The following is a 72,089-nucleotide window of genomic DNA, read 5'->3' as shown; positions in this document are numbered from 1 at the left end:
GCTGTACGGACATGAAGGAGCCAACCCTGTCGAAGAACTGTTTCTGTTCTTGTCCCATCCGCTGCATGTTTTACAGCCTGCTTGTAGTCAGTGACAGCTAATATCCCATTCCACGCTTCCTTCATGTTGTTCTGCTGTTACTTGTGCTCATTTTGTCTCTGCATGTTTCTTCAGATCTGTCTGCAACTACTGGATTTCCTCTTTATCTCCAGACCTGAATGCTCTCTTCTTATTATTAAGTAGGGCTTTTAGGTCTTTAGTTATCCATGGCTTGTTGTTGTTTTATTTTTATTGTGCCAGACTGCTGTAACCACCGTCGCAAATGCAACAGTGAGAAATATAGTGCAATTGTGCGGCGAGTCTATAAATCAACCAAGAGGAACAATAGCTTTTGCTTTGCTACAACGACTGCAGCGAGGACAAGAGTATCAAATGTTAATCATATCCTGTTGTAGTTTACCGCAACATAATAAGGTAAGAAAGAAACGTATACTTCATTATGGATTAAAAAAAGACAAGATGACCGGGGAAGTCATTCCACTATTAACATTATAATACCAGTTGCAAGTGAAATGGATCATAATTATATTTTGATTTAATATATATTATTAAATCCCGACGGGAGTTGTCTTTTCGCACGACCCTTGGACATGCAGTATTATGATAAAAATAAATGCAAAATGGAACTTTTCAAATATGCTGGATGAAATGATTCAGTGGATTAAATATGGAGGATATAATGAACAAAGCTGCAATGACCGAATCAGAACAAAGTCAAGATGTACAATGCTGTACGCATAGTTCAAACAGAAAATACAGATAACAGTGGTCCCTCTTTTTTAGGCAAAACTAATTTTAGGATTGAAAAGTGAGAAAGCACAGGAACATCAGACTATTTACTACAGTAATCAGTCTGTAAGATCCAACAAATATCAATTCAGGGCCGAGTCATTTCATGAAATTAACAACATGGGAACAAAAATGTACACCAATGCCAGGGCTTACAACAGCTGAGAAAACGACCTAAAATATTCATCAGCTTGTTGATCACACACATGACGGTGTGAATGTTTCAACAATGCTCCTGCCACAAATTTTCAAGAGTTCAACCTTAGAAAACAGCCATTAACCTTTTGAAATCACAGGGTTATATTTAATTACAAACAGATCTGTCATTATGCAGTCACAGAAGGGGCATGAGAGGAATTCCTTGAAAAATAAGACCCTTGTTATTAACCGGTATTTTCTCTGGGCTCCAAACAAAAAACAACACCTCACTCTCTGGTATACTGGACATTCTGAATGTGCTACATACACTGCAAGATTTTTCAGGCCTAAACTTTAATTAACATGAGGACCCGCTTAAGTGAGAAAACATGGGCAGCTTTTTAAAAAATAAAAACTCAGTGCGACAGTCCATGTGTGACAAACTTTAATGCAGCTGTACACACAGATCAATGGCTGTTATCAACTAAAGACGTACGACACTGTATAGGGTATACTGCACCTCAGAATAATGCTGAAGGTCAAAGCGATGGTGACTTTTGACACAAAAATGTAATTCTGGGGCTTAGTTGAGGTCTGAAAACATAATTTGAGAATACCATGTTAATGCAGTGTTCCGTTCTTTTTTGCGAAAAATAGAAAAAAAGATCACACGTAAGCATTACATAATCATTATTTACTAAAATATTTTCTTTCAGGATGGCGACTGTGTTTATATTGCAGTTGAAGATGGAATGCTACGTATAATAGTGATGTGCAATGAACGAACGACCTAGTCCTGCTGTATTTGTCTTGGTCTCTGAACAAAGGAACACACTGGTTGAATGACATTAAAGAACGACTCGTTTTGAGATATGCGCAATGCGCACTATGTTTTATATAGTATTCTACAACAGTCCGGAACTACCATCTTAACTACACTTAAATGGCTAACCATCTTTGGGAAATAGCCTACTAGTAAACTGTTTCAGCAAAGCAGTCATGACGACAACTAGTCAATGACTGACATGGTGGAGGACACCAAGCACCTCCCATTGATCGGTTCACTCTGACTCAGTAATTATGACCACCTCAGTCCATTGAATGAGCCAGTATGCCCCCTACTGATCTGAAGGACCATTGCAAGTTCTTTTATGAACTTCAGACAAGAGACTCACAGTACAGTACACTGAACTAGTTCATCGAAAGCATCAGTTTGTGTACTGAACTGAGGAATGAACTGTTTAACTACTTCACCAAAAAAATCATTTCACGTACTAAACCGAGGAACGGACTGTAGATAAGAGACTCGCAGCACAGTAGACTGAACTACTTCACCAAAAATCTCATTTCACGTACTGCACCGAGGAACAGACTGTAGATAAGAGACTCGCAGCACAGTAGACTGAACTACTTCACCAAAAATCTCATTTCACGTACTGCACCGAGGAACAGACTGTAGATAAGAGACTCGCAGTACAGTAGACTGGACTGGTTCACCACAAGAATCATTTCACGTACTGCACCGAGGAACAGACTGTAGATAAGAGACTCGCAGTACAGTAGACTGAACTACTTCACCAAAAATCTCATTTCACGTACTGAACCGAGGAACGGACTGTAGATAACAGACTCGCAGTACAGTAGACTGAACTACTTCACCAAAAATCTCATTTCACGTACTGAACCAAGGAATGGACTGTAGATAAGAGACTCGCAGTACAGTAGACTGAGCTACTTCACCACAAGAATCATTTCACGTACTGCACCGAGGAACAGACTGTAGATAAGAGACTCGCAGTACAGTAGACTGAACTACTTCACCAAAAATCTCATTTCACGTACTGAACCGAGGAACGGACTGTAGATAAGAGACTCGCAGTACAGTAGACTGAACTACTTCACCAAAAATCTAATTTCACGTACTGCACCGAGGAACAGACTGTAGATAAGAGACTCGCAGTACAGTAGACTGAACTACTTCACCAAAAATCTCATTTCACGTACTGAACCGAGGAACGGACTGTAGATAACAGACTCGCAGTACAGTAGACTGAACTACTTCACCAAAAGAATCAGTTTGTGTACTGAACTGCAGACAGGAGACTCGCACTACATTGAATCACAGTTCACTTCACTGATAATATACGAATGTGAGATTGTATCAGAAAGGATGGGATATAAAAGATGGAAATTGTGGGAAATTAATCCAAAACTAAAAATAATAACTTGTCATATTTCAATGTTCTCACAATTTAATCGTGATGTGTACACTATTCTAAGGTTCTATTTGTACGATTGTTTTATTTTTTTTCTATCTATTGTTGAAATTTTATTCATTGTCAAAATTCAATAAAAGGGATTATTGTTGTTATTATTATTGTGTGAATTATTTTGTTGCTTACTTTGTATATTATTTGTAATGTTTGGTGGTTACAGTTGTTACACTGTTATGATACCATTCTAGATTTTAAACTAGAATAATGCTTGTTTTTGAAGTGAATAAATCAGTAATTCAAAGATTTCAATCATTTTGGTGAACTGAATGAAATTAATTGAATCACTAAAAAGAACCGTTTGGCACATCATGTGTAACTAAGGTTAATCAGTCTTCCATTTACGGCCAACCAGTAAATTTTGCTTTTCTTATTTTAATTAGGATTGTAAGGTCTTTTTTTAAAAAAACAGCCCAGTGATATATTTCTTTAAGTTTCATTTTCTTATTTTAGTGGGAAATGGTGGCATTGCTGAACTAAGAGGTAAATAACATCAACACCACTGCTATGTAAAAGATACTTTTCGAAAGAAAGTAAAGGCAATTTAGTTTGGGCACCCATCAGTTTGGTGAGCACATCCAAATGCTGAGACCTTTGTTTTGCAGTTTATGTTACAGCCAGAGAAACAAATTAATATGAGAAGTGGACAAATAATTGTGTGGCCTCTTGATCGACAGACAGATCTACCTGTTGTTGATGGTTCATAATCCAAAATACCAACCAGGTGTTTAAAATAACAACAAAACAAACAAAAAACAAAGAAAACACTTTAATAACCAGTGATAAAGGCAAACAGAGAAGAATAATAAACACCGCCTGGCTATTTTATTCTGTGATTCCCCAAATCACCTTCCATTAGTTTAGCTGTCCTTCCTCCCTTTGACCAGCTGAGCTCCTGTCAGCAGCTGCTTCCCAAATCTAAACTCTCTGAGCAAAAGAAGTAAGACCCTTTGATACTGTGCTACAACCACTTTCTGGGGACTGTGACAAAAGCGCTAGAACTGGGATTAACCTTCTCCTAGTGGCACCAAAAAAATTGTTGCAAGTTAGATGAGTGTATTGAAGAGGGGCAGATTGCATGTCCACCCATTACACAACACTTCACCCCCCAACAGTGTGGAGAACCTCAAATCCTATAACAGGGCTTATATTAAGACGTACAGGGTCTTGAATGACCCCCTAATGTGATGGTCCTCTGATGTTTAATAAGGATACCCTTATTAACATCTAGATAGATAGATGTAACATATGCACTTACATGCAACAATAGTTAACGAACTAACGTGGCTGTAAGCAGGTGCAGGTACCCTCCTCCCCCGTATATATCGCTGGACTACCAGTTGTGCAAAGCTGGTGGCCCAGAACACGTTTTTTTTTTATTTATTTTTTGCGTCCCACTAATGTCTTTCTCAATGTCTTCGAGACGCACTGCATCTTAAATGTTCGAACGATCGTCAAAGCGGGACGGGTTCCCCCATGGATCGTCAGGACGAGTTTTTTTTTTCCCCCCATTGAGAGTCGCCGCCGCCCCAGTGTTGATTATTTAATTAATCCGCGGCGACCCGCTTCGCAAACTCATTTCTATTAAATCCTATATGGACTCGAGGCGTGATTCATTGTTTAAGAAATCCTGTAGAAGCCTACCATATGCATTCACAACTTGCTCACCCCTATTAAGCGGAGTTGTCGTCCAGATCCTGCTTGTCCATTCAATAAGTAAGGTCAATATTGATAATTTGAATTAAATACGATTAATGGCAGGATCCATAAATACTAAGAATCTACCCGCTGTTTTACGAATATTCACTTTTGGTCCATTGCATTACTTTCGATTGGTACGCACCTAAAACTGGATCAGTCGAATTCAGTAAATTAAACGATGCTTCGACTTCAGAAAAAATCTGTAAAAAAAGCACGATCCATGACGATGACTGCTATGACTATTGGCTCCATCTGCCCCAAGACCTTGCCCTGGATAAGCGGGTTACAAAAGTGGGTGGATGGATTCCATGACACAATAAAAAGTACGCCTCGGTTATTACACAATAAAACGAATGGTTAAATCAATACTTAAGCAGAGATAAGAAAGAAGAAGGTATTAACTTGTACAACATAAACGAAACAGCCGTCATTTTACAAATTACATCAAATAAGAGTCACATTTGTTGAGTAACAGCGATTACGTTACACAACTTTGACATACTAAGACCAGGTTTGTACCTCATGGAATACCACATTGGTAACGTTTAAACTTTACATCAATTCCCAGAAAAAAGTGTCAACCAGTATTACTCCAGTGTCTCTTTTGTATCAGAGAGGAGCACTGTGTTCCCTATTAAAACTTCTCATCCAAAGGATACAACAACCGAACAAAACACGGGACGACATTTCTAATAAATTAAATGCTTACTTAAAACAGAAAACATCGTAACCTTTCAACCGTTCGTTCTTTGATGATACACTTACCAAGGATCCCGTGACATATTTTAGTGTTCAGTTACGAAGACAGCAACAGAAATGAAATCCTGTCGTTGTTTACAAGAACTTCCGCTTTGCTCTTTAAAAAAAAAAAGTGGGACTACGGCACCCGTAGTAGGACAAACTGTCCAGTGAGTTTCCGGTCGATACTCATTCGCCATCGTATTTTCAATCCTTCGTTTACAGAGACTCATTGGGTACTATACTGGAAGCATCTCTCTTTGAGACTCCTCTCCATTGCATTTCAAGTAAGTGAGCTGTACGTATTAGCAGTATGATGGTGCAATTGTTAGCCTGTTGTTTCACTGATCCAAGATCCATTAAATGAATACTTTATGTTGGAGTCACTTTAATGTCCGAACCAGTGGCCGCTATAATAGACTAGCCTACCATTCAAGGCACCCAATGGAGCACAACAGACTCCAGTTCTCAACAACCCTGAGCTGGTTCAGACATGTTTAACAGTAGTCTTTTTTCACTAATGGGTTGAAAGCATAATAACGGTGAAGCAATACAACAACAGTAAATCATACAAGGGATGCCTCAATGGGCTTTAACACAGGGCTGTCTTAACGTATGGGCACAATGGGCCCTGGCCGGGAGCCCCAGAAGCATAGGGGCCCATGATGTTTCTGATGCCTATGTATGTTTCTGTTTTGCTATCAAAACACTACTTAGCCCGAGGGTCTATGATGCTGTTAATATGGCACAGGTTTTGACACAACTCCCATGCATCCAGCCTTGACTCCCTAAGAAAACAAGAAAAAAAATCCTATTCGTAGATATAGATGGCCAATCTATCATAGCCACCTCAGAAAGAGAATTCAGTTATTCAAACTACTTTGTTGCTGCACATCGCCCCTCACCAAGTGGAGGCACAATGCATGCCTCATAACAGCTCTCAAGGTAAAATGCATGCATAGATTGTACCACTCACTAAATGCACAACAATCACATACTGTATAAGGATGCAGATTTGTTCAAATAAATCAAAAACAAAGTAGAAATGAATTAACATAAATGAAATTCAATAATATCTGTCCATCAGCCTAACGGGGCAGGAAGAGGAACCTGCTCCTCTATATATCAGAGGAGACGTAGTGGAGAGGGTGCCTAGCTTTAAATTCCTTGGTACACACATCTTCCCAGGACCTCACATGGTCTGTTAACACAACTTCTCTAGTGAAGAAGGCACAGAAGCGGCTCTCCTTCTTAAGGGTGCTGAGGAGGGCTAGCCTGTCCATGCAGCTGCTCTGTGGAGAGCACACTTACCTGGGGCATCCTGGTGTGATGTGCTGGCTGACAAGAAGGCTTTTCAAAGAGTCATTAAATCAGCACGAAAAATTACCAACACCCCGTTACCTTCACTAGAAGTCACATATAGGACTCAATGTTTATGAAGGGCCAAAAAATCATTAGGGACCCATCTCACCCAAGACTTTTTACTCTGCTGCCTTCTGGAAGGCATTATAGTTCTATTAAGATGACTGATCTTATGTCTTTGACTGTCACCCATGGCATCACTGGGACAAAATTGTAACATCTCAGAGACTAATTGCAATCACTGTATAATTATGATTTATATTTTCTACCATCATTGTTTAATTGGTTTATATTAATGCATGTGTTGAATCTGTTGAAGATTCTGTTTTTATTATATTGTATGGACTATTTAGATGACACACTAAAATTTCAATGTACATCTGCGCAATGACAATAAAAAGCATTCTATTCTATTCTGTTCTATTCCATAAGCTAATTGTAGAAAAGGAGTCAGAGAAGCGAGACACAGTCAGAGTCCCGGAGACCTCGGCCAACAAGCCGCCTCCCCCCTGTTGGCCATTCTACAGCTGAGTCAGTGCTGCGCCAGCCAATCCGATGAGAGGACCCTTCTACCTGATGATTCCAGTGCTCTTTTATCTCAGATGACTTCTCCATAGGCGGGCAAATAACTTGGCAGTAGAGCAGTGGCACCAAGTGTCACATGTGAGTACCAAGAAGAGAAACAGAATATTGGTGGTTTAGTAACAGTTTATAAATATATTATATTTTAGTGCTAATGACTAAAAACAGAGACGCTTTATGCTCATTTAATCAGCAGCTCTAGTCTGGGTATGCTAAATTGAAGTAGTGAGTGTGCAGCCAGGATTTAAAAGACGAAGCTCAAGGGGCACCTCATATAGTAGCAGGCAGACCATTCTACAGCTTTGGGGACCTGTAACTGAAAGCTCGACCTCCCACTATTATTTTATTAACAAGTTGGAATCATAAGCAGACCGCCATCTTGAGATCTAAATGTGGGCTCTGGTTTGTAAGTAATGATTAGGTCAGATAAGTAAGCAGGCCCTTGGCTATTTAAGGCTTTATTTGTTAAAAGGAGAATTTTAAAATCTGTCCTAAACGTAACTGGGAGTTAAGCTATTAGCACCATGACAAGCTGTTTTATCATGCGGCTCTCCAGGTCTGTGATTGAGGACCCCTGATCTAGGTAAGTATGATAAAAAAATATCAATAATGACGTTCCTTCATTACGTTCCAGAGCAATTTGGACAATTGTGCATTTAACCCTCCAATGAGTAATTAATGGTTAGTGAATATTGTATTGTCCTCTTTACTCCTTCATCTAAGACAATGTGAGACATTATGAAAGATCAAAAGTTTAATGATAATTTCCACGCTGAAAAAGAAAGAAGGCTAAAGATGCAATGTTTCACCTTCATCGGGTGTGCAACTGAAAAGTAAAAGCAGGTGACAGGAGGGGAAGGAGGGAACAAACCCAGGGAAAATGAAAGGAGAAAAAGGTGAGAGTGGGAGTGAAAAAGTTGCCATTAGAGAAGATGAAAGGAGAGAAGAAAAAGTTAGTCATTAAAACTTGGAACAATATGTGATCTGAGGCTGGGAATAAGCATAGCTTCTTCTGGTTTTCTCTGAAGTGTCTTTGAAGACCTGTGAATGAGCACAAATAGAGAGATCAGTCTGGCTAAGATCAAGGAATGTGAAGTGATCTGCAATAGACTTTGTGGGTCCTTTGATTTCAATAACGTGAACGTGCTCCCTGGAACAGTCTCTATTGTACCTAGGTAGAGGGAGATTCACTTGAAAGAGGCCCTGAATATCCTGTTGTAACTGCCATTAGGATGAAGCAATCTGAACCAAAAATACGCTCTATACCTTGACGAATGTGTAATCGATTGCATTACATGCGATGCCTGAAGTGGTTTCTGTTTTCTGACAGACACATTTCGACGCTGTGCTCCATGTTCCTGAATGTATCTGCAAGCGTCTCTGGGTTATAGCAGCAATCGCACATTGGATGTTTTCCTTCAAATCTTCCACAGTGTGAGGCTTGTTCCTATAGACTTTTCCTTTGAGCAGACCCCAAAGGAAGAAGTCTGGTGGTGTGAGATCTGGTGACCGTGGTGGCCAAAGCCCTTTTGAAATTACTCTGTTGCCGAAGAAGGACTCAGTTTCTGTCATGCTACTTGCCAATGTGTGACACGTTGCTCCATCTTGCTGGAAGTAACCTTCCGTTAACTCACGATCATCCAGTTGATTCTGATATCACTTAAACGAATTGCTGACCCAATAGGTTTGCACCATGAAGACGCGCTGCTCAATATTATACACCACCTTCCTGATGAAAAGTCGAGTGACTGAGTAAAGGGGTACGGGTGGGCAGTATGCACCCAGAAGTTGCAAATGGAGGTTAAACGTCGCAATGGCTGTCCGACACCTACCTCATCACTCCAACACAGGCGAATCTCAGCTTGTTCAATGCTCCATAGCCTGAGGAAAACATTGCATGTTGTTTAGTTCAGATTGCTTTGTCCTAGCGAGAGTTATTATAAAATATTTGGGGCCTCTTTCAAGTGAATCTCCCTGTACATGGCTGGACACTTCCTACAAAGAATAAAGTAAATACAATTTTTACACTGCGAGGGGTCTGTTGTTTAATATTACGTTTTTCCAAGGAACCAAATACAAGAGTATTGCTGATGACATGTTTGCAAGTGACACAGCAGCTCCTATTACAGTTCAAAGTGTCTAATGGGGACTGGAGCCGTCCTCTACAAAGTGAGTTAAAGATGAGACATTTGTGTAGGTTGGACGGTCGACGGGAGGAGATCAAAGGAGGTTTAGGAAAAAAGCCTCCAGGTGGAAGGATTAGTCTGCCAAACTGGGACCTGTGGGAGAGACAGAATGTTAGGGTGGAATGGGAGGACCAATGGAATGCAGGCTTCATTAATGGGGCTGCTCTCATCATAGAGTGGATGATATGACGTCTACCCCTGGTTTGATTGAGGGCCCTATGCATAATATGAGAAGGTTGTACTTTATCAATAAAGAAACTCCTCAATCTGAGTGCTTCATTGAAGAAGTCAACCTCATCACTGTAGAGGCAGCAGTATTTAAAAGAAAAGGAGTGGCAGAGAAGGTAACTGTGTGAGTCGGTCATGAGAGACCGATTGTCACTGATATCTGCTACTAGCCAAAAGTGACGTGCATGTTTAAGTAAATTACTGTGAGTTTATGTCAAAACCTACAAAACTCTAAATAAAAAAAGCTGGACAAGGTCAAAGATTTGAGGCACCTGGCAGCCAAAACCCATATAATTATAAATGAAGATTTGGAAAAACATGCATGTAAATGCTAAGAAGTCAGTCATCTGCACTGTCATTGCAGGTAGACTGAAGAAACTGTGGCTCCTCCAGATTTCAGCTATTCTGGGAGAAAGTGTCGGGACCAGGTAGACGGACCCTGAAGTGACGTTAGATGGAACAAAGTCAATCATTCTTTCTGCAGAAGGGGTAGAAGAGACAGTTCTCTGTCTCAGCAGAGAATTGCCGTCACCTAAGCCCTCAAGCTGTTTCCTATGTACACGTGCATGAGAACACGTTTGGAGTTTTTTGAAATGCCACAGCTCAACAGAGTAGCAAGTTGAGGTTCAAGCTTATTGTCATGTATACTTAATGTACAAAGTATAATGAAATTATACAGGACAGTTGACAATAACACAACACCAACAAAAAGACCCACACATAAACAAACAAAAGTTAGGCAACTACAAAATATCACTGAGCATATCTTCTGGAAATGCCCTTGGAATGCTGAAGGGAAGGGCAGCTTAGCCAAAGATTGGGGTGTCGAACTCTGGGCCTAGAGGGCCTCAGTGGCTGCAGGTTTTCATTCTCACCCTTTTCCTAATCAGTGACCAGTTTTCATTGCTAATTAACTCCTTTTACATTCCTTTTAATAGCCTTGTTTTGAAGGATTTAGTCCTCTGAATTAATTTTTTTCTTCATGAAATGACAGCCAAACAGAAATGAGATGTGAAACGAGTCAATAGATGACCAGCTGAACTGGGGCTTCAAACTCTAACCAATTTCACTCCAACCAATCTCTTAACTCTTTTAGGGCTGATGTTGACTTTTGTCAAAAATTCAGCAATAGAGGATGGTAATCAGCTGTAAATGTGAACTTCCCCTTGTGATTAATAAAGTATCTATCTAAATTTCGACAGAACTCGCCCTTATGTTTTAGTTTGACTTTCTTTGCTTGAAGGAAAGTTATGTAGCTTTGTTGATTTGACCTTAATTCCCTGCGCGTGCATGAGAAGTGAAGAGCAAACATCTGGTGAGACTAAAGCATATGTGCAAAGCAAAATACTCCATGGACGTTTTCCATATTATTACTGAATCGCACTCTGACCTTTTGGAGTCTGAGTTTGATGCAAGTGATCTGGAGATACATATCGAAAATGAAAGTGAGGTACCAGCCTATTGGTCCCCAGTTGATGGTGGTGCTGAACACGTTCTTGTAGATGACACGCTTACAGCAGCGTTTGCCTAGTAGGACCACCACTTGTGATGACGAGAGGTACAAACCATATTGCATCACATTATGATTGCCACCGTCGCCCACCTGCTGTGTGAAGGTAGAGAGGTAGCCAGCCCACCATGCATTCTTGCTGACCATTGAGCCAACCCTGTGCAGCAACTGCTGCCAGAGATGCCGAACAGGCACCAACAGCAGCCACAGCAAGTAGCAACAGACAGACGTTTTATGTTGATTTATGTGTGAAACTAGTGCTTTGTGTGCTTTTCAGAAAATGTAGTTTTTTGGAAAAAATATTCAGCCCTCAAAGAGTCAATGAGAAGCCGATTCTTGCTGTTAATTAAACCCGTTATTTAATTCCATGGCTTGTTGCTGCTCTTATTCTGCCACAGCAGACATTTCTAAAACTGGGTGCTTCCGGGTGCTCATGAGCCACTTCTGCCATACCAGGAAGTGCCGGCGGAGGTTCATCAAGGGGCACCTGGAGCATATCCGGGTGAGCATAAAAGGGGCCGCCTTCCAACAGTCGAAGATTGAGAGTCAGGAGGAAGAGAACAAGGCTTCAGAGAGAGGAGAGAAGGGAGCCCAAAGAGGCCTGAGAGATAAAGGGTGTTTGGTGCTGGAGTATTGTTTGTTGTGCTGGACTTTATGGACGTGTATATAGTGTAAATAAACCGTGTGTGGTGGACTTAAGAACGGTGTCTGTCTGTGTGTGGTCGGGCTGGCTCTCACAACCGTCAAAATGTTTTGGTGAGCTGAGAGATCAATCTTAGTGAGACCTTCACCTTTCTTTATTTTCAGATATTTTGTGATGGGCACAGGTGAGCTGGTGGCTCATGTGGCGGCTTGTTTTGTGTCTCATTATTATTTGGCTGCTAAATTAAGGAAAAGAGACAACTAAGAAGCCTGAGACAAGTTAATTACAACTAAAGCAAAAGAAGTTAACTAGCAGCCAGAACTGGTCACTAATGAAGAAGATGGTTAGAATGAAAACCTGCAGCCACTGCGGCCCTCTAGGACCAAAGTTTGACACCCATGCCGTATACGGTACACCACAAGTTTGGCATCATCACTGGTTGACTATTTAAACCTGAGAAAATCACTCATAAAAATCTGGAAACCAAACTATACTATGCTGGACTATCCCTGGATCTGTATATAAAATCAAGTTCATGGACCCATCATCAGAACTTTGTTGTATTCTGCGACAAATTTATATCCTGTGCTATACAGGTCAGCAATCAGGGGAAACCCGGAGGTGCCCAGGCTGGTATAAATTGCAGGTACAATCACTAAATCAATTAATTTAACTCCCCTGGGGTAAAAATTTGGGTCACAAACCAAAATTTCACTGACTTGACCCACTGTGAGGACAAACTTTGCGTACCTGTGACAAGTCCTAAAAATGCCTTCTAGTGGCACTTCCCTAATTAAATACTGGTGAAGTCAAGTTTCAGAACAAAAACTAACATATGTCTTTGTCCTGGACTGGAAAATCTTCAGATTTTATTAATCCGCAGACTGCTTATATTAAGTTGACATTTTTTACTCAGACGAACCACAATGAACTGAATTTACAGGATCTGAAAAGCAATTTAGCTACAGAGGCAATTCACACTGAAAGTATTTCTGTCTCATACATTCATTCGGGATTTGCATCAGTAACTTAAAACCTTAAGGCATGTGTTTCAATTAGTCTATAACCTGAGAATGAGAAATAAGAATGGATCAAAAGCTGTTTTAATTAGTTTATAGCTTGGGAAAGGAAACAAAATGACAGCAATGATCAAGGTGAGATATGACCATTACTCGAACCAGAAGCTTGCGCTGAGATTTTGACCCAATAGCAGCCCAAGCTTCAGGGAGCTGTGGTGTGGGTGTGAGTGTGTCCACCCTGTGGTGGTTTGGTGCCTTGTCCAGGGATTGATCCTGCCTTGTACCTTCTGCAGCCCCCTAGAAAGCCTTCTATGGGGTCTTTGAAAGGGTGGGGGGCTTGTACCCTACGCAGCCACCAGGCACTCTGCTCAGGGGTCTTTGAAGTGGGGGAGGCTTGTACCCTATGCAGCCCCCAGGAAACCTGTTCAGGAGTCTTTGAAGGGAGCTTAGACAGTGCCTAAGGGGGCTTTGAAAATGTTATGGTATATAGGTTTTTTTAAATAATCTAGCCACAGTGAAAAGAAAGAACACCAGATATTGCAAAGGTTTGGGGCAGCCACCCATATAATATGTTCCTGGCTGCAAAAGTAAAAGGTTTGATAACAAAGAGTCCAAAATAGAACTGAAATCCAGAGGAAGGGAATGAGGTTTTATAGGGAGTCTGGGGGAAGTGATGTCATCCTCGGCATAGACATAGAGTTACTAGACGCCGCATGACCAGCAGCATCGTACGTCAACGTCGCCGCCATATTGCGAGTGCCACTGCTGTGGAGTGAAATAATGGATAAACATGCCTCACGCATGTGCTGCTTGGGATTGTGCAAACTGCTGTACGCGCCACACCAGATCCCCGGGGATTACATTTCATAGGTAAGGCTGAACAATTGGTTTGGTTATATTTGGCCATTAGAAAATCCCGTTTTATAATCTTAACTTTAGCTACGCCAGGCTAAGCTAGCAAAGCTATGCATTTATGTGCTCAAGTGAGCCTCCAAACAGCATTTTGGCTAAACATATTTAGTCACTAACTACAGTATGTAGATTTTTGTTAGCTGTTAACGTTTCTCAAAGAAATCCACCTCAGGAAGCAGTGGGAGGTCAGGTAGCCCTTAGATGGGATTTTGTGAAAGCTGTCCTGTGATGTGTGCCGTGCTAGTTTGGTAACAGATGCTGTACTGGCATCATATGATCAAAGCTACCACTCGCTGACATTAAAAAACAAAGGAGGCTTGATGATTCCTTCTGAGGGTACAGTCAAGGTGGTCAAAGTAGCTGAGTGTGTTATCCGACAGCCGACATTAGGGCAAGCTGTCAGTGTATCTTTGATCGATCAGTTTGTTCGGGCTGAGATTGGTTCAGATGATGAGCACATTGAGGAAACACAGTTTGAAATTGACAACCATCATTTTATGCTCATGTCTTTAGTTGTGTCTGTCTTCAACAAACTAAGGCTGCACCGTATTGCCAGACTAAAACTCTCAAATTACAGGATCACAGCAAGAGGGAGTGCAAGTCTGGAGGAGATCAGTGAGGTTGTGGAGAGCTTTACATGTTAAGAGCAGTATTTTGCATTGTATTCAGTAGTTAACAGGGAACCAGTGAAGCTGAGACAGAATCGGTATAGTATGTTCAGTGGATTTAGAACAGCAGGTTATTATCCTGGCAGCAGAATTTTGAAGAAGTTGTAAGCGATGGATACGTTTTTGTGGGATGCCAGATAGAATAGCATTACAGTAATCTATACGTGAGGTGACTCTGGCATTAACCGATACTTCAGTACTGTGTTGCGTAAGAACGGGGTGAAGTTCTGTTTCGGAGATGGAAGAAAGCAGTCCAAGAAATGTTACTTATATGGGAGGAATTATTTAATAATAATAATTATTATTATGATTTTTATTTAATAATTCCCATTATTAGTGCATAAATGGATATAAGTAATTGCATTTAAACAATTTGCCAAAATCTGTTGTATGTAAACAATACTGTTTTAAATGTTATTGTTTTTTCATCAGAAAACCCGGTTTTTACATCTACCTGTATTAGTTTAAATGGCACTTTTGCCACTCGCTATAGGGCGGACGCGCTGACGTATCGTGTCGACTGGGCAACACAGTGAATGCGGCGTCAATCTATATACAGTATGTCTATGGTCCTCGGGGCTGGGACTGGAAGTGCTGTGTCCCGAGCTGAGGCAGCGGCTCCTGGTGGGATTTCCCGGAAAAGGTCTGCAGGAGACTTAGAAAAAGCACCCCACCGCCCCCATGGGCAGATGTGTTACTACTAGTCGTTAAGCCCTTCAACTGCCTCCTATTCGCACGTATGTGACACCACATTTTGAATCTGTTTATTATATTCAATGACACAAGGAGATAGTACCTATGCAGCCAGAACAGGAACCAACGGTGAATGAGATGTTAGTCCATCCTAGGAATTAGGAAATCAGTTGGACCGGTTTCCTATGTGATGGACGACTCAGTGGACATGGAGTTTGCAGTCAGAAAATGGCAGTCTGTACAACAGCAATTTGGTCAAGCAAGACCTTAAAACAGAGAAGAAGCCTTGCAGAAATGAAATGACACCATCAGGAGACGACACACTCTGTTCTGATACCGAGTGCCTCAGCTGCACTACAGACAGCAACATGTGACCTGCGTAGAAGTATTCAATAATCCTCTATGACACTAAACGGTCAGACATCCTTGACAACTTCTGCGGCACCCAAGCCGGCTCAAGCCAGATCCTGGGACGTCAAGTTTCTCCAGTATATTCAAGAGAATCTGGTTGTGTTACTACTTCTAATACATTTTCTATTATTGCTACAAACATTACAGTACGTTAAATAATCAAGCATTTTATTTCAAAACTAACAATAATGTCATAGAATGCACACGTTTAGTTTCATATAATCACTAAAAGTAGAAATTTCGCCTTGCACCCTAGGGACAGAGCTAACCAAATTATTCTTTAACATTTTAGTAATTGTTTACCTCTCTGATGCTGATCTCTCTAATCATAAAATAGGCCATTACGATAGCAACTGATGAGAAGAATTCCTAATTAATTGCAGAATTACAGTATTTGAGGGTTCCTGTAGAGTGCCTCTTACTCTTGGACGATTTGGCTCAAAAACTAATCAGTTATCGTCATCTCATAACAGGGTTAAGTTTTGAGTTTCGTATTCTTCCATCCAGCAGTTTTAGCTCTTGACCGTCCTGAAAAAACTGACACACAGACGCACACACCCATCAATGAGATATCGAGGTTTTCAGTATCAGAGGACCTTAAATCGTCGAGATCTGTCGAAAACAGGAGATCGAAATTTTTGACGAATCTAAAGCTTTCGCTCCTTCCCTATAGACCAGGGGTGGGCAAAGTCATTCCTGGGGGGCCGCAGTGGCTGCAGGTTTTTTTGTTCCAACCCAGTTGCTTAATAAGAAGCATTTATTGCTCAAGTAGATAGATAGATAGATAGATAGATAGATAGATAGATAGATAGATAGATAGATAGATAGATAGATAGATAGTTGTGGAAGGCACTATATAAGAATTAGATAGATAGATAGATAGATAGATAGATAGATAGATAGATAGATAGATAGATAGATAGATAGATAGATAGATAGATAGATAGATAGATAGATAGATAGATACTTTATTAATCCCAAGGGGAAATTCACATAATCCAGCAGCAGTGTACTGATACAAAGAAACAATATTAAATTAAGTAACACTTGTGCTTCATTTTAGTTGTCTCGCTTATTAAGATTTTAAAAACTTATTTCTTATTTTAGTCCTAAACAGCTGTTCTCTTGGGTTTTTAATGGCTTTTTATTAGCAGTAAGATTCAAATGACAAAACAAAGCAGCATTTCTCCATTTAGCTTGTTTCCATTTACACCTGTATGTATTTATTGTGCACTATTTGGTTTAATTAAATATTTGGGAGGAAAGTGAAGAGAAAAAAGTGAAAGACCGAGTATTACTCATTCATTTCAGACTTCAAATCATTTGGATGATATCCTTAGAAATGAAAAATAAAAATCTAAGATATGAGAATGGCCTGATATGGCAGAGTTAAAGCACCAACAAGCCATGAAATTGAATTATTGGCAAGGATTGTTTTCTAATGAAGCAACTGAATTGGAGCAAAAACCTGCAGCCACTGCGGCCCTTCAGGAATGACTTTGCCCACCCCTGCTATAGACAATAGGTTATGGTGGGGGAGGACTACAGCAAAAATAATTTAATAATAATCAAACCAACCTAAAACTCTTAACACTTTAACTGCCATTTTTTTATTAATATTACTGATAATAGTTGTAGTACAGAACTTGGACAGTCAGTCATTTTCTAACTCACATAATCCTGAACAGAGTTACGGGGGTCTGCTGGAGCCTATCCCAGCCAATATAGGGTACAAAGCAGGAACAAACCCTGCAGGGTGTCAGTCCCTCTCACAAACACACACACACGGGCCAGTTTAGGAAATGCCAATCCCCTAACCAGCATGTCTTTAGATTTTGGGAGGAAGCCAACGCAGTCTCAGGGAGAACATGCAAACTTAATGCAGGAAGGACCCGGGATGTGAACCCTGGTCTCCTTACTATGAGGGTGCAGCACTCACTGTTACTGTGCCACAGTTCTAGCATCATTTGTTAATCAGAATGTACAAGAAATTACTTAAAATAATTGTCACTTCAGAACAAGTCATCCATCTGAAGCTAAGCATGTTTGGACCCAGGCAGTACTTGGATGGGACGCCAAGTAGAAAAAGCTTGGGTTTCGGTAGGAAGACGTGTTGGTGAGGCCATCCTGTGGTCTGTGTGTGCATCTCAATGCTTTATTGCAGTAATGGGGACACTGAGTTGTAAACATCAGCACCATCGTTTAGATGAGCTCTTGACTCTCTGTGCTCAACAAAGATCCCTGGGCATTCGTCATAACATAGTAGAGTGAACCCCGATGTCCTGGCTAAAGCAGAGTGCCATTATGAACAATGCTGCAGATCGTCTCTCTTGCAACTGGAGCCAAGTTCTTTCAGCCAGTGAATTATTAAGAACTGTGTCAAGAAATGTTACTGGGGCTGGGCTCCTTTATACCAAAAGCAATATGCCTGCCTAATACCTCATTGGGACTTTGACTGCCAAGTCAGAAGTATCCTTTATTTCTTTTTATTCTTTCTGATGTATATACATTTATTTATTTAATGAGCTTTTCAAAAAATCTAATTTCCCCCTGGGGAAAAATAAAATTCTTTCTTTCTATCCATCTAATATATAGTGCCTTTCACATTTATCCATCCATCTATTATATAGTGCCTTTCACATCTATCTATTATATTGTGCCTTTAATCTATCTATTATATAGTGCCTTTCACATTTATCTATTATATAGTGCCTTTAAATCTATCTATTATATAGTGCCTTTAATCTATATATTATATAGTGCCTTTCACATCTATCCATCTATTATATACTGCCTTTCACATTTATTTATCTATCTATAGTGCCTTTCACATCTATCCATCTAATATATAGTGCCTTTCACATCTATCCATCTATCTATTATATAGTGCCTTTCACATCTATCCATCTATCTATTATATAATGCCTTTCACATGTATCCATCTATCTATTATATAATGCCTTTCACATTTATCCATCTATCTATTATATAGTGCCTTTCACATTAATCCATCCATCTATTATTTAGCGCATTGCCGCACCCACCACATGACAAACCACCTCAGGATCCCAGATTAGGACCCGAGTGCAGCCATGCTAACGGGTGACACCTCAGCACCACACTATTTGCTCTGTGCAAGAGAGTTCAGAGCCAACTATACTTCCTTAGAAGGCTGGTGTCCTTCAACATCTGCAATAAGATGTTACAGATGTTCTATCAGATGGTTGTGGCGAGTGCCCTCTTCTGGAGGCAGCATTAAGAAGAGGGACGCCTCACGCCTGGACAAACTGGTGAAGAAGACAGGCTCTGTTGTAGGCACGGAGCTGGACAGTTTGACATATGTGGCAGAGCGACGGGCACTGAGCAGGCTCCTGTCAATCATGATAATCAATCCACTAAACAGAATCATCTCCAGACAGAGGAGCAACTTCAGTGACAGACTGCTGTCACCATCCTGCTCCACTGACAGACTGAGGAGACCCCACACTATGCGACTCTTCAATTCTACACGGGGAGGTAAACGTTAACATTATACAAAGTAATTGTCTGTTATACCTTCATTTTTATCACACTTTAAGTTAATGTTGTTTTTTATCAGTATGCTGCTGGTGGAGTATGTGAATTTCCCCTTGGGATTAATAAAGTAGCCTATCTATCTAGTTCAGATGGAACGAACAGCGTGAGGTTTTTTATGGTGGCTGGAGTGCCAATCCTGCCACCAACCCCCAGGTTTTTCCATGCAGGTTGGAGGGCCTACATGCAGGGCTGGGTGCAGAGTCTGGACAGAACAATAGCAGGTTAATGGCCTTGCTCAAGAGCCCAACGAAGTAGAGTCACGTTTGGCGTTTATGGGAACTTCTGTAAAAGGTTGATGGACGAGTGTATCAGCGGCATATCAGTCTATTGTCCCGCCCGCTTTCGCTCACATTGGGCCAGCTCTGAGGAGCAAACCAAGCCGAATCCAAGTCGTCAGTCTCAAGGCTCCTTCGAGTCAAACCAACGTTTGCCCGCTGACCTAACTGTGCCATTACCGGGTAATATAAAGCGCCGTAAGATGGGAACTTAGTAATCAATCTTTTAATGACAAGCCACAAAGACGTTTCTTAGTCAGAGTTAATAGTTGCACAGAACCGCCCTCGAGAGCAAATCGATTGCTGCCCACGTGCATTGCTTGTGAGTTTATTTAGGGTTACCAAGAAAATTTTCCACGCGGCTGCTGTCTGTATGCATGTACACAGTCGACCTGTTTACTGTTTGTGCTGTGACCTTAATTTGAGGTGATCGACCTTGAAAACAAATGTATAAACTCCAGTCGTCTTCGGATGATCCGTGAAAGCGCACTTCAGGAACTGCTCTGATCATGCTGCGTCCTCCAGTTACCATGCCTGGGTCTTCTGTGGCTCACTCGACCACTGTTACGATGAGGTCCACCTCCGGGTCTTGGGGATCCAATTCAGAAGACGATAGTACAATGCCCCTTATCCCACCAGACCTTCTGGATACTTCCACCCCGCAAGTACCCCGACAGACCTCCGAAAACCTCGATCCTGGTACCAACGGTGTAATCCGGTCTGACGAATCAACGACATTGCTGGGTTCTTCCACCGGACTGGCCGCATACTGCATCCCGCAAATCACTATAACGGAAAGTTTCAGCGACGCTGACCCGAGATGCTCCAACGAGGCGCCAGAAGAAACAGGAACATCGTCAAACATTGAAAGCAATTTCTCTGAGGGTTCTCCGGGACTTATTACCGTAACAGAGACTCCCAGTCCGATGCGAGCGCGATCCAGCTCAGTTTCCGGGTGGGCCAAGCGTTTGGGAGAAAGAGCGGCGTCGATTCTGCACGTGCAGTCTGACGGTGCTGGGACAAGTGCGCACAATTCCCACAGTGACAGTCCTGGCCACATGAGACCACGATCCAACTCCACAACAGGCTGGGCAAAACGCATTGGAGAAAAAGCAGCGTCGATTCTGCACCCGCATTCGGACAACAGTGGATCATCCGTGTCAAAGACCACCAATAACAACAGCTCAAGTGCACACGACTCGAGATCCCACTACGAAAGCCACGGCCGTGATTCTGATTTGACTAAACACTCCGAAGAATCGGCAACACTGAACTCTCAGACCAAACATCGTGGGTCTTCCACTCAATACCTTGAAGTTACAGAGAGCCCCGGTCCCATGAGGCCCCGCTCCCACTCTGCTTCGGGATGGGCAAAGCGACTTGGGGAAAGAGCGGCTTCATTACTGCACCATCATTCGGATCCATCCGGGCCTTCGGTTCAGCACAGCACCGCGACAGATAACATCGAACCGATGAGACCCCGATCCCATTCAGAAAGATTCGGCGCCAGTGCTGGCTGGACAAAGTGCATGGGAGAAAGAGCCGTGAGCGGTTCGGACGGCGGCTTGTCAGCGTGGTCGAGATCCATTTCTGAAGGGGAATCAGCAGTCCCTGGTCGCAGCAGTGAGTGTAAGCAGCTGGACAGCATTCCAAGTAAGTGTTGGGGCTGCAGTGTATTACCGCGACTCTTCGTAGCCGGGCAGAATTCGCCAGATCTCCTCGCGCGAACCTTTTCCCCTGCGTTTCAGACCTGACTGAGGGGTTAAGTGCGTGAGTGAGCAACGCGAGAGACTGTCACTGGCGTCCCGTCCGGGACTGATTTCTGCACTGAAAGGAAATGGCAGTTTTTAGCTCCACAATTCTTACTTATGAGAATCCATTTTATTTTCTCAATAAAGTAAACCTTTCAAAAGTAATTAAAATTCAGGGGTAGGTAATGTCGGTCCTGGAGGGTAGCAGTAGCTGCAGGTTGTTATTCCAGCACAATTGCTTAATTAAAAACCAGTCCTTACCAATCTCAGACCTTATTTAATTTTATGGCTTGTTGGTCTGCAATGTTAGGTTCTTATATATTGGATTTTTTTTTCTTCTCCAAGGATATCATGCAAACGATTTGAAGCCTAAAACGGATCATTTTCAGTCAGTCACATTTTTCTCTTAAGTGTTTTATTAAACCAGATAATACAAGATGAATCCAGAGCGGTGTAAAAAAGTTAGACGGAGAACTGCTGGCTCCTTTGTCATCTGCAGCTTATTGCGAATAAGGAGCCATTAAAAACAGCGAATGCAGCTGCTTAAGACTGAAATAAGTAATTAAAGGTAGGGAACATTAACAAGCGAGACCACCAAATGCATGTTTCATTCCAACAGATGGAGCATGACAAATATTTGCATTAATAAAATTCATTACTACAAATGTTTGTGATATGCTATCTGTTGGAATGGCAAATGCAATGCATATGTCTCTGTTATATGCCATTTGCTATTGGATTCGTAAAAGCAGTGTTCATATTTGTGATGCATGTAGTAATTAACCCCTTGGTGTGAAATTCCCCTTGGGATTAATAAAGTATCTATCTATCTATCTATCTATCTATCTATCTATCTATCTATCTATCTATCTATCTATCTATCTATCTAAAATGCATTGCATTTTCATTCCAACAGATGGTGCATTAAAGACATTTATAGTAATAAAATTCATTACTACAAATGTTTGTGATATGCCATTTTTTGGAATGACAAATGCAATGCATATGTTTCTGTTATATGCCATTTGCTATGGGATTCGTAAAAGCAGTGTTCATATTTGTGATGCATGTAGTAATAAAATGCATTGCATTTTCATTCCAACAGATGGTGCATCATAAATATTTATAGTAATAAAATGCATTACTACAAACATTTGAGATGTGCCATCTGTTGTAATGACAAATGCAATGCATACGTCTCTGTTATAACCACAGAATAATCACAATCAGAGCTCACCAACGCCAGTGCATTCAATGAACCACAATGGACTGTGGGTTATACTCAACCTTTATAGAGCTGAGGGCAGTCCTTTGACGATGATGGGCAGGTGGCTCCGCCTCTTGGAGGACTGCCCACAAACCACACATGGTATATGTGTAAAGAATACATTGACATATAGAAACTAAAATATCAACAATGTTAACATAAAAAAATTGAACAAAATTGACATAAACAAAAAAAATTGAGGCTTAGCCAAAGGGGAGAACCCTGGCCAGAACATAACAATGTCCTTCTCCAACGTCCTTTCTCTGCAAATGATATGTCCAAAGTAAGATCGTTTGAGTCTAGCCATTTGAGCTTCCAAGGATAATGTTGGCCTGATCTGCTCCAATACCAATCTGTTTGCACACCAGCATCCATAATTCAATGGCATAAGTTTTCTTCCACTCCACTTTTCTTCACTGTCCCACTATGAAGTGACTGAGAATACTGTGGCTTGAACAAGTGCTTTATCTGAACTTGAGAACTGTGGTGTATACCCATAGACCATTTGCAAAGCTTCTAGTGTAGCATGGCTTGAAACTCGGGTATCACATCTTCAGCAAGTGAAATAAAGTGCAATTGTGTTCTTCATCAATGTCTGTATCTTTTTTAGGCGCTCAAAGACACGCTATCAACATCTTCATAGACAGCGCTTGGGAAATTTCCACCTCTCCTAATATCGAGAATGGTCCGTTTGTTGACTGGGATAAACTGGAGACAAGTTCCCTCAACAGTAGTGATGAGAACCTCCCCCTTGACCCGAAGTTGCTCAAGAGAATGGCTCGCTCAGGCGCCTGGTCAAATAACCATGGTTTACGGAGGAAAGCTTACAACCACATCATTGGCCGCATCTTGTGCAGAACCATGACTCCTGATGCTACTGTCTACCATGATATAGCCAGCAAGTTATTTGGAGAGAGGAGTGTGAGTACTCACCCTTTCCCAGAGTTTGTGGAAGGAAGCCTAATCCCAATGTACTATTTGAACCAAAGAGGGCTTAATGCAGTTAAGAAGATCCTGCTGTGCATTGAGAACCAGTTTCCTGACATCACCTACTGCCCGGTACTCCCGGCCATTGTGGCGCTGCTTTTGCACTACAGCGAGAGCGAGGAAGAGTGCTTCCAGAACGTCTGCCGACTCATTGCATGTAATGACCCCAAAAAGCGGTTCATAGACCAGACCTTCTTAGCCTTTGCCTCATCCTGCATGACCTTCGGAGACCTAGTCAACAAGTACTGCCAGCCTGTGCACAAACTCATCGCGAGCACTGACCATAATCGCTTCAACGTGTACTCCGAATGGATGGTGTGGCTCTTTGGGGGGCTTCCATTTGAATACGCCATCCGTGTCTGTGATGTCTATCTGCTGGAAGGTTACAAAGTTCTCTACCGCGTGGCACTTGCCCTTCTCAAGCAGTATAGAGTCTCGGTGACCTTCAGGGAAGCTGAGATCACTGACATACAGCAGGATATCCAGACCTTCATGACCAAAATTGGAGAATATCTCACAGTGGAAAAACTTCTGGAGAAAGCCTTCAGCATTCGGCTTTTGTCGCGGAAGGACATCAAACTCCTGCAGGAGGCAAATGGGAAGGCTCTGACAGACAAAGGCATCAGTGTGTCTCAGCGGAGGTGGGTTCAAATGAAGCCAGCGCCGGCTGTACAAACTTTAAGCAGAGATCACTTGTCTTAGAGGGGCAGCAGTGCTAACCCCAGAAACAGTGAAACAGCAACATTTTACAGATTTCCTGCATTTTTTCCGATAAAATGAATTCCACAGTAGTCATTGAAATTAAGTGTCCAACATAGACAAGCAGGAAAACAAACCTTAGCTAATAATGAGGGGTCCCTGAGTATGATCTGAGCACCACCAGATTCTAAGTACATTGCACAACCCAGCCTTGAAGAAAGAGCTGCGTCTATACCCTTATCAGCCCTACAAAACGCTTTTTACTATGTGTGTTGCTATGTATACAGTATGCCAGTCACGTGTTAAGAAATACCAGGCGGTTTAGGGTCTGTCTTATCTTTTGGCATGCCAGTTGCATATTTTTCAATAAAGATCTAGCATATTAGTGATTATATTCTGTAATGCCTGGTCATGTATTGTCTTGGGCATATGCTAATCATATGTTAAAATACCATGCTCTTTAGTAAATTTTATATTGAGCCCAATTTGGTCATGTCAGGTATGTATTTGTAAACACCAACGTGAACTGCTGGTGATTAGTGCCTTTAACCCAGTTGCCAGTATGTGCATAGGCCTACCACATGTTAACAAATACCAGGCTCCCAAATTGTGCAACTAATTATGTGTCACCAATGGGGATGCCAGTCATGTATTTCTAAATACAGATCTTAGACTATGCCACTTGTGAGATTATGAGCATGCTTGTTGCACATTAACAACCATCCAGCTCTTTAAATTGAATCTTGCGCCATCTTGCTTTTATTATGAGCCAGATTTTGACGTTGCAATTGAGGTCTTTGAAATAGAGATCAGTGCTCATATTTATCAAGAATCTTAGAATTACTTCGAGGGATTCTAAGATAAGAATTTGTCCTACCTCACAGTAGAAAGTGAGAAGTTGTTATGAAGTGTCCCACACCCACTCCCAGCATTGATTATTAGTTCCAACAGATGGTGTATCACCGGCAGTAGCACTGCTTTTACGAATCCCATTCCAAATGGCTTATAACAGAGACATACACATTGCATTTGTCATTTCAACAGATGGCACATCATAAATATGTGTAGTAATGCATTTTATTGCTATACATGTTTGTGATGCACCATCTGTTGGAATGAAAATAAAATGTAGAATGTAGAAATAAAATGCATAATATTTGTCATTCCAATAGATGGTGCACCACAAACATTAACACTGATTTTACAAATCCCATAGCAAATGGCATATAACAGAGACATATGTATTGAATTTGTCATTCAAATCCCATAGCGAATAGCATATAGCAGAGATATGTGCATTGCATTTGTCATTCCAACAGATGGCATTTCACAAACATTTGTAGTAATGAATTTTATTACTGCAAAATTTGTGGTGCTCCATCTATTGGAATAAAAAATGCAATGCATTTTAATACTACATGCATTCATAGTAATAAAATGAATTATATTTGTCATTCCAACAGATGGTGCATCACAAAAATTAACACTGCTTTTACGAATCCTGTAGCAAATCGCACCACAAACATTGTAGTAATTAATTTTATTACTGCAAATATTTGTGATGCGCTATCTGTTGGAATTAAAAACGTAATGCATTTTATTACTACATGCATTTGTAGAAGTAAAATGCATTGTATTTTTCATTCCAACAGATGGTGTATCACAAAAATGAACACTGCTTTTACGAATCCTGTAGATGGTGCATCACAAACATTAATGCTGCTCTTACGAATCCCTTAGTAAATGGCATATATCAGGGACATATGCATTGTATTTGTCATTCCAACAGATGGCATATCACAAGCATTTGTAGTAATGGATTTTATTAATGCAAATGTTTGTGATGCTCCATCTATTGGAATAAAAAATGCAATACATTTTATCACTCTGTGCATTTGTAGAAATAAAATGCATTGCATTTGTCATTCCAACAAATGGTGCATCACAAAAATTAACAATGCTTTTACGAATCCCTTAACAAATGGCATACTGTATATCAGAGACATATGCGTTGTATTTGTCATTCCAACAGATGGCATATCACAAACATTTGTGATAATGAATTTTATTACTGCAAATGTTTCTGTTGCTCCATCTGTTGGAATAACAAGTTCAATTCATTTTAATGCTACATGCATTAGAAAATACATTCCAATAAATGGTGCACTACAGACATTAACGCTGAGGTCTACTTTGATTACTGAGATTTCAAGCTTTCTTTGGCAGGTGGCACAGTTAGTTGACTGGTGTATTAGTTATTACTTCTTCGATTTAGCCATTGCCTCCTCTAAATGGATAAATGATCAATTCATTCTTCTACTCACACTTCCTTTCTTCACTCAGTTAATTCATGGACATATGCATTAATTATCATCAATTACTTTCTCCATTTGACAGTTCATATGAACTTACTGTATACTGTATTTGCGCTCTTCTACACATACCAAGCTTTTCCCTTTCACCAGGTGTGTGTCATAACTACATACACTGTGCGTTTCTCCTGTAAGCATGTTTTGTTCCGTTTTTCACATCCAAAGGCCCTCTGTGTTCAGTTGCAATCTGCTTGGACTGAGATTGCAATCTGGGATGTTAGTGCAAACAAACACAATAGGAACATAAAAGGCATCCCAAACTGGTACAGGCTGGATCTCAAGCGTACTCCATCACATTTAGACGTCATACCGGGAGGATCTGTGGGGCTTGTTTTTGTTTTTCTTTAAGCTGTTTGTTATTCTCCTTCTCACGAGTTTTATGTTGTGAGTGCAGCGCTGCTTGTTGTCAGTTGTTGATTAGGAATATGGGCAAGAATGCAGATAAATACCTATGACAGTGGGTCTGACCAGCTGTCCCCGGGCTCTTCACTGTGACAAACAGAACAGGCCACAAATGTCACTGTGCCAGATGAGGCCTCACTTACTGCAGTACAATACAATACAATTTATTTTTTGTATGGCCCAAAATCACACAAGAAGTACTGCAATGGGCTTTAACAGGCCCTGCCTCTCGACAGCCCCCCAGCCCCAGCAGTGTCTCTGTCTGCCAGAGTGGCCTCTCACTGCAGCACACCAGCACTATGCTGTGTACCCCAATCTTTATTGCCGTCTCACTGTCATTTGATTGGCTTCTTGGCTGCAGCCTGATGTGGCTTTTGGCCTTGTATGGCCTTGTCCATCTATCCAACCACCCATCCATCTAGTCATCTTCTATACTGTTCACTCATTTCAGGGTAAATATCACAGCAACACTGGGTACAAGGTGGGAAACTAAACTAAATGGGGTACTAACTCATCAAAAGCCAGAAGATTCACAGCACACAAGAGTGACAGAAAGGTGTGAAGCCTCTGACACAGAGTCAAAAAGCAGGCCAGGCTTCCTACTATTCTGCGTGTTGTGCTATAGGTGTACCATGTTGGCGTTAGGCCTTTAAGGAAAGCCAACAGAGTCCCAAAATACCTTGAAAATGCCCACTGGTGGGGTTTAGCAAGTATTGAAAGGGCAGACATAGGATTTATAAATAATACGTTTATTATCACAAAATGCTCTTCAGATAAAATTGAACTTCAAGAAGCACAAAAGGCATGAAATTCCCAACATATACATCCCGAGAATGGTCACAAAAACAGAGCACACAGGTCAAAATCCAGAAAACTGATAATCAAAAAGTAGCAATAAATCACCAGAGAGCTCACCAACATGTTTAATGAACCGCAAGGGACCATGGCTTCCCTCAGCTTTTATATGGTGGACAGGTGGCCTTGCCTCTTGGGGGAAAAACACATGGAACTGAGTAGAAAATACATAGACACAGAGGAACTAAATTATCAACACTGTATCATTTGTATAGTTAATTCTACAAATAATAATCGTGAGCAACAAAATTTAGGTAAGCAAAAGAACCAAAAATGAACAAAAAGACATAAATAAGGAATCTGAAACCTAGTCAGGGGAGGAACTCTGGCTGAAATATAGCATGTTTCAGCAATGGTTCCCCAACTGGCTGGGGTTCAGGATTGTCTCTTATGTCAGTTTTCTTATTTTTTAAATTAATATGGTTAATAATAATAATAATAATCAGGGCAGGTCAGGTTGCAGAGCATGCACTGCTACTGCACGTTGCCACACCCACCGCACAACGAAACAGCTCAGGATCCTGGTTGGCAAACCCTCTGGCAGACACGTGGTCCAGTCCCTCCCTCCGGAAATGACCCTCTATCTGCCGCAGCCAGGTGTTAAGTGTGCGTCCCCTTGACCTGGTCCAGCCACTCGGGAATTCAACAATGAGGATCATGTGAGTTTGATCACCCTCTGGGAATCGCGTCACAGGGCAGTAGTGCCGTAACTGACGCTCCCTCGCAATGCAGGTAATGCACCTCATTCAGGACTCTGTGAGCAACACAAAGTCAAACCAGTGGTACTCAAGGATTCTCTGTAGAGACACAGCACTGAAGGAGTTCAGTCATTGCCACTGGATAGCGTCCATATCTCGTAACCATATAGCAAGACTGAAAGGACCAGGACTCTAAAGGACTCTAAAAGACTTGGACCTTCGTCCTATTGCATAGATATCTGGAGCACCACACACCCATTTCCAGCAACCTCATGACCTCCCATGCTCTCCCAATCCGTCTTAATAATAATAGTAATGATACATTTTATTTTTATAGCACCTTACTTTCCTTATGCCTGTGTATTTTTTTTATGTGCCATGTGTTTTATGGGTGGTCCCTCAATAGGTGGGGCCACCTAACCATCACTATGGTAAGACTGTACACAGCCTATAAAAGCCAAGGAAAACCCACAGTCCCTTGCGGTTCATTGAATGCGCTAAGTGGTTGGTGAGTTCTCCCATGTTTATTTGATTATTACTGATTTTCTGGATTTGTTGACTTCTTTTGCTCTGTTTTTTCGACCACTGTGACCACGGTTGCTATTGGGATCGCCTATTTTGAAGGCTTTGCTTTCTGTCCCTTTTGTGCTCCTTGGAGTTTCATGTTCCATTTTTGCTTATAATAGTTCTTTTATTTAAAAACATTCGTCATTTGCCTCTGCACATTGATTTTGATGGTCTTTACCTCCTCAAGTGAGCATTTTGAGTACTTTTTGGAACTCTGTGCTGCGTTCTTTGAGGCCTTGTGCCAATTCAGCTCTTTAAGGGTTTGCTAGAAACATAGCAGGCACTGCTCACCACATAATAAGGCTCATTCCTGGGTAGCCTTAGTGCTTACTCCAATGGCCGGCTTCAGACCACACCTGCCCCAATGGGGCTTTAACTGTGCTAAAGTGCTAAAATAATGGCAAAGTCCCAAAAATACAGTACTAACATGAACGTTAGTAGGCTTTGTACCCTAGAAACCAAGTTACAATAATTATTCTATAACACTTCAGCAATTATTTACCGCTCTGATGCTAATCTTTCTGATCATAAAATAGGTCATTACGACAGCAATTGATGAGAAGAATTCATAATTAATTTCAGAATATTAGAGTGCTTCTTTCTCTTGCACGATTTGGTCCAGAAACTAATCAGCACATCGTCATCTTATAGCAGGCTTAAGTTTCAAGTTTGGTATTTTTCTGTCAGGCCATTTTAGCTCTAGACCGTCTTCAAGATACTGTGTCACACAGACACACACCCATCTTTGAGATATCGATGTTTTCAGTATCAGGGGACCCTAAAGCATCGAGATCCGTCAAAATCCGGATATTAAAATGATTGCCGAATCTAAAGCTTTCACTCCTCCCCCATAGGTGATAGGTTATGGTGGGGGAGGCTGCAAAGCAAAACTAAATTCAAAATACTCAACATGGGAGGGGATTACCGTGAACCGTAAGAAAGGGCAACAAAGAGAATCTTTATTTAAATAAAGGATTCTTGGCATTACTGGAAAAAAGTAACAAAAATCTCAAAAATATAACCAGGTGAAAGGATTCGCCCATGAGGTAATGTACAGAAAATTCAATAATCGAAATCCAAAGAATTTCCAGTAAACTAAGTAAATCAAAAAAACAGCAATACTCAAAACGTGAAACTCTCTTCCAGCAAAGCGCCTTCAAGGAACGGCAAGGAACTCACTTTGCCATCCTGCCATTATAGGCTGGGGGTGGGCCCTTAGCAGTGAGGAAACGGTGGCCCCGCCTCTTAAGGGTTCACCCGCAAAAGAGAACACGATTTTTCACATGGAAACTAAATAATGGGTGACTAAAATAAAATTGCACAACAATACAACATTAGACAAATAATATTGATTTTCCTGATAGTAATTAAGTCAAAAAGGAACAAAAAAGACATAAAAAAATTAAATTTAAACATAAGCCAGGGAAGGGACCCGGCTTAAACATAACAAAAGCTCACTCACAGAGAGCCAATATGGAGATGGTAGTTAAGCTGACTGTCTTTGTCTGGACTGTAGTCCAGCATGGCCTCTCATTGTAATGTGGTGAGCTTCTCTTCCACTGACATCCTCTTCATTAAAGTTTGCATTATGGGATGCCTCTCTTCTCACCCCCCACAAAACATCTAAATGAAATCCGGTGTGCCCAGACTCACCCCACTCTCATGTGTTTACTCTACTCACTGCAGTCTACGTACATTTGAAGGTCACCCCATGCTCCTTCTTCATTGGTCTCCATCTTGTATCCTTACTCCTTGAGTTTTTCGTAGTTTACTGCATTGTTTGTGTTCTTCCACACAGGCATTCAATGTATATAGCCGTGGACCTGCAGCAGTTCCATTCCAGCATTGTGACCGCACAGGAAATGAGAATGGTCTGGTCGTGGATCCCGGAGCGCTTTGCCCTTTTCCACCCCACCGTGGTATTCCAGACCTGTGAGCATGGCTACAGCCTGCAATCGTAAGTATTTTTTGATTAGTTAACCTATGAATAATGGTTCTGAAATCTGTGTGACCTTTGCAGAACAAACAGAGTACCAAAAGTAATTTATCTTTCTTCATTTTCTGCCTTTTGTTAAGATTAATAATACTTCTAGAGGGACCGAACAGCTATTTGGTCCTTATACAACCGAAAGCTTGGTTTGCATTGCCAGCAGTAAGTCAGACTCGTTTCTGCTGGGTGTGAGACTCGGCCAAGGCCGCCCTTTCTCTCCGATTCTGTTCATAATATTTTTTGCTGATTTTTTATGTCTACAAGTGCCGATATTTTTTTGCTTGATTTTCTTTGTTTTTTCCATCAGTTGTGGTGAATCCACCAACACTTGGTTGGCACAATCAGATTAGTTAGTAGCACAAGCTCTGCCAGTCGTACAGGAGTACACCGACTTGACGAGAGTGACACAGCTTTGATTTTTCACATCTAGACAAGCCACGTGTTTTGGGTTCAAACTCAGTTATGCAATGTCATGGAAAAAAAATATTTAAGAGGACACAACATAACAGGTATTGGGAACAACATTAGCCAGAACGGCTATGTTTTCCATAATCACTGAGCACAGCATGTCAATGTTTATGTTTTTTTAGTGTAATTAAAAAAAAATAATCTCAAATGAAATGTTCCGTAAAATCATCACCATTACTTGTCTATTTGTCATTGTGGGTTCTGCGTGTTCTCCCTGTGGGTTTTCCATCAGGTTCTCCATTTATCTTCTGTTGTATTATTGTAGGATGAGTGAGACTCACCACATTCTTTACTGTATTGGTCGACTCCCACACCTTAAGATTAACACACACACACAAATACGTATGAGTGATGACTACACTGCCAGCCAGTTACCCTCTAGTACTCCACATAGGGACTCACTCTCTCCAGCACTAACAACATGCAGGCGTCCTCAAACAAACCCCAGAACTAAATGCTACTTTGGTTCCCAAGAATATCCTAAACACATGAAGGCTGACACACCCTTTGGTTATACGCGACTTACTAGCCATCTTACTTCTACCACACTGTTCTTCTACTGGAGTGCACTCTACAGTCTGATAACCCTATAGGTAAAGCAAATGGCAATCTTCCCTACACCAGTTGCCGAATATTTACTTTATTGCTTCAATCACTCTAGGTATTATGGAGCCCCTGATGGGAAATGGTGTCATTTTTTTGTAAGAAACAATCTGGTGTGTACTTATATATCTCGTACCCACCACATACTACCTCATGTGCGTCACTTACTGTCTTGTGCCCACCACTTGTTATCTTGTGCTAATCACTTACTATCTCGTTCTCACCATTTACTATCTCATGTGCACCACTTACAGTCTTGTGCACACCACTTTTCTATCTCATGGTCACCACTTACTATCTTATTCACACCACTTACTATCTTGTGTACACCACTTACTATCTCGTGCGCACCACATTACCTCATACACATCGCTCACTATCTTGTAATTACCACTTACTATATCTCATGCTTACCACTTATTATCCTTTGCTCACCACTTACTGTCTTGTGCTCACAACTTACTATCTTATTATCCTGTGTGCACCACTTACAATCCCATGCTCACCACTTACTATCTCATTCTCACCACTTACTATCTTGTCTGCACCACTTACTGTCTCATGTTCACTGCTTACACTCTCATGTTCACCACTTACTGTCTTGTTCACACCAGTTACTATCCTGCGCTCACCACTTACTATCTCATGCACACCTTTTACTATCCCGTCTGCACCACTTATTATCTCGTGCGCACCAAATATTACCACATACACATCACTCACTATCTTGTAATGACCACTTACTGTCTTGGGCTTACCACTTACTATATCTCATGCTTACTACTTATTATCCTGTGCGCACCACTTACAATCCCATGCACACCATTTATTATCTCATGCACACCACTTACTATCTTTTGTGCACCACTTACTGCCTTGTGCTCACCATTTAGTATATCTTGTGGTCACCACTTACTATCTTGTTCAGACCACTTACTATCCTGCGCTCCCACCTATTATCTCATGCTGACCACTTACTATCCTGTGTGTACCACTTACTATCTCATGCACACCATTTACTATCTTGTTTGCGCCACTTACTATCTCATGCTCACCACTTACACTATTGTTCTCACCACTTACTGTCTCATGTTCACCATTTACACTCTTGTGCTCACCGCTTACTATCTTGTTCACACCAGTTACTATCCTGTGCACACCACTTACTATCTCATGCCCTTCACTTACTATCCTGTGCTGACCGCTTACTATCTCATGCTCACCACTTACACTATTGTTCTCACCATTTACTGTCTCATGTTCAACATTTACACTCTTGTGCTCACCGCTTACTATCTTGTTCACACCAGTTACTATCCTGCGCTCACCGCTTACTATCTCATGCACTCCACTTACTATCCTGTGCTGACCGCTTACTATCTCATGCTCACCACTTACTATCTTGTTCACACCAGTTACTATCCTGTGCACACCACTTACTATCTCATGCTCACCACTTACTATCTTGTTCACACCAGTTACTATCCTGCATTCATCACTTACTATCCTGTGCACACCACTTACTATCTCATGCCCTTCACTTACTATCCTGTGCACACCACTTACTATCTCATGCTCACCACTTACTATCTTGTTCACACCAGTTACTATCCTGTGCACACCACTTACTATCTCATGCTCACCGCTTACTATCTTGTTCACACCAGTTACTATCCTGTGCTGACCGCTTACTATCTCATGCTCACCACTTACACTATTGTTCTCACCATTTACTGTCTCATGTTCAACATTTACACTCTTGTGCTCACCGCTTACTATCTTGTTCACACCAGTTACTATCCTGCGCTCACCGCTTACTATCTCATGCACTCCACTTACTATCCTGTGCAAACCACTTACTATCCTGCTTTCATCACTTACTATCCTGTCCACACCACTTACTATCTCATGCACACCATTTACTATCTTGTGCCCACCACTAACTATAGCATGAGCACCAGATACTTTAAGATCGCACCGATATTGCATGTGCGCTGTATACATTCAGACGAGCACCAAATACCATCACGTGTGACTGTACATCAGTTTCTGTGAACAGGACATATCACTAAACTGTTTGATGTTGCACACACAGTCACACTCTACAGAAATGGATATTGGCAGGTGTGTAAAGCGGGTCAGGTACGGTTTACCCAGCACAGAGTGATCACACTAGTGAAACGTGTTCGGGCATGGAACGAATTGCCAGTGTGAGTACATCCTTCTACACTGTGACCTTGAAACAAATCACTTGATTCGTGACTTCTGATGTTTCTGTTAGTATGTAATTGCATAGACACCATTAAACAAAGTGCCTTGTAAAGAAAACAAAATGGCATTGCAGGACAACACAAGAAAATAAATAAAATAATATCTTAATTATAATCGCAAAACATAAAATGCTCTCAAAATAAGGAAATAAGCATTCGAGATTATAGTTTTGGCAAAGGCACCTAACATCATGACGTAGATGTAGTTAGACAAGTTAAATTGTCCTTTATGGTTTGTTTGAGCAAAATTAAAAACTTAATGGAGGCAGTCTGCATCTTTGAAATATGACGATTTTAATCCACATGTCAAGCCATACTGGGATGGGGGTGGGGGTGGGGCTCAGTAACCCTTCAATTGCATTAACAGGGTTTAGAAAATAGCAGGAGAGATGGATTACACAAGAATACAAGCAATACACCAAAAGTGCTTTACAGGTCCAGGAAAAGGCTAAGTAATCAAAAAACAAAAAAAACAGAACTTTCTGGAAAGAATAAACCAGTAGGAATGATATTTAGAAGCCCAAATCATTACACGGAAGAGTTCGCCAGAAAGTTATTGAAAAAATGAAATGGATAAAAGAAGAGAACTGAGATCAGGCTGAGCACAAGACCTGTCCAGATGTTTATGGAGGAAACTGGAGTTCACAAAGTGTAGAGAAGAAAAAAACAATGGCCAGAAGTTATGGAATGAGCACCAGGGGGGTGGTGAGGGTGGCAAATGTGGCATTCGGTATTTCAGTGCCCGCGGCTTTGGACTACAATCTTGAAACTCCTTTCCAAGATGTAGTCCACGACTCTTAAGATACAGAGGGAGTTTATGAATAAGATAAAGAAAAGTGAAATCTGATCTCGGGAAAGTCTGCAAAAAAAAAAGGGCTGAAGGAAATCTGTTGTGCTCATCACCTTTGTGGAAAGGTCACTCTCTCCGAGCATTCCAGTCCAAGGATGTGGGGGTTACTGGTTGTGTCTACAATGGCGTATTTCACTAAAAGGTGGAAAAGTGAATTAAAAGCAATAGAAGCCCGCACTGAAAATCAAGCTGCTCAGCTGCAGAGGAACAAAACACTCTCTTTTACCACCCTGCCTCCCTGGTCTCTGGGAAATGAAATATTTCCTGATGTCCTCCAGGTGTCAGGCCAGATGTGAAACTGCACCTGCACTGCCTTCTGGGGAAAATGGAGCAGCAGCTGAGGAAGAAAGCAGTTTAGCCAGAGAGGTCAAGCAAGTCCAGTTGCACTTCCTAAATCCCTGGAGGCCTCCCCCCCCCCAAAAAAAAATGTCCATAGGTGGGATGGAAAATCACAAAAATAGATTATAAGAACATGGGTTCACTTCAACTCGGAGTCAGAAGGTCAAGTCCAGTTCAGTCATATTCACCTACTGCTCCACTGTTACGCAAACAAAATATGGAGAGCTGCTTTCCACAGGAGATAGATGGCTTGATCTTACTGCCCTTCTACAGGTCAAGTGACCCGTCTAATGGCCTGTGCTGTCTTTCTGTCTCTCCGCAGCTTTTACTTACACTGTGATGGCTACGAGCCAACAATCCTGCTGCTGAAGACTGTGGATGGAGATGTGAGTAGATGTTCCTTATTTATTATTACCTCTTCCCATCATTTGTTCCTCCACTTCTTAATCATTGTCACCTTTTTCTTTACCTCCTCCGCCTCTTTTATAATCTCAATTCCTGATTATTTCTCATTTTTGTTCTTTTTTTCTGTCAAACAGTGGTTGTCTCCAGTCTGATCTTTTTCATTTTTCCTTCACCCTTTACACCTTCCTCTCATGTTAGTTGTGTATTTATTAGTCACATTCACCATGTATGTCATGTACTAGTGCCTTCTTCATATTGTCCTCAGGTCATCATCAGGCTTACGATTTTAATTTATTTTTCCAACTGTTCCTTGGCCTTTTAACATTATTTACATGTAGTTCCTGAAGTTCTGAAGGTCAAGGAGTTTATTGATAATTCAATTTTATTCCCATGAGTTTTTTACCTGTATTAAATATAGTTCACATGACGTCATTTTCTTTTCTTTATGGGCGCCGTCATTCTGGGATGGTTTTGCTGATAGTTGTATTGCTAGCTTTGACGACCAGGAGTGCGTGACATCATTACCACTACGGCATAAAGGTCAGCATCTTACAACTTCCTGGTGGGTTACTAGTGATGAGTGAAACCCGCTGAATTCACCTCGCTGCAGATTTGGCGAAATAACGAAAATGCATTCGAGTCAATCGGGAGGACAAACTGAACTAGTTTTTTGAGTACAGTCGTGGCCAAACGTTTTGAGAATGACACAAGTATTGGTTTTCACAAAGTTTGCTCTTTGTTTTTAGAACTTTTTGTCAGATGTTTCTATGGTATACTGATGTAGAATTACAAACATTTTATAAGTTTCAAAGGCTTTTATTAACAATTACATGAAGTTTATGCAAAAAGTCAATATTTGCCGTGTTGGCCCTTCTTTTTATTCTCCCTGGCAGACTTTCAATCAACGTCTGGGCCAAACCCTTACTGATGACAGCCCATTCTTGCATAATCAATGCTTGGAGTTTACAAGAATTTGTGGGTTTTTGTTTGTCCACCCGCCTCTTGAGGATTGACCACAGGTTCTCAATGGGATTAAGATCTGGGGAGTTTCCCGATGTGACAGATACGGGGCGCTGTCGTCCCCTTGAACCCTCAGTTCAGACGCCAGACACCAGATAAAAGTCCAGATATTATTTTTATTAGGACAATAAAGTGCACAAAGCACCCTCCACTCCACTATACTCATACAATAAACTCAATACAATTCTCAATAAACAATCCTCCACTCCCAGATGCGTTGCCACCCTGCCACCCAGCTCAGCTCATCGTCTGGGATCTCCCACAGTCTTTTATATTCCCTGACCCGGAAGTGTTTCCGATCCCTTAGTCCACGTGACTACCTATCACTTCTGGGTCAGATCAAAAAGTTCTCTTCTTCATCCTGGAAGCACGTCATTTCCCATGTCGCTGTGACTAAGACGTACTTCCGGGTTATAGGGCACGGAACAGTCCTTGGGCCTCCCTGCAGCGTCCTCTAGGGCTCCCTGTGGTATCCAGCAGGTCTGTGGATGAAAACTCCAATGCCCATAATTCCCTGATGGCATTCGGGGCGCCTCCATGCTGCAGGGAGGGCTCCACCTGGCGGCCTGGGGGTATTGGCCGGGATGACTGGCCGGCCATATTCCACACTGGCCATGGACCCAAAATTTCGATGTTTTGTTCCCCGAGCCACTTAGTTATCACTTTTGCTTTATTGCACAGTGCTCCATCATGCTGGAAAAAGAACACAGCCATAAATTAAGAATGGTAGCAAAACACCCTCCGAGAGCAACTTCTCCCAACCATCCAAGAACAGTTTAGTGACTAACAATGCCTTTTCCATGTAAAAGAATGAGTCTCAACACACTGGAAAAGTTTGGGGCAGCCACCCATATATTGTCCCGGCAAAATGGGTCTTGAAATAAGCACTGGTGTGCATGGCTTGAGTTCCAGACAGAACTGATCTGGTGGGGGAGAAGATGGCGGTTTTAAAGGGTGATGTCATCTGAGACCGGAAACCGGTAGAGACGTCTTTCTTGGCGCCAGAACCAGAAGTGATGTTGTTGTTGTTGTTAAATCAGGCAGATTTTCCCGTATTTGGCCTGCAGAGATAACAGAATAAGGTTTAGCGCACCCCGCCACCCCTTGGCCTGGCAGATAACTACCTCCACTTGGTCCAGTCAGCTTCCTCCTAGTCACAAGTGTGTGACATTCAGCATGATGGAGCACCGTGCTGTAAGGCAAAAGGGAAATTGAAGTGGAATGAGGAACAAAACATCAAAATTTGGGGTCCATGGCCAGGAACCTCGCCAGAGCTTAATCCCATTAAGGACTTGTAGTCAGTCCTCAAGAGGCGGGTGGACAAACAAAAACCCACAAATTCTGACAAACTCCAAGTATTGATTATGCAAGAATGGGCTGCCATCAGTCAGGATTTGGCCCAGAAGTCGCTTGACAGCATGCCAGGGCGAATTGCAGAGGTCTTGAGAAAGAAAGAAGGGCCAACACGGCAAATATGGACTCTTTGCATAAACTTAATGTAATCTATACTAATAAACGGCAAAGCCCTCACTGACTCACTGACTGACTGACTGACTGACTCATCACTAATTCTCCAACTTCCCGTGTAGGTGGAAGGCTGAAATTTGGCAGGTTCATTCCTTACAGCTTCCTTACAAAAGTTGGGCAGGTTTCATATCGAAATTCTACGTGTAATGGTCATAACTGGAAGCTGTTTTTCTCCATTTACTGTAATGGAGATGAGCTTGAAACCCATGGGGGCGGAGTTTCGTGACATCATCACGCCTCTCACGTAATCACGCAGTACGTAGAAAACCAGGAAGAGGCCCAAAAAGCGCTGAAGAAAACATGCATTATATAATTGAGAAGGCAGCGAAACAATAAGAAGCGAGCGAGTGACATATACAACCATATTCATGAGTTCTGCTACTTCGGAAACAAAGCACGATATAAACCTAAAGTTTAAATTAAGTTCATAGACAGGCTGTCGCTGGCGTTTGTAATTTAGTGCCTACCCATATAAGGCCGTCCGTCAGCGGCAATCCAATAGCAAACTGCCACGGGTAAATATTCACGGGTGAAGGACTGTCCTTATGCAGAGGAAAATGATGGTCAGGGTGGTGTTTGGCACAAACTCAGCGAAACTGTGAGAGAAAGTTTTAAGTGTCAGGACTAAGGTAACATTAAATACAGCCATGGACATAGCACGAGATGGCACCAGCACAGCTGGGAAACTTCGATGCATGTACACCGAGTGGCTCACGTGAACTGACGCAGTGCACAGATAAAAGCAACAGTTCCAAAGAGCGCTGAACAAAAACGAATTACACAATTGAAAAGGCAGCAAAAAATATGAAGCGTCTCATACATACAAGCATATTCATAAATCCAGCTACTGCGGAAACAAAGCACACGTTGGAAAAAGTCAATGTCCCGCTAAAGGAAGACAGTGTAAAAAAAACCCGTGCATGCAGTGTGTCGGGTCTCAGATAAAGAGGAAGACGAGCTGTTTATTGATGCAGTAAGAAACGAATCGATGAATGATTACAACGATTGACAAATACGGAATGTAACTTGAACTCGACACATCCTACAAATACGAACCTGATTGAAAGAAATAATGATAATCAAATCCTTGATGACAGCAACACTCAGTAACACTCACAAAACAATTACTGTATATTGACAGTCATGTTACGTTATTTTTAAAATGTTCCCTTTTCTTTTTCATAGCTTCTTTAACACACTACGTCTCCGCTGCGATACGCGGGTATATATATATGTATATATATATAACTCGATCTACATACTCGAATAATGGATACTTTATTCGCCATCAATGATTGTTTTGGTAAAGCCATACTCAGTGTATTCATTAGATGAACGGTAAAAAAGTAAGAGCGAGGGGAGGATGACTTATTGAGGCATGCAAGCAAAACCACAATAGCACGCGGGCTCGATGTACGAAAAAATATATCTTTTCAAGTTCTATTTACTCCATATGTGTCAAACTCAAGGCTTGCAGGCAACATCTGGCCCGGTGTAATTATATCCGCCCGAGATCATTTTATATACTGTATTATTGTTATTAATGGCCGGGGATATGAAGCACTGGTAACACAATAAACTACAGATCCCATAATGCAGCGCTTCAGCTGCCTTGCCGAACACTTACCGCATCCCCGCCGTCTCTTCAGTCGTTTCCTTACTTTGCGAAGGAAGCAGCTTTCTCAGAGTTTCTGCACTGTTTTATAAGCGAGCGATATATAAGAAAGTCCTTTTTCCTTGCTTGCCAACAAGCAGCCTTTTATTTAATCCATGGGTTCTCCGCTGTTTCATTGTTCATTTATTACGATTTTTATAGTTATTGTGTAGGTTTTATTTAATCCACGGGTTCTCTTCTGTGTTCACTGCGGTGTCTTCTTTCGTTTGAGCTTCGCCAAGGAAGCAGCTTTCTCACAGCTTCTGCACTGTTTTAAAAATGAACGACATATAAGAAAGTCCTTTTTCCTTGCTTCACTAACAAAGCAACCTTTTTATTTAATTCACGGGTTCTCTTCTATTTTATTGTTCATTTGTTACAATTGTTACAGTTATTGTGTAGGTTTTATTTAATCCACGGGTTCTCTTCTGTGTTCACTGCGGTGTCTTCTTTCGTTTACGACCTTCGCCAAGGAAGCAGAAACTTACAACCACGAAACTTTGTAGCGGCACAAGACTTCAGGTCACATCTCTACAAAACAACCTAATTGAAGCAACTATATTTACTGGCAGTGCCTCAGGTGACACAGTTTTTATTCCTCGCATCCCCGTTATACCATCTAATCTCCCATTTCAATTCAAACGCGTTCAATTTCCAGTAAGGCTCTGCTTCGCAATGACAATTAATAAGTCTCAGGGACAAACACTACAAAAGGTTGGCATTGATTTGAGGCGGGATTGCTTTTCACATGGCCAACTGTATGTTGCATGCTCAAGAGTGAGCTCAGCACACAGCTTAGTCAGATTACAACCAGACGGCCGAACTGACAACGTGGTATACAGAGAGATCCTTAACAATTAATTTTTACATATTTTCGTTCAGTCTAAAATGTTTACTTTTTATTAATAAAAATATTCAGACAGTATTTCACCGCTGCGAAGCGCGGGTATTTTGCTAGTCTATACTAATAAAAGGCAAAGCCCTCACTCACTCACTCACTGACTCATCACTAATTCTTCAACTTCCCATGTAGGTAGAAAGCTGAAATTTGGCAGGCTTATTCCTTACAGCTTACTTACAAAAGATAAGCAGGTTTCATTTTGAAATTCTACACATAACGGTCATAACGGTCGATAACGGTCGACAACGTCCGCCATGTTGAACTTTCTTATTTATGGCCCCATCTTCACGAAATTTGGTAGGCGGCTTCCCTGCACTAACCGAAACCGATGTACTTACTTATTTCGGTGGTAAGACGCCACTGTCGGCCGCCATATTGAACTTTCCAACGTCACCAATTTTCAAACTTCCCGTGTAGGTAGAAGGCTGACCCCATCTTCACGAAATTTGGTAGGTGGCTTCCCTACGCTAACCAAAACTGATGTACGTACTTATATCGCTGGTATGATGCCACTGTCGACCGCCATATTGAATTTTCCAAACTTCACTAATTCTCCAACTTCCCGTGTAGGTAGAAGGCTGAAATGTGGCAGGCCCATTCCTTACAGCTTACTTACAAAAGTTAAGCAGGTTTCATTTCGAAATTCTACATTTAACGGTCATAACGGTCATAACGATCAACAACGTCCGCCATATTGAACTTTCTTATTCATGGCCCCATCTTCACGAAATTTGGTAGGCGGTTTCCCTGCGCTAACCGAAACCAATGTACATACTTATTTCGGTGGTATGACGCCACTGTCAGCCGCTATATTGAACTTTCCAACGTCACTAATTCTCCAACTTCCCGTGTAGGTAGGAGGCTGAAATTTGGTACTTATTTCGGTGATATGATGCAACTGTCGGCCGCCATATTGAACTTTTAATGGAAACCGATGTCCGTACTTATTTCATTGGTATGACACCACTGTCGGCCGCCATATTGAACTTTCCAACGTCACTAATTCTCCAACTTCCCGTGTAGGTAGAAGGCTGAAATTTGGCAGTCCCATTCCTTACAACTTACTTACAACAATTAAACAGGTTTCATTTCGAAATTCTACGCGTAACGGTCATAACGGTCAACAACGTCCGCCATGTTGAACTTTCTTATTTACGGCCCCATCTTCACGAAATTTGGTAGGTGGCTTCCCTGAGCTAACCGAAACCAATGTACGTACTTATTTCGGTGGTATGACGCCACTGTCAGCCACCATATTGAATTTTCCATCACTAATTCTCCAACTTCCCGTATAGGTAGGAGGCTGAAATTTGGCAGGCTCATTCCTTACAGCTTACTTACAAAAGTTAAGCAGGTTTCATTTCGAAATTCTACGTGTAATGGTCATAACGGTCAACAACGTCCACCATGTTCAACTTTCTTATTTATGGCCCCATCTTCTCGAAATTTGGTAGGCGGCTTCCCTGCACTAACCGAAACCAATGTACATACTTATTTCGTTGGTATGATTCCACTGTCGGCCACCATATTGAACTTTTCAACAGTCTTTGTTACTTATGGGCCCATCTTCAAGAAATTTGGTACACGGGTTCCCAACGCTAACTGAATCCTACTTACATACATATATATGTCCATAGCCTGCAGCTCGGTCACGTGTGGCGGCGTTGGTCCCCATCCCAACGCCTCCCGTTGTTGGCTGCCTGCCTATATAAGGCCGTCCATCGCTCCAGTCTCTACATTCCCTTCCTTGCTTCGCCACGGGATTCACGTCTCCCTACTGATAACTACAGACTTTTTGTTTAATCCACGGCTTCCCCACTGTTTTATTGTTCGTTTATTACAATTATAGTTATTGTGTAGGTATTTTACACTTACTTTACATTGTTCAGGTACACATTTCCTTTATCATTCCAACCGTACCCCCATTAACATGTCTATCGAGGTGATCACCATCGATCTAAGAACTATCACTTACCGAGTGGTTTCCATGCCCGGAGATGGCACCTACCTTTCCCATTCTCTTTGTTACATATTGCACGGCCATATCAGGCTCACTCTTGATATCCGGAGGAACATTGTGTCTTATGTATTGAATGACTGGGACAGGTTCAAGGTGTGGACTGATGGCGGTACAGGAGATAATTAGACTACACAGGAGCACTAGAAGAGTGAAATGCTTAAGCCCTTTATCTATTGATCTGCATGTGAGTTGATGGCTGCCGCTGAATTGTTCGGTTGTTGCTTTCAAGTGTACCGAAATGGCCAAATTTGTACACCTTTCGACAACCGCCAATGCCTCTTAAACATCTTAGATTCACAGGTGACGATTTCAGTAGTGGACACTTTGATGTTTATGAATGTTTAAACTCTCAAAAGCTGGATGTGAAGTTATCGATGAAACCGGTTGTGTGCTTACAGCGCTTGACAGATGCCGAATGTCTCTTCAACACAAGTCCTACAAATACTGTCGTAATTGAAACAAACCATGAAACTCAAACCGATTATGACAGCAGCAATCCAAGCTGTGACATTTGAGACAAGATTACTGTTCACATGGCCAACTGTACGTTGCATGCTCAAGAGTAAGCTCAGCACACAGCTTGGTCAGATTACAACCGGAGGGCCGAACTGACATTGTGGTATACAAAGAGATCCTTAACCAATAATTATTGGTATATTTTCCCTCAGTTTAAAAAGGTTTAATTTTCTTCTCAATAAAACTTTTAAGGCAGTACTTCGCCACTGCGAAGCGCGGGTATTTTGCTAGTTGTCAATAAAAGCCTTTGAAACTCATGAAATGCTTGTAGTTATATCTCAGTATACCATAGAAACATCTGACATAAAAATCTAAAAACAGTGAAGCAGCAGACTTTGTGAAAACCAATACTTTTGGCCATGACTGTAGATCATAATGGTGCAATGGCCTTTTTATGTGTCCCTGAGGGCTAGGGAAGCGTATGCCACCCATGCCAAAGTGACAAAAAGGTGATCTGAGCTGTGAGGCAGCATTACTAATCACTGTGCCACCGTGCCTCGAGCAACAATAGACATGAAAATCACTAACAAAATACTGTATACAGTGGACCCTTGACTTATGAACTCAATTCGTTCGAGAGGGCTGGTTGTAACTTAAGTTGGTTGTAAGTCAACACTATTTTTCACATAAGAAATAATAGAAATACCCATAATGCATTCCGAACCACCCACAGCAACACTTACTTAACCTTTTCATAATAAAAAAGGGTTGTATAATATGCATAATTTACCAAAAACACCAATAATTTTTCTAATGTACTAAACAAAAAGTTATAAAAAGTGCCTGGCCTACCAGAAACAACAATTTCATACTGTACTCATCATTTAAGTTGGCATCTTTGGCTTGCAGGAAGGGAGGAGGAGGAGAATGAAATGGAGGGTGGTTATTGTTTGGAAGGAGCATCCTTATACAGATCTTTTCTTTGTAATGAGATGGTGGATTTCGACATGCTGTACATATTAGCGAGATTGATCACACGAACGCCACTCTCATATTTCCGCACAATTTCCTTCTTCGTTTCGATTGTGATCGCTTTCTTTACCTTCGTTACCTTCTCTTCCTTCCTTAGCAATTATCGAAATAAATTATATAAATCACTGCACTGACCGAAATTACATCCACAAAGACATGTATCTTGGCTCCGACTGACGCTTACGAACACTCACAATCGCACAATCGGTTACACGTGATCACATTCGAGACATAACGCAAGACATTGGTCATAATTCAAAACAAAAATTTTGGTCGTAAAACCAAGTTGTTCCCATGTTAGGCCGGTCGTATCGAGGGTCGACTGTATACTCGCGTTTAAGTTCTCCTGTGGATATGCCGGGGCTTGATTTTACCGTATAATTTCCGGTATTTTATAATATTGTATCAGTGGAATGTGGAAAACTTGTGCTATTGGTCCAAGAGATTATGATATGCTAACGCCCACCTGTGAGAGTAACCACGGAGCACAAAGCCTTTTCTTTCTAAGTATTGTGCCTACGTGACCACACGGTGATACCTGAACTATTCTGAAGTGACGTTTGCACTGTTTTTTGTATCTCACACCCTCATACACCTTTATCATAAGAGCATCCCTTATCTACGATGGAGCATTCTATCAGAAGAAAATATGAAGCTGGATTTAAATTAAATGACGTTGAAGTGGCGAAAGAAATTGGTAACTGAGCTGCTGCAACAAAATTCGATGCATCTGAGAAATTGATGCGAGACTGGAGGAGGCAAGAAGATGTAAAGAAAAAAAATGTAAGGGTCGCATTTTTGAATGGCCGTATAAGTTGGGGTCTAATTTTATGATCAATTTTTTGGGTTTCATGACCCGACTTATACAAGAGTATATACGGTACAAAAATCGGCCACAAAATACCAAGAACTGTAAAAAAATAAATATAATTGCATTCACAGAGTTTCAATCTTGTGGCACACATTGGTCATGCCATGAAGCAGCAGCGTGGACTGCCTCGTTCCACTGTTTGAAGTCAGACCCCTGGTGGCAGATGGAGTATCTTTTTTTGTTTTCCGATCTCTCTGTGCTGATGCTTGCTTTATCACTTTTTTTCTTCCATCAAGAAGATAGAAACACCTTAATAGTAATACTGTAAATCTTTTGTTGTTCTTTCAGAGGGTCTCGCATGTTTTCTGACTCTGAAAGGGTGACTTGGGGGGCTCCTTTAAAGGTTCTTTTGACTCGTAGCTGCAGCACATGGCTAATTACGCACATATTCAGCCGGCATATGGAATTACCCTTGCCCAGTGCTAGAGAGTGAGTGAGCGTACAGGAATCAGTGTTACGTATCCAGTGGCAGTACTCGTAATATTCTCATTATGGTCAGCTATAGTAATGAAAACAGTGTGCGTTTTTTTGTGCAAATATCTATCTGAAGTACTGATCAGTTTGTGACATCATGCATGCATGAAGCAGAATGCATAACCATGCATCCATAACATTCTCTAGCTCCTTTCCTCCTTATTCTTTTGAACAAACTTCTTTTATTCTCTTTCAGGTGTGTGGCGCCTTCTTGTCTTCAGACTGGGCAGAACGGCACAAAAAAAATGCAAAGGGCGCCAACTTTTTTGGGACAGGAGAATCTTTTGTCTTCACTGTAAGAGTCACCTTCAACATTTTTTTTGTTTCTTTATTTCGCTAGAGTGGTGCAGTGGTTAGTGCTGCTGCCTCTCCCCTCCATAATCTTGGGTTCAATTCTCAGCCTAGAAACTGTGCATGTTTGCCTTGTCTTTCTTCATTTATCCTGGCATTTCTCACAAACCCTAGTTATGTGCACGTAACTGGAGACTCAAATAATCCCACAAGTGTAATATGTGTGAGTGGGCCTCCCAACGGGCATGAGACCCATCTGGGGTTGATTCCTGCCTTATGCCCATTGCTGCCAGTTTAGGCTTCATGTCCCCATGACTGTTAACTGGATTAAGCAGGTTCAGTAATGAAGAATGGATATTCATCTTGATGTGGTTTATCTCATGCTATATTTTCAGTGTACATTGCCTACTTCCCACCTACACCGCTTTCAGAATGTATTCAGACCCCTTCACTTTTACACATTTTGCTAATTTGCAGCCTTGTGCTAAAATTCTTTATTTTCTTCTTTAAATGGCACTCAAAACCCCAGAATGATAAAGTAAAGACAAGATTTATTTAAAATAACAAACTGAAATGTCAAACTCGGCACTCATTTGAAGCCCCTTTAGCAGTAATTCCCACCTGGAGTCTTGTGGCAAGCCCCACACACTGGAATTTGGGGATTTTCTGCCATTCTTCTCTGCAGATCCTCTTAAGCTTTGTCAGGCTGGATGGAGACCATCAGTGGACACCTGTTTTCAGGTCTTTCCTTAGATGTTCAGTTGGGTTCAACTCTGGGGACATTCACAGTGCTGACCCCAAGCCACTCCTGTGTTGTCTGGACTTTGTGTCCCGTTGGAAGGTAAACCTTCAGCCCAGAATGTAGTGTAGAGCAAAGAGTTTCATTAAGGAGATCTCTGTACTTTGCTCCATTCAGCTTTACCTCAAACCTGATTAGTCTCCGACTCCCTGCCCCTGGAAAACAACCACCCCACAGCATGATGTTGGCACCAACAGGCTTCGCTGTTGGTTTCCTCCCGACATGATGCATAGAATTGTAGCCAGACAGTTCAATCTTGGTTCGGTCAGATCAGAGATTCATGTTTCTCTTAGTCTTGAGAGCCTTTTATGTCCCTTTTTACAAACTCCAGGTAGGCTTTCATATGTTTTTCGGCCATCCTGCCATATAAAATGATCAGGAGAGTGTTGCAGTGATGGTTGTCCTTTTGGTAGTTTTCCCCATCTCCAGTGTGACCATCAGGTTCTTAGTCACCTCTCTTACTTTAGTTTAACGGGGCAACCAGCTCTAGGAAGAGTTGTGTTGTTCCAAACTTCTTCCATTTAAGAATCATGGAGGTCACCTTCAGTGCTGCAGGGTTTTTTTGGTAGTCTTCACCAGATCTGTACCTCGAGGCAGTGCTGTCTCTAAGATCTGTGGGCAATTCCTTCAACCTCTTGGTTTCCATTCTGATACACATTAGGCACTTTCCCACCATAGGAACTTTGTTTTCAGGAACCATTGAGTTCCTGAATAATGTTGACCCTGAGCCGCTTGTAGTGCCTGGCCACTTTTGTGTGACGTGTTCCCACCACACAACAGGAAATGTAAGCTGTATGCAAAATATGCGACATGCAAAGAAGGGTGAAGTGAGGCATATCTGAGTGTTCTTGGAAAACCCTGCTGATCGATGTGGCGCAAAGGGCGGCAAAATCAAGAGTTCACGGGGGACTCCCCCACCTTATTGCTTCAAAGTGATTGCAACATCAAGGTGGAGATTATTGCTTTGAAGTGGGACGCCAGGGAGGTGGCTATGAGGGCTGATGCGGTGCAAAGTGTGGCAGTCCATCCTCAGCGATAACTATGTTCAAAATATTAATAGGATAGCAAGATGGCGCCAGTGCTTGTGGTCAACCAATCAGCACAATTCATCAGTCAAGCCCCACCTACAGCAGTTCCTGGTTGAATGAAAAGTACACACCCTGGAGTAGGAGCTAAAGAAAAAGTTCCAGGAACTACAAATGGCCCGAGTTCCTGCGGAGGGATTGCAAGAAAACTTTTTTAGTACTCGAGTGTTGTACCGTGTTAGCCATTATGGATGTAGTAAGAAGTCAAGCAAAAATTACACCTTTTATTGGCTAACCAAAAAGATTACAATATGCAAGCTTTCGAGGCAACTCAGGCCCCTTCTTCAGGCAAGATGTAATATGGCATAATAATATTTTAGTTAGCCAATAAAAGGTGTCAATTGGCTTGACTTCTCACTACAAGAAAACTTCTTGAGTTTCTAGAAAGTTCTTGCATCCTCAAAAAATTTCCTGGGATGGGAAAGCACCTGTTGTCCAGTGTAGGACCTCACATAGACCGGGTGTGCCTCTCCTGATCATGTGCAATCAATTGAACTGATCACAGGTGGACTTCCAACAAAGTGTAGAAACATCACAATGAAGATCAATAGAATGGGATACACTCAAGTGTCATAGCACAGGGTCTGAATACTTGTGTTCATGGGATATTTCATATTTTTTTATTTCTCTCTATATGTAAAAAAAAATCCTGGAATGGAAAAGCAAGGCGACTATACGTGATCTTCTCGGAAGATCTCGGAAGACATTTAAAAGACCTGTGAGACAAAAAAGACTGGCCACAAAGCGTCTCGTGGGGACCATAAACATGAGACTTGGTGCCAAGAGACTGTCCCAGGGCAGTCTCGCGGGGACGTGGAACATGAGATTCTTGTAAGACATGCCCTTCTTATCAAATAAGAGCACGGCCAGCCAGCAAAACATTCAGTCATGTAAAGTCACGTGGCACACACAGACCCTGTGCTCTCAGCAAAGAAGAAAGAGCAGTGCGGAGAAAAGAGACCCAAGGTGTGATACAGATGCAGAGAAAGGTACAGAATATGAAAGCAGTAACAGTCGAAAGTATTGTAGCGTCCCAGCCAAGCTGAAGCCTTTTTTGTTTTAAGTGACTGTTAGGTTCGATCGAGGGAGGGCAGAGTGCAGCACGGCAGACTGATAGCTGGGTGCTGATTGATGCGGTAAGGGGGAGGCGAGACCCGTGGGAGGAGGGATTGGAGAGGGGGCTAGAAAGTTGTGTCGGTGATTGTTAAAGTAGAACTTTTGTGACACTTTATTACGTCAGTCGCAACAGTATCGAAAAAAACAAAGGGAAATTAGTTTAAGTCAGAGAATTTCAAAAACGGGGTTTAACTCACATGCATTTATTGGTTACTTTGCAAAAAAAATTATTAACTGCTGATGATGTGGGTCGTTTTGTCTGTGCTGAAATTCCAAACTGAGAAACCTATCCTGAATTATGGTACAAAGTCATTAAACACAAGTCTCACAGACCTCATTTAAAAGATTCATCATATCGGGACACGAAAGATTCCAAATATTGTTTTTACAGAAGTTCTGAAATAAAAGTGAAACTAATGAAATTGCAACAATTCAAAGAAAAAAAAAATCTTACAAGTGTGTATCCGGAAAACCAAAAACGGGGTTGGCAAGCGAAGTGAGCAGGGGGGCGAAGCCCCCTAGTTTAATAAATTTGCAAAAACGACTATAATCCTCTGTTGGCTAGGTCATTCTGGGGTAGAGTTTTTTTGAAAAGAACAAAATTGAAATGATTTTAGCACAAGGCTGCTATATAACAAAACATGAAAAAAGTGGAGGGGTCAGAATACTTTCTGAAGGCATTGGATGTGGCTGGTTGTCCCAGAGGTCACTCCTGTTTGTCCATTTAAGGCCAGCAGAGCTCGTTCTTGAGCTTGTAGACGTCAATCTATCTATCTATCTATCTATCTACTATATCAGGGGTTGGCAACCTTTCAGCGGTGTCGTGCCGACCCTATGTTACAATGTTATTCCGCATGCTGACATAATTCTACCAATTTTGTTATATATAGTATCAAAATTGGTCAAGTTATAATGGGCATCAAAACTACAGTATATTATAACCAGATCTTATATTATTGCTCATTCAACATTTTAAAATACGTAGGATCATATAGGAAAAGAATGTTTTGTCATTTTGTTTTATAACTACATTCGGTGGCTTTATTTTAGATAGATAGATAGATAGATAGATAGATTTTAATTTTAGTGTAGTAGGCAGGATAAGATAGATAGATAGATAGATTTTAATTTTAGTGTAGTAGGCAGGATAAGATAGATAGATAGATAGATTTAATTTTAGTGTAGTAGGCAGGATAAGATAGATAGATAGATAGATAGATAGATAGATAGATAGATAGATAGATAGATAGATAGATAGATAGATAGATAATCAATCCCAAGGAGAAATTCACATAATCCAGCAGCAGTATACTGATACAAAAAAATATTAAATTAAATAGTAATAAAAATGCATGTAAAAGCAGACAATAACTTTGTATAATATTAACATTTACCCCCCGGGTGGAATTGAAGAGTCACATAGTGTGGGGTCTCCTCAGTCTGTCACTGAAGCTGCTCCTCTGCCTGGAAATGACACTGTTCAGTGGATGCAGTGGATTCTTCATGATTGACAGGAGTTTTCAATTATTTGAGGTTCCAATTATTTGACTAAAATAACTAGTTTGTTTCTTAAAGCCAGAAACAGACCTTTTTATAGGTTCACTTTTCTCATCAGAGTTTTTAAACGTGGACTGATGTTTAGTTTCATAATGTCCTTGTACACTTGACGTACGACACGCGACACCTTCACAGCATAATACGCACACGCTGCACGATCCTTTTGTGATACAAATCCATTCATTCTATTCATTTGTCCAATAGTCTTGAAAAGAGCGAACATCAAGTTTTTGTCTTTTATGAGTCATTTTATGGCAGTATATTACTTAATAATAACAAGGTTTATTTTAACATACCACGGCCTGCACTGAACACACGCATTCCCTTTACACGTGAGTCGCATGCGCAAAACGTAGGTGAGGATGCGGAGCGCAAACACATGCGCTGTAATCGTCTTATATAATACGCTGTACCGTGGCTGTCCGTTTGTCTGTCCAGGATTTTAAATCACCTGTAGCTCGCAAACTATTTGAACTATTGACCTGAAATTTGGTACACATACAGTCAAAGTAAAAGGTATGTGGATCCTTTGGAATGATCTGGTTTACTGTATGAATTGGTCATAAAAAGTGATCTGATCTTCATCTAAGTCACAGGTCCTGATATACACAATGAGCTGATATACACAATGACACACAAACAATTCTACCCTTTCATGTCTTTATTTTACAAATGCAGTCAACGTTCACAGTGGTAGTGGAAAAAGTAAGTGAACCTTGGGATTTAATAACTGGTTGAGCCTCCTTTGGCAGCAATGACCTCAACCAGGCACTTCCTGTATCTGCAGATCAGACCTGCACATCGTTTTAACCCATTCTTCCCTGCAGAACTGCCTTAACTCGTCCATATTCTTTGGTTGTCTTCTGTGTATGGCTCTCTCCCTTCAAGTCATTCCACGGCATCTCAATAGGATTGAGATCTGGGCTCTGACTGGGCCGCTCCAAAAGGCAGAGTTTGTTCTTCTGAAGCCATTGTGTTGTGGATTTGCTGCGATGTTTGGGGTCATTGTCCTGTTGCATCACCCAGCCTCTTCTGAGCTCAAGTTGACGGCCAGACACCCTGACATTATCCCGGAGAATTTGTTGATAAACTTGTGAATTCATTTTCCCCTCAGTGATGACAAGCTGTCCAGGCCCTGATGCAGCAAAGCAGGCCCAAGTCCTGATGTTCCCTCCACCATACTTTACTGTAGGGATGATGTTTTGATGTTGATCTGCAGTGCCCTTTTTACGCCAAATGAAGTTCTGCTTCTTCCTCCCAAATAGTTCCATTTTTGGCTTCATCACTCCACAAGACATTTTCCCAGTACCGTTGTGGAGTGTCCAAGTGCTCTTTCACAAACTTCAGGCGTTCAACAATGTTCTTTTTTGATAGTAGTGACTTCCTTCTTGGTGTCCTGCCATGGACTCCTTTCTTGTTCAATGTTTTGCGTATAGTTGACTCATGAACAGAGACGTTAGCCAGTTCTAATGACTTCTTCAAGTCCTTTGCTGTCACTCTAGGGTTCTTCTTTACCTCATTGCTGCCTCTGTGTTGTGCTCTTGGGGTGATCTTGGCAGGGCGCCCACTTCTAGGCAGAGTAGCCACAATACCACATGGTCTCCATTTATAGACAACTTGTCTAACAGTAGGCTGATGAATATCTCAAATCTATTATGTAGATTAACAATTCTTGATCATAGCTCTTCAGACAGCTCTTTTGTGCGAGGCACAATTCCCATCTGGATCTGCTTCTTGTCAAAAGCTCAAACTCAAACTTTCTAGTGTTTGTGATCAATCAAAGTGATTCAGGGCCACACCTCTGAACTCGTTTTATTAAATGGACTCCAGGTCTCCGGACTGCAATGAGCTTTTTAAAAAGTCATTAGCTTAGGGTTCATTTACTTTTTCCAACCTTCAGTTTCACAGTTTGAATGATTTATTCAATATGGTCAAAAATTCTTTGAAAATCTGTGTATCTTTAGTTATAGGAGACTGTGTTTGTTTGTTCATTATTGTGACTGACATGAAGATACGACCATGTTTTATATGGGGATTAGACATAAATATAGATAATTCCTAGGGGTTCACATACTTTTTACTTTGACTGTATACTGCGTAACGTCTGCTATCTGCTTTCGGAGTGATGACTGACCTCCAAGGTTACTCCTCTTTTTATTTTATTGCAGAATCAGCTGTCAGCCGCGGCCAGCAGGTTGGCTGTATGGTGCATGCGTATGGGCGCCGTTCTCATTGCCTACCACCTTTGCTGTCATTTTCTTTACCTCTTCATAATTAAATCATTTTTGAGGCAAATTGAAGACTTAAGTGCCAGCTTAAGTGGAAAATTAAAGAAAACGTACTAAGTGAATGCAACACAAACACTGAATCAGTTTTAACGCGAAAATGATGCCGACGAAAGAAGAGAAGAAGCGGGCCTCTATGGTGGAGAAAAGAAGAGCTGCTCATGAAGCAGCAAACGCATCAACCTCTGAGCAAATGAACGCTAAACGCACAGAGAAAGAGTCTGAAAACTAGGAATGTTCAAGTCAAGTGTATTCACTCCACGTTATTGTGCAGTGCGCCGTTACTGGTTAAAATATAAAAACAAGAGGTTGGTTTTAACGTTCCACGGCCTGCACTGAACACATGGTTTCCATTTATATGTGAGTCGCATACACAAAACGTAGGTGAGGGCGCGAATGCGTGTGCTGTAATTAAAATATATGTTTTACTATATTTCAATTCAATCAGAGTGCCATTGAAAATCGTTCCGCATGCCATAGGTCGCCAACCCCTGTACTATGTAATAAAATGTTATGGTCAGTGTGACCAGTCTCTCTGAGAAATCTGATTGGTCAGTTTGATTTTGGTGACAAAAAAGGAAGTGCAAGTGTGAGACGCACAAAGAGGTGTAAAGGCGTGTGAGCCACACAGATAGAGACAACTTCGAAGACGACTAGCATAAAACCAGATGAGAGGTGAGAAAGACACCTCAAAAATAAGGATTCAGTCTGAGAAGCAGGCTTTATGGGAACACACTTGAGAGAGGGAGCGCCAGTGAAGCAATATTCACACACACACAGGCACGGATACTGAAGAAAGGCGCTCAAGGTACACACACTTAAGGCTACAGACATAGACATAGAATTACTAGACTCCTCATGACCAGCAGCATCGTACGTCAATGTTGCCGCCATATTGCGAGTGGCACTGCTGTGGCGTGAAGTAATGAATAATGTGCTGCTTGGGATTGTACAAACCGCTGTACACTCCAAACCAGAATCCGAGGGATTACATTTCATAGGTAAGGCTGAACAATTGTTTTGGTTATATTTGGCCATTAGAAAAACCTGTTTTATAATCTTAGCACTCAAGGTCACCTTACAATAAAATGAAACAAAATTAGTAAAATTAAAACAAGGGAATGATAAAGCAATAATTAGCAAACAAACAAAGATAACTGACAGCAACAGTGCAAAATTCACAATTGGTATGCCAGTTTGAAAAGATAAGTTTTAACGGCAGTTCTAAAATGTGTTATTGAATCGAGCTGACGAATATGAGAGGGAAGAGAATTCCCGAGTTGAAGAGCACAATGAGAGACGCTCGAGCTCCCATAGCACTGAGTCTGACGTGTGGTACAGAAATTCGAGCTGCAGATGAGGATCTGAGTGAGCGAGAGGAGTGCAAGTCTGGAGGAGATCAGTGAGGTTGTGGAGAGCTTTAAATGTTCAGAGTGGTATTTAGTATTCAGTAGTGAACAGGGAGCCAGTGAAGCTGATAGAGAATCGGTGTAATATGTTCAGTGGATTTAGAACAGCAGGTTATTATCCTGGCAGCAGTATTTTGAAGAAGTTGTAAGCGATGGATACGTTTTTGTGGGATGCCAGATAGAATAGCATTACAGTAATCTATACGTGAGGTGACTCGGGATTAACCGATACTTCAGTACTGTGTTGCGTAAGAACAGGACGAAGACTAGAAATGTTTCGGAGATGGAAGAAGGCAGTCCAAGAAATGTTACTTATATGGGAGGAATTATTTAATAATAATAATAATTATTATTATTTAATAATTGCTATTATTAGTGTATAAATGGACATAAATAATTTCATGTAAACGATTCACCAAAATCTGTTGTATGTAAACGATACTGTTTTAAATGTTATTGTTTTTTCATCAGAAAACCCGGTTTCCACGTCTACCTGTATTAGATTAAATTGCACTTTTGCCATTCGCAACATGGCGAACACGTTGACGTATCATGTCGACTGGGCAACACAGTGAATGCCGCGTCTATCTATATACAGTGGAACCTTGGTTCACGAATGTCTCGGAACACGTACAAATCGGTTTACGACCAAAAAGTTCGCCAAACTTTTGCATCTGTTCACAACCACACACTCGGTATACGAATGGTAAACGATGATTTCCGCACGCGTTCAGTCTCTCCCTGTGCATTCCCTGTGCAGCGAGCGAGCGAGAGAGAGAGACACACAACACGCACGCGAGAGAGACACACACACACACAGATGCGTGCGAGAGAGAGAGACACACACACAGACACGCACGCGAGAGAGACACACACACACACAGATGCGTGCGAGAGAGAGAGACACACGCGCACGCATGAGCGAGAGACGGCTGGACGCATAAGGCCAAGAAGGCAGTTAAAGAATGCACCGGGCTTGTTTTTAAAGAGGCTGCTTCGAGCATTGTTTTAACCTTGTTGTATTTAATGAAGACAGCGATTGGTTCATAGCGTGCATTGTTGCAATGTTACTTTTCTTGGTGGTTTATTAAATTTTTGGGGGCGTCATTATTGGACAAAAGGCTCAGAACAATTTGTGTTTACGCAGCAGAGTTCAGAAAAACATCACTCATGAATGAAAAAAGTAAAATTCCCTGATTTTTATCCAGACATCGGAAGGTTGCCGGTTCGAATCCCGTAAATGCCAAAAGGGACTCTGCTCTGTTGGGCCCTTGAGCGAGGCCCTTAACCTGCAATTGCTGAGCGCTTTGAGTAGTGAGAAAAGCACTATATAAGTGCAAAGAATTATTATTATTATTATTACAAATGCTTCAAAAATAATTTTCAGACAGTCCTTCTGTGACGGCATCAGACACAGCAGTTGAAATTTATGAGGCAATAACAAAAATAAACTTAAACATTACACCGATAATAATTTCTTTGAATATAAACAACTAATTTATAATTTTGTTTCTTGATCAATCCAAATGCGGTCTTGTTCGGCGCAGAAAACAACCCCACCTGTCACTTGTACACTACACTGGTTCTGGTTTTTCCAGCGTAATTATATTAAACTAATACTGTAATTAGAACGGGCGGCACGGTGGTGCAGTGGTAGCGCTGCTGCCTCGCAGTTAGGAGATCCGGGTTCGCGTCCCGGGTCCTCCCTGCGTGGAGTTTGCATGTTCTCCCCGTGTCTGCGTGGGTTTCCTCCCACAATCCAAAGACATGCAGGTTAGGTGGGTGCTTGGTGTGTTTGTGTGTGTCCTGCGGTGGGTTGGCACCCTGCCCAGGATTGGTTCCTGCCTTGTGCCCTGTGTTGGCTGGGATTGGCTCCGGCAGACCCCCGTGACCCTGTATTCGGATTCAGCGGGTTAGAAAATGGATGGATGTTATTAGAACACGGCTTATCAGTGCGTCTATACTATATACTATATTCTTGTCTAGTTGATGCTTATAAATAATTTATTATGTGAAAAAGTATTGCTGTTTCTCTATATATGAATAAAACTATGCAAAATTTATCTTACTTTTTCTCTATACGTCGTTTTAATTTTCTGTTTAAATAGGTTAACATATTCACATAAGTTGGAGAGCGGTAAATTGAAGCATCGCCCCGCGCGGCACAAACTCGAGCTACGCCACTGTAGAGATAACAAACATTTTTTTAATTATTCTATACATGTCTGTGACAGGTAGTAATAAATAAAGTGAATAAAGATGAATGGCAGTAGCTTGTCAGTTTCCCAATTCTCCGTCCATTTTCTACAACTGCAAGTTATTTTAAAAGGTTTTGCTCTGCTTTTGTGATATTCTCAGTGCTACAGAGGTGGATGATGGTATCCTAAACTGGTATTTTTTTTTTGTTTGTTTCCCCCTTTACAGCTGCGTCCTGAAATGGAGCGTTATGAATGGGTGTCTGTGCAAAACCCAAAGGTGACCGAGGATGTAGCTCCTTGCCCCCGAAGGCGCGCCCATTCCTTCTCACCGGGCTTCTCCACTTCTGCCTCTTCCCGGCAGTCTCCTGCAAGTGGCCTGAGCCGAGATATGAACCACTTGAGCTTCCCGAGTGAGAAACCTGCAGACATGCCATCCAAAACAAACACCTTCTTTATGTCAGGAAGTAAAGATGGGATCATTATAGGTAATTAAGGCTTGGACTCGGAATGCATTGGGATTTATTTTACACCAGTAGGTGGGGGAAAAGTGATTATTACTGGAGGAACTCTGTCATTTAAATCTCGTAGCTGTGTGTTCACATCTCGGGAAAGATTACGGAGCCTTTTACTTTCTATAAAAAGTTCGTACAAAAATAACCCCAGGTGAATCGACATATCAGTAATAATTCGGTAATTTGTCCCTGTATTTTTTTTTAGAAAATATGGAGTCGGTCGAAAAACTTGTCCACGCTCTCTGTGACCCAATACGATTCATGCTGCGTTGGTCAAATGGATAAGTGTGGACAAAGGAGCTCTAAATGCGAAATTCTTATGAGAAGACTCATGTTTACAGCTTGTTATGTATGGGAGATTAATCGAGCAAAAATTAAATGAAATCTAAAGTGTTAACTAAATTGAAATCCTATCAAAGTTAAAAACATATCACCAAACGATTGCTTTTCACTAGGGTACACAATTGTCGTTTCAGTTTAAAATGCAATACAAACACGTTTTGCATTTTACTTCATACTCACAGTTCGCATGTCATAACTAAATGAAAAGCAGGCGTATTGCATTTTTCTTAACGGCAGTGCCACTTGTATTGCATTTCTTTCTATTCGAGACCAGCCTTTAATGTGTCAAAACTAAAAAGTAATCAATTGACCAATCAGCGTCAAAAGGTGGGGCAAGGGGCGTTACCTATTGGGCTAAGAGGCGTTACAGTTCTAAACCTCTCTGGCGGCGAGCACAAATTCAGTCAATCTGGAAACGGCGAGAAGTACTTTTTAGGCCTCGCTGAAGACGTTTACTCTAAAGTTGTCATCTTTTATACATGCGGTTAAATTTTCGTGGTGTGGGGTTGTTAGTTATTTTAACTAAATACTGACTATAATGAAGCATTTGTTAGCGTTACCGAGCTTGGTTTCTTCGCAACCTTTTATTCATAATCTCTGTGATCAACAGATAATTTCTCAAGTTGTTCACGTCTTTCAACACGCAAGAGAATGAAATCGTCATTTAGACAGCCGGGTCCCACCTGTTCAATGAGACGACGGACCCCTGACTTATTAATTCCTTGAACTTCTTTCCAAGTAATCCACATAATGGGAACGCTTCTTTCCCCAGATTTTGACGCCCCCCGCCCCACTTCTTGACGCTGATTTGTCGTTTGATTATTTTACACACATTAGAAGTGTGTCATCGAATCAAAATGCAATACACGCGAAGCTGCCGCTAAACAAAATGCAATACGTCTTGTCTTTTTTTTAGCTATGAGACTCGATCTATGGACATGAATTAAAATGCAGGCTGCTTTGTATTACATTTTAAACTGACATGAAAATTGTGTGCCTTAGTGAAAGGCAATCGATCATTTGGTTGCTGTGTTTTTAATTAATCATAGACAAATTAAATTGGCCCACTTGCATATGTATTCAATTTCAATGTAGTTAAAACATTGGATTGCATTTAATTTTGGCACAAATACTTTTCCATAGGTATGGATTGGAATAATTACATAGTTCTAATGTGTATGGCTGTTTAGAGGTGACAACTTTCCTTTACCTGAGAAGGCATGCATAATGCCGGTGCTAGGTTATTTTGTGCCCTAGACCAAGCTTATTAGTATGCCAACCGACTGTTCAGTCACCCCACTCTTCCTTATGATCTGTGCCCTAGGTGAATGCCTAATTTGCCTTAATGGTGGCACCGGCCCTGGGCACGCATATCTCTCATATATATGTCTTTTCCAGACATGTCTTATGCCATGCAAATACATGATAAAAGTGCTCCCACAATCCAAAGACATGCAGGTTCGGTGGATTGGTGATTCTAAATTGGCCCTAGTGTGTGCTTGGTGTGTGTGTGTGTGTCCTGTGGTGGGTTGGCACCCTGCCCAGGATTGGTTCCTGCCTTGTGCCCTGTGTTGGCTGGGATTGGCTCCAGCAGACCCCCGTGACCCTGTATTCGGATTCAGCGGGTTAGAAAATGGATGGATGGATGGAAGTTATAGACATCTTGTGGTAACAGTGGCTTTACTGACATATCGCATGTCCTGGAAGGTTACCCTGTTCGAATAAGGCTTAACTTATATAACGCCTTTAAAAATTGAAGGAAATATTTTCATTATAAGAGTTTCAAAAAACTCGGCACTGCAGTTCGGAGCAGCGGTCCTCAATGTGAGCCTCTCAGGCGTGTTCGAGAGTTCTGTGTGATGAAGTAGGCTTTCAATACGCAGGCGCGCGCAGTTCGGGTAGTGAAAGGAGATGAGTCCTGGGGCCTCATGTATAAACGGTGCATACACACAGAAATGTTGGTTACGAACATTTCCACGCTCAAATCGCAATGTATAAAACCTAAGCTTGGCGTAAAGCCACGCACATTTCCACAGTACCTCATGGGTACCCTGTCGTATGCAAGTTTTGCGCTCGGTTTTGAAGACTGGCAGCACCCAGCATCAAAGCAGTGCTACTGTTCCTGTGTGGTTTATCTTTCTTTTTTATATCCATTTTCCTGACGTGGCTTTATAAATACACTGAAATTAACTGCATATTGTTTATTAGTTTAATGCATCTGAATTTAATTAGCCTGTAACAAAATAATGATCCAAAGAATGGTCAAACTATTCCAAATACCATAACTGCTTTAGCGTTGTTACTCTCACTGCACCTTCTTTTCTTCTTGTTTCAGCTGCTCCCGTTAGGAGTTGCCACAGTGGATCATCTTTTTCCATATTACTCTCACTGCACCACTCAGAGTATTTAAATCGCTGTATCTGAGTGGGGAATCACAGCAGCAGCTGATCGGAAAGAGAATTATCGGGATACAACATCAAGTACACGCTACCTCAGCCATGCGCACAGTCTATTTGAACTGCTTTCATATGACAAACGCTTCAGAGCCTTTCCTGTACGGACCTCGCGGTTCAGAAACAGTTTCATCCCAAGAACTATAAACACACTCAATCAATTGCTCCTTGTAGAACTGTTTGTACTTATAAGTACAATCACCCCACTGTAAACTTGCACTACAGTTATAATATCGCACAACCTGCGCCACTTTACAAAAGAGCGTATTTACATATGATGACGATATCATTTTTAAGATGAAATGCAGTAAAATATGTTGACTATATTATGCAGATACAACTTTAACTTAATTTAAATAATCTGTACTGTTAATAATTAAACATGTGAGGACACGGTGCCGCAGCGCTCGCTAGTTCACGTATTGTTCCTGTCTTGCACTGTATATTTGCTGAGACTGGCGTGACACTGGAAGGATATACAGATAGAATAATTAAACACATACTACGAAGATATTTCAAAGTTCCTTAAATTTTGAAGAATCGTCGTTGTAAGCGTACAGATGGCTTAACCTTTATTACAGAGCTGATTGTGTGGCGATTGGGTATTTGGAGAAAGAAAAGTAAGGACGTGAATTGGAGGTTAGTACGTTTGAAAGAGACAGTACTGCAGCAATAATTTCATCGAAGGTCGCGTACAATCACTGCACCACCGTGTTCCCATGTTTAATAACATGCTTTCATTCCTATTGTGAAAATGAAAATGATATCACGTATACATCTCAGTATTTTAATTATTCAGAGAGCTGTAATATTACGAATGTAATGGATTCTGTGTTCTGTCGGAGAAAGAGAAAGCGCGGAAACACGTAGTGATTCACACACAGAGCACATAGAAGATCAAATACAAAACAAAGCATTTAACATGCTACTTTAGTTACGATGAGATTTGAGAAACTAGTAAATTAAACGATTTTAAGATGAAGTTTATGATGTTCTACTTTAGTGACAAAATAAACTACGTGATTAAAGTGGAAACTTCGAGATTAAAGTTGACATTTCGTGCTTTTTTCCCACTATGTGCCTATTTTTTTTTTCTCTGTACCCTAATAAGCTTTCATATGAAACTCAGACGGTGGGCTACAACTTGCCTCCTTCCGCCCCATCCCCGTATTGCTTCAAAGCGTTAGCCACTTAATGGCGGAGATTATTGCTTTGTATTGTAGTGCCCTGCAAGGAAAGAAAACACGCCAGACAATGTTTTCTCAATGCAGGCAAAAACTACTGACTGTTTATTGAATGTGCTTAAACTAAATACACCTGTTGCCTATCCCCTCATCACCCCACCTGCTCCCACACTGCAGTGCGTGTGAATTGTGTCTTTAGAGGCGCAGCGCCACACCAGGGAGGTGGCCAGAAAGAGTGATGCGGTACAAAGTGTGCTTTGTTAGATGCCGCCAGTGCTTGTGCTCAACCAATCAGCACAATCCATCAACCAAGCCCCACCCACGATACTTCCAGGTTGAATGAAAAGGACATACCCTGCAGTAGGAGCTCAAAACCATACCAGGAGCTACGAATGGCCCGAGCTCCTGCAGTGGGAACGCTACAAACGTTTCTGAGTTTTTACGAAGCCCCCGGTTCTTAGCAGAAGTTCCTGTAATGGGAAAGCAAATTTTGTCAACTGTGGGACCTCCTATATGGAGACAGGTGGGTGTCTATGGCGTGCTTATCTCTGTCATTTTTCCAAATGGCAAAATTGCAGACATCGTGACTTTACACACATATGGCCTGAAGGCTCATCCTGCTCGAATAAGGCTTAATTTATCTAATGCCTTGAAAAAATTGTAGGAAATATTTTCCCTTTAAAAGTGTCAGACATCTCAGTCCTCTTCTGAGCCTCAACTGAATCCCTCAGGTGATGGTAACGCTCGTGTCTCTGCTTGCTTTTCAGGAGGTGGTGAAGGACAGGCTCTGTTTATCGACCAAGACCTACACCATGGACACACCGAGCGCAGTGACACATTTAATAACCCCCCTCTGTGTAAGGAAAACTTCCAGATTCAGCTGCTTGAGGTCTGGAGTGTTGACAACTCCCCCTGAAGGGAGTCTGCCCGTCGGAGACATCGCGTGGGCGAATAAAAGAACAGGTTGATGGATAAACCGGCTGTGATGCATGTGTGTGGAAGAGCAGAAAGAATAGGGTGGGATTTACTGACATGGGACGTCCCCAATCATGACAGCTGGCATATCTGATGTCCCTCGCTAGTAGACGACCCCTGTTATCTTGTGATCTGATCCATCACCTCATTTGCCTTATGCACTTTTTGAACTTATTGGAGTTATTTCTTTTTGTAACATGCTTAGCTGGATAGAGCTCAGGAGTGTTTGGATTTCTTCGCTTTCATAAGGGTATGGGATGTACTAAAAATTGTTTCCAAAATGTTAAAACTTTATTTACTTAACCAAAATTACACCCGCACTATAAATATGACAGCAAGTAGATATAGAGCAGCTCTGATTTATTTACACAATGAAAGCCACGAAGTTATCACAGCAATCACCTGCGGGTTCTTCTCTTTATAATTTATGTTAAGTTTGACAAATAAGAAGCCAGTTGCCCTGTAAATATTCTGAAAGCTGGCTAGTATATTGTTAATTAAGTGAAATAAAAATGAGGTAATGACCTGCATGTCACATGATACTCCATCTAATTTTGTATTTGTTTTCTTTTGCTTAACTTAATAACTGTTTCGGTTTTTACCGTTCTGGAATCCAAATTGAAGTTCCGTTCCTATGAGAGTCAAGTCGAGAATTATCCCCACCTTTGTGATAATCTTGTTTGGGTTAGCTGCACGGTTTTCCCCGCACACATCTGGATGTGGTCACGCTGGTAAAGTTCCCACCTTGATCCGTCAGTGTCTCCTTGTTGTCTTCCAGGAGTAAATTTGGCCACTTTGCTCTTTGTTTACACCAATGAAGAGCAGTGAGCAGTGATCCACTTTTGTAGATGGGGTCGAAATCCTCGTCAGATTCAGGGTATGGACTTGTTTGATGCTGTCATCTGTACAGGAGTGGACTGGGTCTCAAAACCAGCCTGGGCATCCTTCAACGAGTGACACGAGATAGCAGCAGCCCATTTAGGAACCATCAGGGAATGCTGGGAGTTGTAGTCCAGCAACACAGCCTTGCTGGGGACCGTGGGTGCCACAAGGGTACACTGTCGGGAGATGCGCTCCCCAATTTATGACCAGGAAGTACTTCCATTGGGCAGTGGCCCTGGCATCGAAAGTTCTCCCGGGTCCTTAATAAAAGGGACAGCACTCCCTTATCCAGGCGAATCGGAGCTGGGAGGGCATGAAGCAACACTCGACTGGAGAAGGGCAGTGCGGTGGTGAGAGGAATTGTGGAGAGAGAGATACTCATGCTTTGGGCTTGTGTTGTATGTAAAAAAAACACACCATTATTTGAACCCAGGAGTCTTTGTGTGATCGTGCTTGGGGTTTGGAGCTCGCTGACACCTCGGTTTCCATCACAGCAGAAAGCCAGTTCACTGCTCCCTGCTCTTCTTTGGTGCAAACGGAGAGCAGAGCGGCCATATTATTCATAGAAAACAACAAGAGAAACTGGCTGATTGAGGTCAAGACCACAAACACGTCACGTTTCCACACATGCGCCAGGAAAGCTGTACAGTCAACCCAGGAAAGATGATCACAAAAGTGCAGATAATTATTGATTTACTGTTGAATTTTTCTCCAGTAATTATTATTTTTGTAAAATGTATTTGTGCCATTCTGGGTTTTTATGGACAGAAATATTTTATGGGATTTTGTGTACTCATCACTTGGATTTCTGCCAGAAAGTGTGATGTCACTACCATGATGGGATAAAAGGGTCACCCTTACCATTTTTTCCTTATCTACAATCTTGGATAACAACACTCTTTTGTGATTTTTATGGTTCTTTTTCTCTGGTTTTGATCTCTTAGGACGTCTTTTGACTTTGTTTTTGATTTCATGTATTGGGCTGTGATATTATTCTTGTTTCATTTTCTGGTCCTGACCTTGGATTTGGTCTTCGATTATGTTTCTTCTCCTGGTCCTTTATACATTTAGCTGCTATTTTCCCTCAAAGCAGTACACTGCACATATATTACTTATTTCCTTATTTACATATATTAAAACATTGTCTATTTAAAGAAAGAAACAAGTTGTTAATCTCCAGTTGTCCTTCAGTTCTCATTATTACTTTGTACAAAAGGTGAAAACAGAGAGCTGTATTGCAACCTAACTAAAAGCATGTGGACCTCTGGTATTCCCAAGATAAAGGTTCCAGTCCCAGTAGTTTAGGAGTACCACCAAATACCAGGGCTAACCCAGCCACAGGGGATGCACAAACCAGTGTGTTTCTTTGTGCTGGTCCCAAGCCCAGATAAATGGGGAGGGTTACGTCAGGCATCCTGTATAAAATTTTGCCAAATCAATATGCGGACAACAATACAAATTTCCATACCGGATCGGTCGAGCCCCAAGTTAACAACAACCGCCACTAGTACTGTTAGCCAACAGGGTGCTGATGGAAATTGGGCTACTGTTGGCCAAAGAAGAAGAAGGATAAGAAGAGGGAGGATTCATGTACGGAGGCAGGAGGAGAGGAGAAAAGTAAAGAGAGTGGAATTGAGAGTAGGAACTTTGAATGTTGGCGGTATGACTGGTAAGGGGAGAGAGTTAGTAGATATGATGGAGAGAAGGAAGGTAGATATATTGTGCATGCAAGAGACTAAATGGAAGGGGAGTAAGGCCAGGTGGATCGGAGGTGGATTCAAATTATTCTATCATGGTGTGGATGGGAAGACAAATGGAGTAGGAGTTATTCTGTCAAGAGTGTTTTGGAGGTGAACAGAGTGTCAGGCAGAGTAAGGATTATGAAGCTGGAAATTGGAGGTGTGATGATGAATGTTGTAAGTGCATATGCACTGCAAGTTGGGTGTGCAATGGATGAGAAAGAAGATTTTTGGAGTGAGCTGGATGAAGTGATGAACAGTGTACCCAAGGGACAGAAAGTGGTGATTGGAGTAGATTTCAATAGGCATGTTGGTGAAGGGAACAGTGGAGACGAGGAGGTGATGGGTAAGTATGGTGTCAAGGAGAGGAATGAAGAAGGTCAGAGGATAGTGGATTTTGCCAAAAGGATGGACATGGCTGTGGTGAATACGTATTTTAAAAAGAGGGAGGAACATTGGGTTACGTACAAGAGTGGAGGAAGATGCACACAGGTAGATTACATCCTATGCAGAAGAGTCAATCTGAAGGAGATTGAAGACTGCAAAGTGGTGGCAGGGGAAAGTGTAGTTAAGCAGCATAGGATGGTGGTCTGGAGGATGAGTTGGAGATCAAGAAGAGGAAGAGAGTGAGAGCAGAGCCAAAGATCAAATGGTGGAAGTTGAAAAAGGAAGACTGCAAGGTTGAGTTTAGGGAGGAGGTGAGACAGGCACTGGGTGGCAGTGAAGAATTACCAGACAGCTGGGAAACTACAGCAGATGTAGTAAGGGTGACAGCAAGAAGGGTGCTTGGTGTGACATCTCGAAAGAGGAAGGAGGAAAAGGAAACCTGGTGGTGGAATGAGGAAATACAGGAGAGTATACAGAGGAAGAGGATGGCAAAGAAGAAGTAGGATAGTCAGAGAGATGCAGAAAGTAGACAAGAGTACAAGGCGATAAGGCGCAAGGTGAAGAGAGAGGTGGCGAAGGCATATGATGAGTTGTATGAGAGGTTAGACACTAAAGAGGGAGAAAAGGACCAGTGGGCTACAGAGAGGGGCCGAGCTGGGAAATGTGTAGCAGGTTAGGGTGAAAAAGGATAAAGATGGAAACGTATTCACAAGCGAGGAGAGTGTGTTGAGCTGATGAAAAGAATACTTTGAGAGGCTGATGAATGGAGAACGAGAGAGATGTGGAGATAGTGAATATGGAAGTGCAATGGATTAGCAAGGAGGAAGTAAGAACAGCTATGAAGAGGATGAAAAATGTGAAAAATGGAAAGGCCATTGGTCCAGATGACATACCTGTGGAAGTATGGATCTTTTTAGGAGAGATGGCAGTGGAGTTTTTAACCAGATTGTTTAATGGAATCCTGGAAAGTGTACTGGTGTCGATATTTAAGAATAAGGGAGATGTGCAGGACTGTAGTTACTACAGGGGATAAAATTGATGAGCCACAGCATGAAGTTATGGGAAAGAGTAGTGGAAGCTCGGTTAAGAAGTGAGGTGATGATTAGTGAGCAGCAGTATGGTTTCATACCAGGAAAGAGCACCACAGATGCAATGTTTGCTCTAAGGATGTTGAATGAGAAGTATAGAGAAGGCCAGAAGGAGTTGCACTGTATCTTTGAGGACCTGGAGAAAGCATATGACAGGGTGCCTCGAGAGGAGCTGTGGTATTGTATGAGGAAGTCGGGAGTGGCAGAGAAGTACGTAAGAGTTGTACAGGATATGTATGAGGTAAGTGTGACAATGGTGAGGTCTGTGGTAGGAGTGATGGATGCATTCAAAGTGGAGGTGGGATTACATCAAGGATTGACTCTGAGCTCTTTCTTATTTGCAATGGTGATGGACAGGTTGACAGACGAGATTAGACAGGAGTCTCCATGGACTATGATGTTTGCTGATGACATTGTGATCTGTAGCAGGAGTAAGGAGCAGGTTAAGCAGACCCTGGAGAGGTGGAGATCTGCTCTAGAGAGGAGAAGAATGAAGGTCAGTAGGACCACCAAGACAGAATACACGTGTGTAAATGAGAGGGAGGTCAGTGGAATGGTGAGGATGGAGGAAGTAGAGTTGGAGAAGGTGGATGAGTTTAAATACTTGGGATCAACAGTACAGAGTAATGGGGATGGTGGAAGAGAAGTGAAAAAGACAGTGCAGGCAGAAATGCAGGTGCAGGTGAAATGGGTGGAGAAGAGTGTCAGGAGTGATTTGTGACAGATGGGTATCAACAAGAGTGATATGGAAGGTCTACAGGATGGTAGTCACACCAGCTACAGTATGTTATATGGGTTGGAGACGGTGGCACTGACCAGAAAACAGGAGACAGAGCTGGAGGTGGCAGAGTTAAAGATGCTAAGATTTGCATTGGGAGTGATGAGGATGGACAGGATTAGAAATTAAGGACATTAGAGGTGTCAGCTCAAGTTGGACGGTTGGGAGAAAGTCAGAGAGGCAAGATTGTGTTGGTTTGGACATGTGCAGAGGAGAGATGCTGGGTATATTGGGAGAAGGAAGCTAAGGATAGAGCTGCCAGGGAAGAGGAAAAGAGGAAGGCCTAAGCAAAGGTTTATGGAAGTGGTGAGAGAGGACATGCAGGTGATGGGAGTAACAGAACAAGATGCCCAGGACTGTGAACCGATATTTGCGCGATAGACATATGAGCGGCGACAAAATAGCACCAATTAAAACGCGGCATCAAAATCGCACTGACAAAATCGCGCTGACAAAATCGCAAAAGTTTCATTAAATATGAATTACTAGTTTAGAGCATATATAATAATGTTTATTTTAGAAGTCAATATTATGAGACGCGGCATGCCATCAGCACGGCACGCAGATAGTCTTTAAGATCACGCCATGCATATGTAGGAAGAATTGCAGCAAGGAGTCTTGATAGTTGAGCGTATTTAGACTTGCTGGCTGTCTGACTGCTGGTAATTCCGCTTTGTATACGACGCATTATGCCAACCCTCGACTGAGTTATTTGTTCGCGGCATGGCATCAGCTGTTATAACAGTTATAACCAGCACATAATGTGTACATAATGCGTACGTACGCGGCCCCAATTTCTTGGCCTTTCTCGCGATTTTGTCGCCGCACATTTGTCGAAAACCAGTTAGTGGGTTTGTCGGCGCTCATTTGTCCGTCGCGGTTTTGTCGGGGCGCATATGTCTATTGCGCTTTTGTCGGTGAACCACAGAGGACAGAAAGATATGGAAAAAGATGATCCACTGTGGCAAGCCCTAATGGGAGCAGCCAAAAGAAAAAGAAGACCAAATACCAGGGCTGTTCTTCTTTCTATCAAGTAATCTGCTTCTGCAATTTGCTTCAGGCACAGCAGATGTTGCTGCTCTTCATTTTTCCCTCTGCTATGACACCTTGTCAATCAGTTTATTTATGCAGTTTGCCATAAGAAGGACGTGACCCTGATAACTTTGTGAGGGTTGCTGCTAGCAACGTTTTTTGCTTCACAAGCGCATGTCACGTCATAAGCTTTCAATTAAGAACAAGATCAAGGTTCTAACCCCAGTGACCTTAAAGCAATCACATGACAGACATAACCCTAAGCATTTTGTATAAATTATCATAGAAGACAAGGGTTGGCTGGCATCCCGGGCCAGGATGGATGGATCCTTACCTGGCCAGGATACCTTGGTAATGGAAGGGTGGAAGGAGACCACCAAACAGGACCAGGTGCTTCCCCAGTACAACAGTTGGCAGCATCCCTCTGATGGGTCTCCCATATAAACATACCACAGGGCTGCATGGAAATTGGAATACCCATGGGGAGCCTCCAGAGGGAGCAGTAGGGAGGAGGTTTCCTCAGTTTTGGGAGGTATATATATATTTTGTGGAGTATGGCCGGGGACCTTAGACACCACCACGCTGGAAGGACTGGTGGAGGGAGCATATTCAGAGCATTACCTGCCACAGAGCGCTAGATGGCAGCCCCCTGTGTTGCAGCAGTGCCTCGGACTCCCGCAGGACTCCATAGGAGCTGGAGTTTTTGGAGCAGCTCTGTTGGGTTCCATGGGCGCCACCAGGGGGTGCTGCAGCTACTACGGAGCCCTGAAGTCCAGCTCATCCGCCATACCTAGAAGTGCTGCTGGAAATGCATCAACGAGCATCTGGACCACTTCTGGGTGCCTTATAAAAAGAGCCAGCAGACACTACTCGGGGAGCCAGAGTCAGGAGGAGGTGGACAAAGCTTGTTTGGAGGAGTGGAGGAAAGAGAAAGACGAGAAGTTTATTGTGTTGTGCTTAGAGAAAAGTGTTGTGCTTGTGGGAATAGGCAAAAGATAAAAGTGTATGCTTGTACTTGTGCCTCTACATGTGTCAGTGTCAGTTTGGGAGGCTAGAGCGACCTCTGCTAGCCACTCTATATATATATATATATATATATATATATATATATATATATATATATATATATATATATATATATATATATATATATATATATATATATATATCATGTGAGTGACGGCCGGGACGAAAGGTTGTGTCAGCGCCACAGATTCCCACAGGGAGTTCTTTAGCTCAGCCCTGTTGGGTTCTGTCGCTACCACCAGGGTGTGCTGTGGGAAGTTAAAAGCCCTACCTTATTGGGGTCGAGCCTAACCTAGAAATGCTCCAAGGTCACGATTACGGAGTGCCAGAAATACTTCCAGCTTTCACATAAAAGGAGTCAGGAGGAGGAAAATGAAGCTTGCTGGGAAGAGTGGAGGAGGCAGTGACGGAGAGAGACAAGACAATTATAGTGCATTGCTGTGTACCTGCTGTTTACTTGTTACTTGTGGCTGAAGAGTGGGAAACGCTTATTGGGAAGCATTTCACACAGAATAAAAGGCCTTTATTGCAGTACTTGTATCTGAGTTTGTGTCTGTTAGGTGTTTAGGCAGGAGGAGTGGCCACAAGAGAGCTAGCTAGACAGATATAGACATACACTAACATTAGGACCATGCTGGCCACAAAGGCAATAATGACTGGTCAGAAGATGAAAAGTGAGACAAGAAAATGAGCGAATGTCAAAACCAGAGATTAAAGCCTGTATGACATCTAAACTCAAAACAAGATCCAAATCGAGGGTCAGTACACAGTCAGAGTTTCTTTATACTTTATTTTTTTATCCATCCAACCATTATACAACCCACTATATCCCAACTACAGGGTCATGGGGGTCAGCTGGAGACAATCCCAGCCAACACAGGGCGCAAGGCAGGAACAAACCCCGGGCAGGGCGCCAGCTCACCTCAGGGCACACATACACATACACTAGGGACAATTTAGGATTTAGTTTTTTATTTTAAATAAAATTTCTAAAAAGCTGTGTTCACTTTGTCCTTCTGGGGCATTGAGTGTTGCATGATGTAGGAACATAAAATAACTGAAATGATTTTAGGACATCCTGCCTTGCAACCTGTGTTGGCTGAGATTGGCTCCAGCACACCCCCGTGACCCTGTGTTAGGATATAGCGGGATGGATAATGGATGGATGGATGGATTTTAGGACAAGGCTGCAACATAACAAAATGTGAAAAAGGTGAAGGGGTCTGGAGACTTTCTATCAGTGTCCACTGTAGTTTACATATCTCGGATCAGTGGTAGCCTGAGACGCAGAATTACAGTCAGAGATGACCCATAGAGTGCAGTGTGGATGGAACAATTGGAGTATTGAGAGATGAAAGAAATCAGGCAAAGGTTAAAGGTCAGGTCTTTAAGACAATGGTAAGGCCAGCTATGATATATGGAGCTGAGACACAGCCATTAGAGGGAGCCCACGAGAAGAAGTAGGATGTGGCAGAAATGAGCACGTTGAGGTGGATGTGTGGAGTTACAAAAAAGAACTAAATAAATGCTGACTTATACTTCTGCACAGAGGCTGTGCCATTGAAAGCAGTTCATACTTCTAGATCTTGCCGTGCTGCAGTCATAGACCTGAGTGCTGGTTGATGGCGTTTGTAGCACGCAATAAAAGTAAAGGATCCATTTCCTGCATTCAATTGGCAAATAATCATGGTGGGCAAATCTTACTGGAGTTTAATTTAATAAACTGCAAACAGCAAATGATCTGCATTGACCTACACACACAGAAATGAGTGATGGAGCCGATGGTAAGTTAGACCGGTGAACATAATGAGGCACTGAGAGGAGGAGTTTTCCACACTACGTAGTTACCAAACTGGCCAATCAGAGTCGTAGGGGTCTGCGTAGGGTCCACGTCAATGCGACATGCAGCCACATTTTTGAGGATGTGCGCATCAGGCAAAGTTACGGTGCAGCTACACCATAGGCCTGACGCAGAAGTACAAGTCGGTCTTCAGAAATGAGACAATCGGAGGTACAAGGAGAGAAACTGGAAAAATGGAGAAGGGCTTTAGAAGATCGGGGATTGAAAATAAATAGGAAAACAATAGCAGAATATTAATGAGGATCGGGATTTAGAAATTAGCCTACAGGGAGAGCCATTGAAAAGTATGGGTACGTTTGTGGTATTCCAAGATGAAGAAATTAGAGTCAGATATGACCCAGAGTGCAGTGTGGATGGGGCACTTGGACGCGTGTGTGATCAAAGAATTAAGGTGAAGGTTAAAGGTGAGGTTTTTAATACGGTGGTAAGACTAGCCATGATGTGTGGAGCTGAGACCTGGGCAGTAAAGGGAGAGCAGGAGAAGAAGTTGGACGTGGCAGAAATGAGAATGTTGAGATGGATGTGTGGAGGTACAAAGAAGGACAGAATAAGAAATGAGACCATCAGAGGTACAACAAAAGTGGAAGAGATAGCTAAGAAAGAACAGGAAAATTGGTGGAAGTAATATGAACATGTGAGGAGGAGAGACAAGGAATATGTGGGCCACACAGTGATGGAAATGGAAGTCCAGGGGAAGAAAAAGTGAGGGAATAAAAATAAAAGAAGATCTGAAGGAAAAGGGTCTGACTGGCGAGGAGGTGCAGGACTATGCTATATGGAGAGGGCTGATCAAGCACAGCAACCCCACATAGAAGTGCGAAAAGATGAAGAGGAAGAAAACGAAGAAG

The 72,089-nt window shown here is 41.9% G+C and overlaps 2 protein-coding genes across 2 annotated transcripts in view; one reads left to right on the top strand and one right to left on the bottom strand.

Annotated features, from left to right (window-relative positions):
- stx8 (syntaxin 8) overlaps positions 1 to 5,819 on the bottom strand; it is a 145,404-nt gene extending 139,585 nt beyond the window's left edge. Inside the window, exon 1 of the mRNA XM_039739869.1 lies at positions 5,727 to 5,819. Within this exon, the coding sequence (XP_039595803.1) occupies positions 5,727 to 5,743 (17 nt within the window). The 5' untranslated portion in view covers positions 5,744 to 5,819. The remainder of the gene's footprint in view (positions 1 to 5,726) is intronic.
- Positions 5,820 to 20,206: 14,387 nt separating this feature from the next.
- LOC120517758 (TBC1 domain family member 24-like) lies at positions 20,207 to 62,995 on the top strand. Its single transcript, XM_039740224.1, has 7 exons — positions 20,207 to 21,417; positions 23,393 to 24,410; positions 31,161 to 31,319; positions 36,205 to 36,268; positions 46,439 to 46,537; positions 57,209 to 57,467; positions 62,241 to 62,995. The coding sequence occupies exons 1-7, from the start codon at positions 20,274 to 20,276 to the stop codon at positions 62,387 to 62,389; spliced, it is 2,892 nt and encodes a 963-aa protein (XP_039596158.1). The 5' UTR covers positions 20,207 to 20,273; the 3' UTR covers positions 62,390 to 62,995.
- Positions 62,996 to 72,089: the final 9,094 nt, after the last annotated feature.

This window comes from Polypterus senegalus, chromosome 17 (genome assembly GCF_016835505.1).
Source record: "Polypterus senegalus isolate Bchr_013 chromosome 17, ASM1683550v1, whole genome shotgun sequence".
Lineage (NCBI taxonomy): Eukaryota > Metazoa > Chordata > Cladistia > Polypteriformes > Polypteridae > Polypterus > Polypterus senegalus.
The sequence above is the reverse complement of the archived record's forward strand: the minus strand, read 5'-3'. Positions and strand labels throughout refer to the sequence as shown.

What these genes read in the sequence shown, in the direction of transcription:
- LOC120517758 (XM_039740224.1), top strand. Translation starts at nt 20,274, where the DNA reads ATGCTGCGTCCTCCAGTTACCATGCCTGGGTCTTCTGTGGCTCACTCG. An exon ending in ATCAGTGTGTCTCAGCGGAG is followed by an intron (nt 24,411 to 31,160) that starts GTGGGTTCAAAT and finishes TCTTCCACACAG; the next exon opens with GCATTCAATGTATATAGCCG. An exon ending in CATGGCTACAGCCTGCAATC is followed by an intron (nt 31,320 to 36,204) that starts GTAAGTATTTTT and finishes GTCTCTCCGCAG; the next exon opens with CTTTTACTTACACTGTGATG.